The sequence below is a fragment of the Gossypium hirsutum genome, chromosome D01 (genome assembly GCF_007990345.1).
Source record: "Gossypium hirsutum isolate 1008001.06 chromosome D01, Gossypium_hirsutum_v2.1, whole genome shotgun sequence".
Taxonomy (NCBI): domain Eukaryota; kingdom Viridiplantae; phylum Streptophyta; class Magnoliopsida; order Malvales; family Malvaceae; genus Gossypium; species Gossypium hirsutum.
Genome location: NC_053437.1, coordinates 42,606,435 through 42,667,954, shown reverse-complemented (window position 1 = coordinate 42,667,954; position 61,520 = coordinate 42,606,435). Strand labels below are relative to the sequence as shown.

Here is a 61,520-nt window from a genome sequence, read left to right as displayed (position 1 = left end):
AGGGGGCAAAAAAAAAACTATAATGAAACACAAAGTTAAGTCCGAAGAAAGAAATAAAGGAAGGGCTATAATTTTTACAAAACTTTAATGATTTTATTTTTATGTATTTTGTTTGTATATTTATTTTAGGTTTAAATATGTTAAATTTCTATCTATTTTTTTAAAATTTAATTTTTATTTTTTGTATTTTAATTTTGAGATGTTAAGTTTTTGTATTTTTTATTTAAAAATTATAGTCCTTTCATCTAATTTTGTCGTTAGTGGCTATTATAAAAAAGGTAAAGTAAATTTTTTAGCTCTCAACATTTACATTTTTTGTTCATGTGATCCTTACCATTTAAAAATAAGTAAAATTTTTAAAAATTATTTTTTCCACATTTTAAATAAAAACATAAAAAAATATATTTTAAAATTATATAAAATTATGAAAATAAAAATATTTAAAATTTTAAAATAAAAAATAATTCTAAAAATATAAAAAATTTTAAATTCTAATGTTGTCTAAATCGGACTAGATCGGGCAGTTGAACTGGTTGGATCGAGAATTGGCTAGGTATTGGTTTGGTGAGAGGTAAAAAATCGGTTGACCCGCGAATTGGTATGAACTAGTTGATTCGAGCTAAAAAATCGGTTGAACCAATTTTTATATTTATAATTTTTTTATTTTTAATAATTTATTTACTTTGCATTGGCCAGATTGTTTGAACTATGAATTGATTGTTCTGACCAGTTTGAATATTAGTCCGGTTCCAAAAACATTGTCAAATTTTCAAAAAAACTGTTTTTTTAATCAATAAATGGTAATAAGAAGTGTTCACGAGTGCGGTAACCCAATTAGGTTGATCGGCCTACCTCGTTTTGGTATGGACATAGGGTTATATTTTTTTAACCTTCAGCTAGCTCGATTTGGCACGTTTTGATGTTTAAAATAATAAAAAAAATAAAAAAATTATATTAATATTTAATTATTTAATATTATTTTATCATTTTAAACATTAAAACAAGCCAAGTCGAGCCATCACAAGGTTAAAAAAATATAAGCATAAGCCCGTCGGGGTGGTTGTATTACACTCCTCATGAACACATCTTATTATCATTCAAGGAGTAAATAACTCTTTTTTTTTTGAATTTTTGACAATGTTTTTGGAACTAAACCAATGGTCAAACTAATTAGCCAATCGATTCTTAGTCCGAACAATCAGACTAGTTCAAAGTAGAGGTGTTTGGAAACAGGAAAATATACACACTTTTTCATGCTCTTTTTAACTCAAATTCATGCAGTTTCGGTAAAATTCTTGTCGAAAAATATTTAATTATTATAAAATAATTAAATTTTAATTAAATCATTATTAAGTTGAATTTTACTTATTTTTATAATAAATTTTGATTAATTTTGATCATTTTCGACAGATTCGCACAAAGGGCGAAATACGGCTCAACAGACACTGCTAGAAGCACAAAACCGAGAAGCAATTTTGAAGCATCAAGGCAAATTAATTTTTCAGCCTAAGACAATCCAAATTATATGTATTAATTTATAATATAATTAATTTTAATTTTAATCCAATTTAATTTGGGTTAAATAAATTATTATTAATTAATTATGAAAAGTGGCCCAGTTGAGTTAAACCGAGAAAATCAATCAAACTGAGCACTGGGCAGCCAAAAACCGTCCCACATGCTGACCCAATCAGCTTGCTTGGCTGATTATTTAACTTGCAAAATGACCCTTGAAGACTCCTTCAAATTGCATTCAAACCCCTCAACTATTTATGTCTTTCTAGATTTGCCCCTACCTTAAAATAGCAAGTTTAAATTCTTCAAACTTGCCATATGTGTGGCCGGCCATGGGGGGACTCTATGGCTACTGAATTTTGCTAATTTTAGCAGCCATCTCAACCTATAAATACCCCCCTTTGCTGCTCACTTCAAACACATCTCAACCCTTCTCATCTCTTCACTTCTCTCTCATTTTTCTCTCTTTATTCCCTTCCATTGTTATTCATTTTCTTCCCATATTCCCTTGCCAATTTCACCTCTTGAAAAAGAGTCAATCAACCACCATTTGGATCAGCATTCAAGTGTTTGTAGAAGCCTCAGTTCGACAAGAATAAGCAAAGCCGGAGGAGTGGAGCAAACTAGTCAAGCCACAGAGAAACCACCAGATTTGATTCTTGTTCCCTATCCTTTTAATTTTGTTGTTATAATGAACATATCTATGAAAATTTGTGATGTTGATATATTCAATTTAATTAATATGGCTTAAATTTAATTCGTGTTAGATTGATTGCATTTCGTCTACTTAATTTATTAAAATTGTGTTTGTGTTGTTATAGGCCTCAGTAAGATGTTTGATTAAGTAAAACCATGACTAAGTTATTCTTTCATTACAATTGTAAGGTAACTAATGAATTAATTATTTAAACGGATTGAAATTGTAATTAATTGACACGATACTTAATCAGTGCATGTTTGATCATTTAAGGTAGCTGAGGGTTAAAATAGCAACGATATCTAACGATACCTTAGCCTTGCATACCTTGCAAGATTATTGTGATTAAGCTGTTTGAAGGTAGAAATACATTGTTACCTCACGTAATCTTTTATGTGTTTGTGAGATTGAATTAATTGTTTGAATTGGCATAGAGATATGTACAAGAGATTATTTTAATTTCATAAGTATGTATGTGCATTAACACATTTGCTTATTAAAATTTGTTTAATCGGTTGAATTGACGTAGAGATATAGTCAACAAATAAATGAATTTTTGGTAAGTAAGTATGTCCATAAGTTAGTAAATTACCGAGCTACCGTGAATTTATTCGTAACAACATCAACATGCATTTAATAATTCTAAGTTAAGAAATGTAATTAATCTAACACAATTATGTCATCTTGATTAAAATCATCTTTTGAAATCGTGCATTGGAACTTTTATTTTATTTTGTTAAAATCCTAGTTTTTAATCAGTTCTTCAAATTAAAATATTTTTTTACCGAAGTGTTTTTAAATTAATTTCATAAATAATTATTTTCACAATCCCTGTGGGTACGATAACTCTACATTTACTTGTCACTTTATTACTTGTTGCGATTGTGTATACTTGCACATTTCCGTCGTTCCAAGTTTTTGGCGCTGTTGCTAGGAACTATTTTAAAAAGTCATTATTTGTGAATTTGTTAGTTTTACATTTTGGTTTATTTGTCTGTTCAATTTTAACTTAATTAATTTTTCTGTGATTATTTCAGGTGTTTATGAATATTGACCGAATTATCAATTTACTCCCTGTAGACCTTAAAATTGAACGAACTTTTTGACAGCAAAGAAGACAAGCAAGTCAGAGAAGGACCAAAGAGATGAACCTTGAAAATTTGAATCAAGTAAACAGAGCAAACCCTGCTCAAAATCCTATCCTTATTGCTGATGATAGGGATAGAGCTCTAAGACAAGATGCCATGCTAGTGTTTCATGATCTTAATCTAGGTATAAGGAGACCCGAAATCGAGGCAAAATAATTTGAGCTAAAGCTAGTCATGTTCCAGATGCTTCAGACAGTGAGCCAATTCAGTGGAATGCCTACCGAAGATCCTCATCTTCACTTAAGACTGTTTATGGAAGTGAGCGATTCTTTCGAGTTAGCAGGAGGACCCGGAGATGCATTACGATTGAAGTTATTCCCATATTCGCTAAGGGACAGAGCTTGAGCCTGGTCGAACTCATTGCCACCAAATTTAATTTCCACATGGCAAGAGTTAGCAAAAAGATTCCTCATGAAGTATTTCCCGCCTAGCAAGAATGTTAAGTTGAGAACGAGATCACTGCTTTCCAACAAATGGATGATGAGTCCTTGTATGAGGCATGAGAAAGGTACAAAGAATTATTACGGAAGTGCCCTTATCATGGAATCCCACATTGCATCCAACTTGAGACGTTTTATAATGGTCTCAATGCCCACACGAGGATGGTAGTGGACGATTCTGCTAATGGTGCTCTCCTTTTTAAGTCTTATAATGAGGCTTATGAAATTATTGAAAGGATTGCTAGCAACAATTATCAATGGCCAACCAATCGAGCAGCGTCAATAAGATGAGTCGCTTGAATACATGAAGTAGACCCTCTTACTTCACTCACATCTCAAGTATCCACAATATCCTCAATGCTAAAAAAATTTACCACTAATGGGTTTAATAGTTTCGCAGCACAGCCACCGAATCAATTTGAAAATGTAGCCTGTGTCTATTGTTGGGAAGGACATTTGTTTGAAGAATATCCATCGAACCCAGAATCTGTGTATTACATGGGTAACCAGAACCAAAATCGAGGAAGGCAAGGATTGGAATCCAATTTCTATAACACATCGTGGCGAAACCACCTGAATTTTTCTTGGAGTAAGTAAAGAGCTGGAACCAGTAACACTTATGCCCAACCTAGACCGACCCAGCCACCTGGTTTCCCCCAACAAGTTCAGAAATCAACCCAAGATGAACCGTCCAATGGCTTAGAGAAGCTATTAAAGGTATACATGGCAAAAAATGACGCCACTCTAAGGAATTTAGAGAATCAAATGGGCCAGCTTGCAACTGAACTAAAAAACTGAAGATAAGGTGCTTTACCTAGAGATAAGGAGAATCTGAGAAATCCAGGGAAGAAGCATTGTAAAGCGTTGACATTAAGGAGCAGAAAGATATTAGAGCCCAACACCGTCGAAGTTGAAAAGGAGCCAACTGATGCTCAAGGCTCAGAGGAAGTTCAATCGAGTGTTGAAATTCCAGTTTCACTAGAACGTGAATCCAAAATATCTAATAAGGTAACTTCTGAACTAGCTAATCCTGATAAACTAACAACTTCGTTAGATGCAGAATTGCCACAGAAGACGAATCGACCAATTCTAGTAAAAAAGCCTCCACCACCCTACCCCCAAAGACTTCAGAAGCAGAAGCAGGAAATTCAATTCAAGAAGTTCCTAGACGTACTCAAGCAACTTCATATCAACATCCCGTTGGTTGAAGCACTTGAACAAATGCCGAACTACGTCAAATTCATGAAGGATGTCTTGTCTAAACAATGAAAAATTGGAGAATTTGAGATGGTGGCCTTGATAAAGGAATGTAGTGCATATCTTCAACACAAACTACCCCCAAATTTGAAGGATCCTGGATGTTTTACCATACCTTGCAACATTGGAACAACATATTGTGGTAAGGCACTATGTGACTTGGGTGCGAGTATCAACTTGATGCCCATGTCAATATTTAGAAAGTTGGGGATAGGTGAAGTTAGACCTACTATGGTTATACTTCAATTAGAAAATCGATCCTTAACACATCGAGAAGGAAAAATAGAGGACGTATTGGTACGTGTAGACAAATTTATTTTTCCTGTTGACTTTGTGGTTCTAGACTTTGAAGCAGACAAAGAAGTGTCAATCATCCTAGGAAGGCCTTTCCTAGCAACCAGAAGGACTCTTTTGATGTGCAGAAGGGTGAGGTTACTATGCATGTTCTGGACGAATAGGTAACATTTAATGTTTTTAAGTCTATACGATTTCCTGACACAATTGATGATTGTTCTGTAGTTTTCGATTTAGAGGAATTAATCATAAAAAAGGAAATCAACTATGTTGAGGACCCATTGGAACAAATTTTGACATCAGACCCTCCAAATGATGAAGAGGAGGTTGAATACTTAGCTTTACTAGAACCTAATCAAAGGGGATTTAATCTTCAATCCTGCTTTGAATCTTTGGAGTTAGAGAATAGGGATTATGCCTAACCAAAAGCGTCAATTGAGGAGCCACCTTTAGAACTCAAGGTACTTCATTCACATTTAAAATATGTTTATTTAGGTAATGTTTCTACTTTGTCTGTGATTTTTTCAGCGGAATTAACCATTGAGCAAGAAGAGAAACTTATCCTAGTATTGAAACAATTCAAGAAGGCTATCGGATGGACCATAGCTGATATTCATGGTATTAGTCTGTCTGTATGCATGCACAAGATCATCTTGGAAGATGGAAAAAAATGGACTATTGATGGACAACGAAGACTTAACCCCATCATGAAGGACGTGGTAAAAAAAGAAATCATCAAGTGGTTAGATGCGAGTATAATTTACCCCATCTCAGACATTTCATGGGTAAGTCTGATCCAGTGCGTACTAAAGAAAGGAGGTATTACGGTCATTGAGAACAAGAATAACGAGTTGATACCAACTAGAACGGTTACGGGATGGAGAATTTGCACCGATTACTGGAAGCTGAACAAAGCGACTAAGAAAAATCACTTTCCTTTGTCGTTTTTGGACCAGATACTGGATAGACTTGTGGGGCGAGACTATTATTGTTTTCTCAATGGATACTTAGGGTATAATCAGATTACAGTAGCACCGAAAGATCAACGCAAGACAACATTCACCTGCTCGTACGGTACATTTGCGTTTAGACGCATGCCATTTGGTTTATGTAATGCACCTGCTACATTTCAAATATGTATGATGTCTATTTTTACTGATATGGTTGAGAAATACTTAGAAGTCTTTATGGATGATTTGTCAGTATTCGGAGATACATATGATGATTTTCTAGCCAATCTAGCCAAGTTACTAAGGTGATGCAAAGAAACAAACCTCATACTCAACTGGGAAAAGTGTCATTTCATGATACGAGAAGGTATTGTTCTCGGGCATCGGATAACGAGACATGGAATCAAGGTAGATAAAATAAAGGTAGATGTTATTGAGAAATTCTCATTTCCAAATCTGTAAAGGGTTTTAGGAGCTTTTTGGGCCACGCCGGTTTCTATCGAAGATTTATCAAGGACTTCTCCAAAATTGCTAAACCTTTTTGCAAATTATTGGAGAAGGACATGGCATTCAAATTTGATGAGGAGTGCTTAAGAGCTTTCAAATATTTGAAGATTCAGTTAGTTTTGGCACCCATAATCGTCACACCAGACCGGGGTTTGCCATTTTAATTGATGTGTGACGCAAGTGACTTCGCGATAGGAGCTGTCATTGGCCAGCGAAGGAACAAAGTTTTTCATCCCATCTACTACGCAAGTTGAACTCTGACAAAAGCTAAACTGAATTATATGGTAACAGAGAAAGTGTTACTTGCTATTATGTTTTCTTTTGACAAGTTTTGATCTTATCTTGTAAGTACCAAGGTGATTGTTTATACTAACCACTCGACAATTAAGTACTTACTTGCCAAGAAAGATGCTAAGTCGAGATTGATATGATGGGTACTTCTACTTCAAGAGTTTGATCTAGAAATCCAAGATCAAAAGGGAGTAGAAAACCAAGTAGCAGACCATTTGTCCATATTAGAGTCGCAAGAAGGGAATTCTCCACTTATACCCATCCAGGAGACATTTCCAGATGAACATATACTGAAGGTAAATCATGTCCATAATACCCATTGGTTTGTTGATATTGCTAACTATTTAGCTTGTGGTTTGATGCCGATTGATAAGACATATCATCAAAAGAAAAAGTTGTTTCACGATGTGAAGTACTATTTTTGAGAAGAGCCATACTTGTTTAAGAAGTGTGCAGATCAAATGATCAGGAGATGCGTGGCAGAATATGAAGTACATAAGATTTTATATCATTGCCACTCAACTCCAAGTGGGGGACACTTCGAAGGCAGACATAATGCGGCCAAAGTATTGCAAGCTGGATTCTTTTGACCAACACTATTTAAAGGTGCGTTTGCTTACGTAAGGAGTTGTGATCGATGCCAAAAGGCTGGAAACGTCACCAACAGAAATGAGATGGCTCAAACAAACATCATTAAGGTAGAATTATTCAATGTTTGGGGAATTAACTTTCTCGATCCTTTCCCTCCGTCTTTTGGTCACAAGTACATATTGGTAGCAGTAGACTACGTGTCTAAATGGGTTGAGACTGAGGCATATCCGACGAACGATGCTAAGGTTGTGATGAAGTTTTGTAGAAGCATGTGTTCACAAGGTTTGGAACCCCAAGAGCCATCATCATGATGAAGGGTCCCATTTTATGAACAAGTGGTTGGAATGGTTACTTGACAAACATGGAGTGAAGCACAAGGTTGCCACAGCTTACCACCCGTAGACAAATGGGCAAACTGAACTGGCAAAAAAAGAGATCAAAGGCATACTCGAGAAGGTAGTTTCCCGAACTGACGAGATTGGTCCAAAAGACTTGATAATGCTTGATAGGCCTACAGGACAGCATACTAGACACCTTTAGGGATGTCACCCTATAGGTTGGTTTTTGGGAAAGCTTGTCATCTGCCCTTGGAGTTAGGGCACAAAGCTTACTGGGCTCTTCAACAACTCAACTTGGATCTTAATCTAGCTAAAGAGAAACGGATGCTCCAACTCAACGAGTTAAAAGAATTCCGAATGTTCTCATACGAAAATGCTAAATTACTCAATGAAAGACTTAAGAAATGGCATGACAAGCAAATTCGAGTTTGAGAATTTGAAGCAGATTAGCAAGTCTTGTTATTCAATTCCAAATTAAGGTTCTTTCTAGGTAAGTTAAAATCACGTTGGTCCGGCCCATTTACGATTCACCGAGTTTATCCATACGGAGTTGTCGAACTTCAACGTAAGGGAGGTAATTTTCGAGTTAATGCTCAGCGTTTAAAACATTACTGGGGAGATAAAATTGAATGGGATCAAATCTCGTTCATTTTATTAGATGATTAATTTTTCTTGTTTTCCTTTTTAAATAAATGATTTAGGGTATATTTTCGGGATTAGTATGTTTAAAAAATTTTGGGTAGGAAATTGGAACTTAAGCGGGACCGCTTGTGATCCCTCCAATCTTTCCTGGGAATTGATTTTAACATAATTTTCCGAGAAATTATTCCCTAAATAGAAAATTAAATCTTTAGTTTTTCAAATAAAAGGGTCAATTTTGATCCAAGTTTTAAAATTTCAACTCAATTTCAAATTTTTTTTAAGTATAGGTACTTAATTGAATTATTTTCTAAATTTGGTTGCTCTTTTTGTAAACATTAAAAATTAGATGTCTCTTTTTTTTAAATATTTTCAAAAGGCATTTAGGATAAATGTTTTTAATTTAATAAATAAAATGATAATCATTAATATATAATTATATCCATTATAATATATATTAATTATTATCAACTTTGCATAGAATTAGGATTAGTTTAAATTTGATCATATTTTATTTAATAAGTATTTTTCTTTAATAAATTAACAGCAAATAATAATTTAATATGCATTATATTAATTATTAATTGTTGTTAACTCTATGTAGAATTAGAACTTAGAATATTTTAAGTATTAAATTTTTCTAAGAATTCTAATTAAACTCCTACTCCTCTCACTATAAATTTCACCCACATTTTCTATTTTTTTTCACTCATCCCTCAATCAAACCTAGCATCCAAAACCCACCAAATCACCTAGTGCCGCAGCTCCCAACTCCCTAGCCACAACACCGCCCAGCAGCCCCATTTGGCCAGCAGCTCACGCTGCTACTCCCACTTGCGGCAGACTAACTCTCACGCACCTGCTCGCACGCGCCAACGCACCAACTCTATTGTTTGCCCGATTGTGCCACCTGCTGCCCGCTTGCTGCCCATCCGCGCGGCACATGCATATCCTGCTACTCCCTAGCGTGCTGCTACCGCCTTGCTACTCGCACCACACCATCAAGACACCCTACAAATATCCCTAAATTGACCTCTTTTGCTTTAGATTTATTTTCTTTGAGTTCTTAACTTTTATAAAAAGGTGGTAAGACAAATTTCTCTCCAAAATTTTAATTTTATTTAATTAATTAAATTTTCAATTTATTAAATTATTAATATTTTATGTTGATTAAATTTTTGAGAAAATATTTATTTTCATCTTATATTCAGGTTAATCATGCCTCACAAGAGAACTCATGCTTCTGCTCAAATTAACGAATCACAAAATAAATTCCACTATGAGGAAGCCAAAGCGAGATACAAAAGTATTTTCAAGAATCAACAGATACATCTAAAGAAGGGCTTTACACTAAAAGAAAACAACTATGTTGATTTCATGGCACGCATTCGACAAGTTGCTAAAGCTTTCAATTGGGAGTTGTTTTGTGAGAAAAGACCTAGTATAGATGAAGAGTTAGTTCATGAATTTTATGCAAATTTGATCTCAAGCGAATTGATGGAATTTTCTGTTCACAGAATCAAGGTACCAATAACCTCAAACACTATTAATGAATTCTTTGAATTACTTGATTTCAAAAACGACGAATATTCTTCCTTGATGAGTAATATTGAGTCTGAAAATCTACAAGAAATTCTCGAGGAACTTACAATTCTAGGTTCTAAGTGGGCTGTGTCAAAACAAGGAATTCACACTTGTCACAGAGAATATTTGACACCACTAGCGAATTTATGGTTCTATTTCATTCGATTTAGCCTTATGCTTATTTCACATAGGACTAAAATTTCATTAAAGCGAATGGTCTTATTATACTCGATTTTAACTGGGAAGACCATTGATGTAGGAAAAATCATCTTGAGAGAAATGCAGAATTGTGCCGCTAGAAGTTCTGGCCCAGCTTACTTCCCCTTTACAATAACCATTTTATGCTTGAAAACTAAAATTCCTGCAAACGTAAAGAAGACAAGGTATAGCCAGGGTACAATCACAGATTGGGACCTTTACCGGATAGCCAGAGAGTTTGTTCTACAGCAACGAGTTGAAGAAAGCGAGGATCCAGAAGAAGAAGAAAAAGATCCCACAGGGATCAAACCGATACAATCAACTGAAATTCCTGATAAGGCAGAACTAATGGAACCAGTAACTGAACCTAACATTGCAACTTCAATGTTTAAGACTCAATCGCCTCGCCCAGATCTTCGAGATGAGCTGTCAAAGTTGATGGACATAATGCAACATATGCAGTGGCAGCAACAAGCTTACTAGAGATATTCAAAAATATGGAATGACTTAATGAGAAGTGCTCTTATGAAAATATACAATGACCCATTTATTTTTGTGTTCGAGTTTCCAGATTTCATATTTGAACCATGGAGTCAACAATAGAAGAGGAAGCGAAGTGATTCATGCAAAAAAAAAGACAATGGAGAAAGGATGAGTCAAATTCGAAGGGATCTACAAATAAATAAAAAGGCGGGATTTTGACTTTATTTTATTTCTGTTCTTAGGTTATCTAATATTTTAGGATTAGGTTTTACTATGAATTTTTATTTTCGCATAATAAAACAAGAGGTGGAATTAATAAATAAAAAATGAACAAGTCACGAAGTGCAAAGTGTGGCAATAGATATATATATACATGTCTAGGATTGGATCTAGAGAGAGCTTGGTACTTAAGCAGTCAAATTGACTCACGTCCTCTTTTCTAGAATCCTACCTGGTGTATAGTATTTATTCACTTTTAAACAATGAGGACATTGTTCATCTTAAGTAGGGGGACCGAAAAATTGAAATGATTTCCACTTAGAATAAATTTTTCTTTCAGTTATGGTTAGGTTATATTTTTTTCAAAAATTTGAAATTTTGTTGAGTATGCTAACCTTCAGTATGAATAAAGTTTGATTATTTCAATAATTTTTATGTTAACTAAAATATGACATAAATGTATTTTTAATAAGGCATGCAAATCGTACCATAAAGTTAGGCATGCATAAAAGTTTAAGTCTCTAGAATTGACTTAGTTTTTTTTAGGCGAAATCCTAGGAAGCATAGGAAGTTGAAAATGATTTAAACAACTTTTTTTTGGACTGTTTGAGCCTTTCAAGCCAGTCATGATGAATTTTTATCCCTTGAAACCCAACTTTAAGACTATATGGGCTAATTTTATTTGAACCCTTACAATATTTAGCCATCACTTTTCCCGTAATTATCTTTAAATTGTCTCAAACACTAGACTCAGTACTATTCAGAATGTTCCTTGAAAATAAGTTTGGGGGAGTTGAAAAGAAGATCAAATGCTCAAAAAATTGTAGTATATACAATAAAATGCATATGTTAAAGAAAAACATATGTATTTGAAAGAAAATAGATGTACAAAAGAGCATGTGAAAGCAAAGTAAGTTGGTGTATTGAAGATAATTATTTCTAAGGTCTGATTGAAGCTGAGTCTAGGGTTTTTAGCCTAAATTTACTTATCTTTTACCCACCCCTAGCCTAGCCACGTTACAACCTTTTTAAAGACCTATTGATTCAAGTTTCTATGCTACCTACATTAGTGGAGAGAAATTGCTATGTTCAACATATGAAGTCATAAGTTAAACTTAATGATTGCAACTTTCTTGAATAAGGGAATAAAATCAAATTGGTAAGAATTTAACATGTCTTTATTGAGAAAACACTTAGTCTATTTTTTCTATCATAATAATAATTGAGATTAATTTGAATGATATGTATACATAAGTAGCATAAGTACCAAATTTCTTGTTTTTGAGCATAAGTATACTTAAATAATGATTTTTGGGAAGAATGTTGTTCTGAAGAAAGTTTTCAAAGGTGTTTTTGAGAAAGTCTTTCCAAATTTGTGCATTAATCAGGATGAGTAATGAATTAAGTTTGGGGGTGTGGAAACACGAAAATATACACACTTTTTCATGCCCTTTTTACCTCAAATTCATTCAGTTTCGGTAAAATTCTTGTCGAAAAATATTTAATTATTATAAAACAATTAAATTGTACTTAAATTATTAACATGTTGAATTTTACTTAATTTTATAATAAATTTTGATTAATTTTGATCATTTTCGTCAGATTTGCACAAATGGCCAAAAACGGCTCGACAGACACTACTAGAAGCACAAAATCGAGAAGTAATTTTGAAGCATTAAGGCGAATTAATTTTTCAGCTTAAGACATTCCCAATTATATGTATTACTTCATGATATAATTAGTTTTAATTTTAATCAAATTTAATTTGGGTTCAATAAATTAATATTAATTAATTATGAAAAGTAGCCCAGTTGAGCTGAACAGAGAAAATTGATCCAACCGAGCACGGGTAGCCCAAAACCGTCCCACATGCTGACCCAATCAGCTTACTTGGCTGATTATTTAACTTGTAAAATGGCCCTTGAAAACTCCTTCAAATTGTATTCAAACCCTTCCACTATTTGTACCTTTTTAGATTTGCCCCTACCTTAAAATAGCAAGTTTGATTTTAGCAGCCATGTGTGGCTGGCCATGGGGGGACTCTATGGCTGCTGATTTTTGCTAATTTTAGCAGCCATCTTAACCTATAAATACCCCTCTTTACTGCTCACTTCAAACACATCTCAACCCTTCTCATCTCTTCATTTCTCTCTCATTTTTTCTCTTCATTCCCTTCCATTGTTCTTCATTTTCCTCCTCTATTCCCTTACCAATTTCACCTCTTGAAAAAGAGTCAATCAACCACAATTTGGAGCAGCATTCAAGTGTTCGTAGAAGCCTTAGTTCGACAAGAACAAGCGGAGAAGGTGGAGTGGAGCAAACTAGTCAAGCCATGGAGAAAACACCGGATTTGATTCATGTTCCCTATCCTTTTAATTTTGTTGTTGTTATAGTGAACAAGTCTATGAATATTTGTGATGTTGATATGTTCAATTTAATTAATATGGCTTAAATTTAATTCGTGTTAGGTTGATTGCATTTCGTCTACTTAATTTATTAAAATTGTGCTTGTGTTGTTATAGGCCTCGGTAAGATGTTTGATTAAGTAAAACCATAACTAAGTTATTCTTGCATTACAATTGTAAGGTAACTAATGAATTAATTATTTAAACGGATTGAAATCGTAATTAATTGACACGATACTTAATCAGTGCATGTTTGATCATCTAAGGTAGCTGAGGGTTAAAATAGTAATGGTATCTAACGATACATTAGCCTTGCATAACATGCAAGATTATTGTGATTAAATAGTTTCAAGGTAGAAATACATTGTTACCTCACGTAATCTTCTATGTGCTTATGAGATTGAATTAATTTTTTTGAATTGGCATAGAGATATGTAAAAGAAATTATTTTAATTTCATAAGTATGTATGTGCATTAACACATTTGCTTATTAAAATTTGTTTAATCGGTTGAATTGACATAGAGGTATAGTCAACAGATAAATGAATTTTTGGTAAGTATGTTCATAAGTTAGCAAATTACCGAGTTGTCGTGAATTTATTCGTAACAACATCAACATGAGTCTAATAATTCTAAGTTAAGAAATGTAATTAATCTAAAACAATTATGTCATCTTGATTAAAATCATCTTTTGAAATCGTGCATTGAAACTTTTATTTTATTTTGTTAAAATCCTAGTTTTTAATCACTTCTTCAAATAAAAATATTTTTTTTGCCAAAGTGTTTTTAAATTAATTTCATAAATAATTTTTTTCACAGTCCCTGTGGGTACGATAACTCGACATTTACTTGTCACTTTATTACTTGTTTGCAGTTGTGTACACTTGCACATTTTCGTCGTTCCAGTGCTCATCAGCTGTGCTGGGACAAACCAAAAACTTAGGCTCGTCTGCTAGTCCCAAACCCAGATCGGCCCAAAAATGGGCCTAAAATTTTGCCCAATCGTGGTTTAGATAAAAATACTAAAACCTGGGCCTGACACAGCTCGCCTATATTAATTTTTTATATTATTTTTTATATAATTTTTAATGTATATAATGCATCAAAAATACTAAAAATATTAAAATAAATATTTCGCAACAAATTGAAATTAAATTTAAAAATAAACTTAACAAACAAATGCATCTACAATAATAACAAAATTAATAATAAAACAAGTGTTATACAATATTTAAACAATAACAACAAAATAGTAGTAATATAATAGTGAAATGGTAACAAAATAGGGAGAAAATAACAAAAAATAGCATTAAAAAACAAAAAAAAAACAGATTTTTTTGTCCTTTTGTGAATTGGGCTAGACTGGGCCCAGTTAAAAATACCTTACCCGTTCCCCAGCTCATTTTTTAAACAGACCTTTTTTTTGCCCAAGCCCATTTTACTGGCTATATTTTTGCCCAAACCCTTTCACTTTTCGGACTGGCCTTTGGGCCGCGTGGCTCATCCCCTTAGTAGGTCTAGTTCAAAGCAAATAAATTATTAAAAAAATTATAAAAATTGGTTCAACTACTTATTTAATCTTTTTTAGCTTGAATCAACTAGTCAGCACCGATTGAATTTTTACCTCTCATTGGACCAATCTTAATAGATTCTCAGTCCAATCAGTCTGATTCAGTTTAGAAAACATCGAATTTTGAAATTTTTATATATTAAATTTTTTTTCTTCTGATTATTGATTTTTAAGGAGTTTTATTGTTTTTTGGTAATTTTAGATTTTTCTAAAAATATATTTTCTTAATTTTATGTTTTATTCAAAATATCAAAAATTTTACTTTTTACTTTTTTATTTACTTTCCAAAGATAGTGACTGATAAAAAACAGATATTGAAAGCTAAAATAATTATTTTATTTATAAAAACTATTAAGGACAAAATTACTTGAAGGGACAAAGAATATTAAATAAAAAAATAAAAAGATTCAGTGTTTGAAAAAATATAAGGACTAAATAAAAAAAGTATAAATGCATTTAGCGCATTTAAGGGTGAAGGTATATTTGGTTAAAATACCAAAAAATGCCATTTTTCAAACAATAATAGCGGAAATGGGTCAATTTTGTAAAAATTGACGGAAATAGGCCAATTTTACAAAAACGCGCTTAGTTGGTGCCATTGTCAAGTCAATTCTCTCGTTGGTCATTCGAAATAGGGACACACGGCCGTGTCCCAGCCCGTGTCTATACCCGTGTAACTCTTTGACTTGGGTCACACAGCCAAGCCCCACGCCCGTGTGCCAAACTGTGTGCCCCTTTGAAATAGCCTCCCACACACGTATGTTAGCCGTGTGTCTCACACGACCAAGTCACACGCCCGTGTGTCTGGTTGTGTGGACTCAAAATGTACCTTAAACAACCAGTTTACCAATCCCTACAAGCTTGGACATTAAGCAACTCAAAAATCATTCATTTAATTATTTCAAATCACAATTAAACACATTCAAAATATGTCAAAACAATCATCCTAGGTGCCCAACCAATGTACCCTCATTGGTACCACAATTATATCATCAAAACAAACCATCAAAGCATCAATTTAATCCAAATTATAAACATATTAATTTCAATCCATTTTCGCCTAAATCATGAACACTTAAACATCAATTTAACATACCATAATAAGGCTTCAAACACAAACACATACTTATAGATATATGCCAACCAATATTAAACTTATAATCTCATTTATAATCAATCCACAAAATAATTATTATTTAGACACCCTAGGTACATGCCGACACATTTCAAAAGGATAAACATCACCACGTTTGAGTTCGGGATCGTTGTTGGATGCTGAATCAGCGATCAAAATTAAGTACCTAACCCGCGCAAGGAAAATAAAACCGTACGCTGAGTAAAACTAAGTGGTATTTCTATAATCCGAATATTTAAAGATAAGAAATTACAAATATACAATTGAAATATAAACACATATTAATATTTAAATATTACAATAACCATATCATATTTCATTTGTTTCACAAATATCTCAATTCTCATACTTGCTATATAAATAGCTTTTCACAATTTATTTCACATTTCATTATACAATTGCATTATTCATTCCATATTTATTTCAAGAGTATATAACTCATATATTCCATATATTTGCAACATATTTCACATTCTATTTTCAATTCACCATTTCACTTGCACTTCTCATACCATGTCATTTCAATATCAATTATAAAACTTTATTATTCATTTACCTCCATTAACACGACTCAGACTCGGACGAATACATGGATCTAACCAAAACACACCAGTTTGGCACCCAGTGCCTCATCGGATAATTCGAAGTAATAATTTGATACCTAGTGTCTCATCGGCTATACCGAAGTAAATTGGCACCCAGTGTCTCATTGAATAAATCCAAAGTAATAAATTGACACCCAGTGTCTCATCAACTCAAAGATGAAGAAATCTCTGAACTCTTCCAATCCTATGGCATGCCATCTATATCCGACTCAGCCTGATACAGTTAATAGGGTTCCAATTCACTTTTCAAATACAACCAATATTCATTTCAATTCAAATAATCAATATATTCAATATATATATACCAATTCAATACATTCAACCAACTTAAATTCAATTCAATGACAAAGTGTCAAATACTCACCTCAACACTTACCATATGCATTAAATAAAAAATACAACAATTAATAACTAAGCTAGGATTATAGAAATACAAACCAGAAATTTCGAGCTATTCCTCGTCGACTTTATCTTTTCCCTTTTTAGTCGAAGATTCTGGTACGACTTTAGCTACGAAATTAAAACAATTAAAATTCATCAATACAACACAATTAAATTTTATATTGAATATTTCAATTTTTACTCAATGTTTACCTAAATTCCAATTAGTCCCTAAACCAAAAGTAACTTTTATTCTTCACATCTAATTATTTATTTTCATGCAAATTCCACTGTAGACTAAATTTAACTCCCTATTTTCACTTAAATCCCTAAATTTCAAATTTTCATAATCTAGTCCCTATTACTCAAAATTTACAATTTATTTTACAATTTAATCATTTTTTATTTATAACTTAAAAATATATCAATTTAATCCCTAATTCTAAAATTAATCAACATAGACAACACTTAGAAACTCAATAATTTCTAAAATTTCGACATGGGTCGGGTAGTAATTAACAACGGGATTCCAAAAACATAAAAATTATAAGAAAAAGGGACTAAATTGACTAACCAATTGAACTTGGAAACTTTGAAACCCCTAGCCTTGTCTTTCTCCTTTCTTTCTTTCCCTTTTATTTTTCTTTCTTTCTTCTTTCTGTTTCATTTCTATCTTTCTTTCTTTCTTCTTTCTGTTTCATTTCTATCTTTCTTTCTTTCTTTTTATTACTTATTTTATTATAAAATAATATATATACTTAATACTTAATAATGAATATTATAATATTATAATATATATTTTAACTTTAAATTTTTATAATAATATATATCTTATGCCGTCTCATTTTAAGACAATGGTATAATTGCTTCTTTAGTCCCTTTAATTTTTCTTTAATCTATAACTCAACTTTCACACTTTATGCAATTTAGTCTTTTTACCTAATTACTCTTAATTCATGCAAATTCACTTAACCAAAACCTAATTAACTACACAACCAACTTTGTAAATATTTCTAATAAATATTTACGAGTCTGATTTACGAAAAGAGAGTATCAGAATTGCACTTTTCGACACCCGTAACTATCGGGTCGTTACAATTCTCCCCCTAAAAAAATTTCGTCCCCCGAATATACCTGAAAAGAGAGTCTGATTTACGAAAAGAGAATCTTAGATCTCATTGTCTCTTCCGGTTCCCAAGTCGCTTCCTCAACACTATGACTATGCCACAACACTTTCACTAACAGAACTCGCTTATTCGCAATTCTTTCACTTCTCATGCCAAAATTTTAATTGGTTATTTTTCGTACGACAAATCAGGTTGAATTTCAATATCCTCTATCGAAATAACATGAGATGGGTCCAATCGATATCTTCTAAGCTTTAAAACGTGAAAAACATCATGTATTTTCTGTAATTCCGCAGGCAAAGCTAAACGATATACAACTGGTCCCATTCTTTCCGTGATCTCATACAATCCAATAAATCGAGGACTCAGTTTTCTATTTCGACCAAATCTCAAAATTTTCTTCTAAGGAGAAACTTTAAGAAATACTTTATCGCCAACAGAATATTCAATGTTTCGACATTTCAAATCTGCATATGATTTCTGTATGTTAAAAGCTACCTTCAATCTATCTCGAATTTTCTTAACAATGTATTCTGTTTCTTGAATTAATTCCGACCCGATTATTCTTCTTTCATTCAGTTCCATCCAACAAACATGTGATCAACACTTTCGATCTTATAAGGCTTCATATGGAGCCATTTGATACTTGATTGGAAACTATTGTTGTATACAAATTCGGCCAAAGGTAAGTAATGCTCCCAACCTGATTCAAAATCAATAACACAAGTACGAAGCATGTCTTCCCAAATTTGAATAGCACGCTTAGATTGTCCATCAGTTTGTTGGTGAAAAGTTGTGCTAAAATTAAGGTAACCCCGTTACAAAATCCATCGTAATACAATCCCATTTCCATTCAGGAATAAAAATAGGCTGAAGTAATCCAGTGGGAACCTGATGTTCTGCCTTAACTCATTGACAAGTTAAACATTTAGCCACATACTCGACCACATCTCTTTTCATTCCTAGCCACCAATAAGATTCTCGCAGATCACGATACATTTTCGTTCTTCCAGGATGTAAAGCAAAAGGACAACCATGAGATTGATGAAGTATCAACTCTTTTAATTTAGAAACATCTGGAACACAAATTCAGTTATGAAATCTCAAGCAATTATATTCATCAATGTTAAAATTTTCTAATATACCATTCTGAACCATTTCTCTTTTCTTCGCCAACTTGTCATCTTCTAACTGCGTTGACTTGATCCGTTCAAACATCACCGGTTTGATTTTTAATTCAGCCAATAAGCTTCCATCGTTATTAATACTAAGCTGAGCAAACATTACCCATAATTCAATCGTTGCTTTTCTACTCAGCACATCAGCTACAACATTAGCCTTACCAGGGTGATAATCAATAACACAATCAAAATCTTTCAGAAGCTCCACCCGACGACGCTGTCTCAAATTTAACTCCTTTTAAGATAGAAGATATTTGAGACTCTTATGATCGGTATAGATATAACAGTTTTTACCGTACAGATAGTGTCTCTATATCTTTCGAGCAAAAACCACAGCAACTAACTCTAAATCGTGTGTTGGATAATTACATTCATGCGCTTTCAACTGACGAGACGCATAAGTAATCACTTTTCCGTCTTGCATCAAAACACAACCAAGATTGCTCGAAAAAGCATCACTATAAATGACAAATCTTTTCCCAATTCTGGTAAAGTCAAAATCGGTGCTTCAATCAATATTCGCTTCAATTTTTTAAAACTTTCTTGACACTGATCGTCCCAAACGAACTGAACATTCTTATGTAGCAACTTTGTCATCGGCAAGGCTATCTTCAAAAATCCATTTACAAATATTTGGTAATAACCAGCTAATCCAAGAAAACTATGAACCTCTAACACATTCCTTGGTGCTTTCCACTAAACAATTGCCTCGATCTTTTACAGATCAACTCTAATTTGATCTGCTGAGATAACATGACCCAAAATACAACCTCTGATAACCAAAATTCACACTTACTAAGTTTCTCATATAACTGTTTCTCTCGTAACATTTGCAAAACAATTATAAGGTGTTGTTTATGCTCGGATTTAGATTTCGAGTAGACCAAAAATATCATCAATAAAAACTACCACAAATTGGTCGAAATACGGTTGGAAAATACGATTCATGAGATCAATAAATGCTGCCGGTAGCATTCGTCAATCCAAAAGGCATCACTAAGAATTCATAATGACCATATCGTGTACGAAATGCCATCTTCGGTACATCACTTTCTTTCATTTTCAACTAATAGTAACCCGATCTCAAATCAATATTTGAAAAGACAAAAGCTCATTTTAGTTGATCAAATAAGTCATCAATACGAGGTAGAGGGTATTAATTCTTAATCGTCAACTTATTCAATTACCAATAATCAATATAAAGCCACATCAAACTATCTTTCTTTTTGACAAAAAGGACTGGAGCTCCCCAAGGCGATACACTAGGGCGTATAAAACCACGATCCAATAAGTCTTGCAATTGTACTTTTAATTTTTCCAATTTCGTAGGTAACATATGATAGGAGGGATTGACACCAAAGTTGTACCATGAAACACTTCAATAGCAAACTCAACCTCCCGATCCAATAGTAATCCCGTTAATTCCTTGGGAAACACATCAAGGAATTCACAAACAGTTTAAATTTTACTACACTGACTATCAACAAAATTCGAATTGGTAACATAGGCTAGAAAAACTTCACAACCTTAATGAAGAAATTTATTAGCTCGAATTGCTGAAATGATACGAGTTGAAACACTTGTTCGAATACCATTCACCTCAATCTTATCATTGCTTTCACTCTGAACAACAAACTACTTTTTACAGCAATCCAGAATCACCCCGTGCTCCGTAAGCCAATCCATTCCCAAAATCACACCAAAATCACCAAACGGTATTATCAACAAATCAACAGGGAAGGTTATATTCCGTTTCATTAACGGACATATCCTACACACCTAATCCACTAACACAGATTGTCCCAATGGACTAGACACCACTATCTATACTCTAGACGTCTCAAATTTTAAACTTTCCGACTCAACCAATTTAGTATTAACATATGAATGCGAAGATCCCGGATCTATCAAAGCATAAATAGGTTCTGAATGTAATAAAAATATACTTGTCACAACATCATTAACATCACCATCCTCACGAGTCCGCACAACATACGCTCGAGCTGGTTTTTTGGCCTCCAACTGTTGAGTAACAGTATCATTCACCTTTCTAGCACCATCTCTCGAAAATGAACCACTTCGAATTGATCTGCGACCTCTAGAAGCATGCATAGATCTCTGAGAAGTAACGGGTGTAACATTCTTATTCTTCAGACAATCTCTAACAAAATGTTCTGTAGATCTATAGTGAAAACAACCTCGATTTAACTTTCAGCACTCACCATGGTGCTTTTTCCCACAATGCTCACAATTCAAAATATCAGTATCCCTAAATGGACCTCGCGCACTACCCGTAGACACAGTCGGTTGTCTATCACGGTTTCTATCAGTTCTATCAGATTTAAAATTTGATCTTCAGCTACCACAAAATTCTTTTGATCTCTTCGGTAGTGGATTTGAACTCACAGCTCCAGGACGCTTTCCAACAATACGAGTATTCTCAGTTTTTTTATCAAAACCTAGAACTTGTTCTACCATTCTTGTTCGTTCAACTAAATCTGCAAACTCAGTGATTCTACGTAATACCAACTGTACTCGCAACTCATCGCGTAAGCCACGCAGATATTACTTGTAACTGTCAATTTCAGTCGGCACAAACTCAATAGAATAACTACTAAGTAGCGAAACTATCATTCATAATCAACCAAAGACATTTCACCTTGTTTCAGCATAAATAACTCTCATTTTCTATCTTCAATATACAATTTACCCACATATTTCTTTTGAAATTCCTTTTAGAAGAATTCCCAATTTACCTGATCTGGGGGTACATGACGTGCCACTGACTGCCACCAGGTATACGCTTCTCCTTACAGTAGAGAAACAACACATATTAAACTTTCACGTTGGTTGCATTCAAGTTGTTGCAAGATTCTCGTAGTAGATTCAATCCAAATTTCAGCTGCGGAAGGATCAACTTCTTTAAATCCCAAGAATTCAATTGCATCATATTTACTTAATTCTTTAATCGGAGCTCGACGAGTAGTAGGTGCAGATGTCGTAGTGGATATGGTTCCCGTCACTCACTAAAGAGCATCAGCAATAGCTTTGAGTAACTGTGAATCATCCCTTTCCCCAATATTACCTCGTTCAACATTAGGTTGTTGAGTACTAACTAGATTAACACTTGGTGTTGCTGATTAGGTTTCACCTAACTCATTAGAGACATCATCTCCGGTATACATCTCTTGATCAACATCATCATTATAATCAACCGACATTTTCAACTATGAAACAAAAACAAATATATATCAACATCCAAATCCCGACTCAATTCGACTCAACTATAGCATGTACCTCTAGACTCAATTCCAAACTTGATTTAGTCTGAGAATCGGCTAAACCTATAAAGTTCTGATACCACTAACTGTAACACCCCTAACCTATATTTGTCACCAAAATAGGGTTTCAAAGCATTACCGATGTTTACCGATCAAATAGACATAAATTTTAAACATTTCCTATCATATAATATTCAGATCTGAAACCAATTAAGTTCATACACACTGTCCCTTATTTCAGCCCTTGAGGCCCAAAATATGTTTTAGAAACAAATCGAGACTAATTCGGAAAATCAATTTTTTTTCGAAAAATATTAAAAATTTTCAAAGCTCCAGGGTTCACACGGTCGTGTGGTCAGGCTGTGTCACACCCGTGTCTTAGACCGTGTGGGCATTCGAAATAGGGACACACAACCGTGTCCCAGCCCATGTCTATACCCGTGTAACTCTCTGACTTGGGTCACACAGCCAAGCAACACGCCCGTATGCCAGACTGTGTGCCCTTTCGAAATAGCCTCCCACGCCCGTGTGTTAGCCGTGTGTCTCACACGGCCCAGTCACACGCCCGTTTGTCTGGTCGTGTGGACTTAAAATGTACCTTAAAAAACAAGTTTACGAATCCCTACAAGCTTGGACATTAATCAACTCAAAAATCATTTGTTTAACTATTTCAAATCACAATTAAACACATTCAAAACATGTCAAAACAATCATCCTAGGTGCCCAACCAATGTACCCTCATTGGTACCACAATTATATCATCAAAACAAATCATCAAAGCATCAATTTAATCCAAATTATAAACATACCAATTTCAATCCATTTTTTCCTTAATCATGAACACTTAAACATCAATTTACCATACCATAATAAGGCTTCAAACACAAACACATACTTATAGATAGATGCCAACCAATATTAAACTTATAATCTCATTTACAATCAATCTACAAAATAATTATTATTTAGACACCCTAGGTACATGTCGACACATTTCAAAAGGATAAACATCACCGCGTTTGAGTTCGGGATCATTGTTGGATGCTGAATCAGCGATCAAAATTAAGTACCTAACTCGCGCAAGGAAAATAAAACCGTACGCTGAGTAAAAATAAATGGTATTTCTATAATCTGAATATTTAAAGATAAGAAATTACAAATATACAATTGAAATATAAACACATATTAATAATTAAATATTACAACAACCATATCATATTTCATTTGTTTCACAAATATCTCAATTCTCATACTTGCTATATAAATAGATTTTCACAATTTATTTCACATTTCATTATACAATTACATTATCCATTCCATATTCATTTCATGAGTATATAATTCATATATTCCATATATTTGCAACATATTTCACATTCTATTTTCAATTCACTATTTCACTTTCATTTCTCATACCATGCCATTTCAATATCAATTATAAAACTTTATTATTCATTTACCCCTATTAACACAACTCGAACTTGGACGAATACACGGATCCAACCAAAACACACCAGTTTGGCACCCAATGCCTCATCAGATAATTTGAAGTAATAATTTGACACCCAGTGTCTCATCGGCTATACCGAAGTAAATTCGCACCCAGTGCCTCATCGAATAAATCCGAAGTAATAAATTGACACCCAGTGTCTCATCGACTCAAAGTCGAAAAAATCCCTGAACTCTTCCAATCTTATGGCATGCCATCTATATCTGATTCAGCCCGATACAGTTAATAGGGTTCCAATTCACTTTTCAAATACAACCAATATTCATTTCAATTCAAATAATCAATATATTTAATTTATATATACCAATTCAATCCATTGAATCAACTTAAATTCAATTCAATGACAAAGTGTCAAATAATCACCTCAACACTTACCATATGCATTAAATAAAAAATACAACAATTAATAACTAAGTTCGGATTATAGAAATACAAACCGAAAATTTCGAGCTATTCCTCGTTGACTTTATCTTTTCCCTTTTTAGTCTAGGATTCTAGTAGGACTTTAGCTCCAGAATTAAAACAATTAAAATTCATCAATACAACACAATTAAATTTTATATTGAATATTTCAATTTTTACTCAATGTTTGCCTAAATTCCAATTAGTCCCTAAACCGAGGCTAACTTTTATTCTTCACATTTAATTATTTATTTTCATGCAAATTCCACTTTAGACTAAATGTAACTCCCTATTTGTACTTAAATCCATAAATTTAAAATTTTCACAATTTAGTTTCTATTTCTCAAAATTCTCAATTTATTCTACAATTTAATCATTTGTCATTTCTAGCTTAAAAACCTATCAATTTAACCCCTAATTCTAAAATTAATCAACATAGACAACACTTAGAAACTCAATAATTTCTAAAATTTCGACATTGGTCGGGTAGTATTTAACACCGGGATTCCAAAAACATTAAAATTACAAGAAAAAGGGACTAAATTAACTAACCAATTGAACTTGAAAACTTTGAAACCCCTAGCCTTCTCCTTCTCATTTCTTTCTTTCTTCTTTCTGTTTCATTTCTATCTTTCTTTCTTTTTATTACTTATTTTATTATAAAATAATATATATACTTAATATTTAAGATTTAATATTATAATATTATAATATATATTTTAACTTTAAAATTTTATAATAATATATACATTATGCTGCCTCATTTTAAGACAATGACATAATTGTTTCTTTAGCCCCTTTAATTTTTCTTTAATCTATAATTCAACTTTCACACTTTATGCAATTTAGTCCTTTTACCTAATTACTCTTAATTCATGCAAATTCACTTAACCAAAACCTAATTAACAACACAACTAACTTCGTAAATATTTCTAATAAATATTTACGAGTCTGGTTTACAAAAATAGAGTCCTGAAAATGTACTTTCTAACACCCGTAACTATTGGGTCGTTACAATTGGTGACGCAAACACCTTGGGGACCTTTGTTCTTTCAAGGTGGGTCATCTTCCCAACATCCTATTAATAGACTGGAGGAGGCACAATGGCAACCAAGAATGTAAGGATCACACCTGACACCACTGCCATACCTCATTGTATGATGCGTCCTATCCAATGTGCATCTTCCCCAAGGCCTTCTATTTTTTTTATCCACGCCTTACGATACGAAGGTGTGTAGTTGAATTGGCTATGAATATTTGCAATTAAAACCGACATAGTAATCCTCGGATCTGCTTTCTCTATTGGTAGTATTATGCATGCGATCATATTTGAATCCAACTTCAGATGATCTTGTAAAACACTTGCAACCACACGAGTATGTAAAACCCTAATTAATAAAACTCTAAAAACCCCGTGATACTTTACCAGATGCAACACATGTATGCAAACCGGTGAACTTTTTTATCATCCATAATCTCGTCCTCTTCTTAACAGAAGTCATGATTTTCCATGTGTATCTACCGTCTCATATTGCACACTTAGCCTCGAACCTTTCAGATTTGGATTTAACCATGTGGAAGTTAACCTCGTTCTTGATGTTGTATCACTTCAATGTAGCGAGAAAATCATCTTTATTGGAAAATTCCCTACCAACTTCCAAATCACCCAAATCCAACAAAAGATTTGCATAGCCAGGCCTCATGTGTGGTAGTTCTGCAAACTTTAAGTCATCATTTGTCGATAGATCGATATTATGCATGTGAGCTAGAGGCGAGTATATTGTGAATCGTGGATCTTCATCTTCATCTTCACCCCTTTCACCGTCTTCCGGTTCAGTTGGAACAAGTTCTGGTTTAGAAAATAATACAACTTCTGAACCGTCGACACTGGGCTCACGAGGTGGATCCATATCAGATTCATTACCATATTCATTCTCGGACTCACCAACATTTGTCATGTTGGAGGTCCTCTCGCTGGTGGATGTCATAGGGAGTACATAATCCCTTTTCATGTATATGTCAGAATGTCCAAAATCACATGTCGATTGTCAACCACTGAAAGTTGTTGCCATTCCCTAGTAAGTATTCCCTACGTTCAACATCGACCCACTATGGTTCATGTCCCATCCACTAACTGAGTGTCGTGCAGGGGTCGTATATTCCGTTCTACCACCAAAACCTGATACTTCGGTGTTCTACTTCCTACGATTAAAATCTAAGGTTGAGACAGATGAATGTCTTCCCATCGATGATTCCGGGATATCATAATGGAAACTTTCTAACAAAGTAGTTGGACTATCGACATTTTTAACTGTTCTTGCCTCTCGAACAGTAAGAGATGTTGAAGTTTCAAGTCCTTCATTTGGCATTGAAAATTCCACATATAACTCAAGAAACGATGATCCACTATCGCTGTGCGTTTGCACCATCGCCTCCAAGCCTTGAGCACCTTTGATATCGAACGCGTCATATTTCACGGGATTGATCGAAGCACAAAATCGATACTTAATAGACAATACTCTCATTGCCGTAGATCCAATGATTTTTCACCTAATTCTTTTTTGAAGTTCTAGCAACTCTATGTTTGGGTTAAAATCCAGTCCACTCATTTTTGACCAAATTTTTTTGTCGAGAGAAGTTCGAAACAAAAACATTATGCAAAAAATATAATGCTTCAAATAAATATTAACACGAAAAATTAATGCTTATGCTTACTTTTTTTTACAAATAGTATTGTTGCTCCAACTTATACCTTCCCTACGAACTTCTAATCTTCTGAACTTCTTCAAATTTTATTGCTCCGACTTATGCCATCAGAGGCTGAAATATGGGTCATTTATAGCCCAAGGAATAACATCCCACTCGTTTTTGTAAAAATGCCCTAGATAGTGAGGGTTGAAATTTGTAGAGAAAAAAAATGCTCCAAGTAGGATGCACTATCAGCAACTGTATTGAAAAGGGCATCCAGTTGGAAGCACTTTCAATGCTTTTGCTGACAGTGCATTCTGATTGGAGAGTTTTTCAGAAATGTTTCAGATATCCTAGAATTCTCGAGATATTTTTTTAGAACTCATCTCGTCAAAATTATTTTTTCGAAACCCATCTTGTCAAAATTATTTTTTCAGAACCCTTGAACACTAAAAACCCTAACAATAAAACCCAAAACCCTAATAATAAAATCATTTTTCTTAAAACCTTAATTAATAAACACTAAACCCTAATTGAAACCATAAACACTAATTTATTAAATCCTAAACCCTAATTAAAACACTAAACCTTAATTTAATAAACTATAAATCCTAATTAAACAATTAAAACCCTAAAAAAGGGAAAAACGCGCTGACCTGGATGCGTTTTTTCCTAGTGCGCTGACTTGGACGCATTTTACTGGTCAAAGGAAAAGGTGCTGAGTTAGACGCACTTTATTGGTCAGAGGGAAAAAAGCGCTGAGCTGGACGCACTTTACTAATTTCCCCTTAAAAACGACACCAGTTGGGCGCGTTTTTGTAAAATTGACCCATTTCCGTAAATTTCAACAAAATTGGCCCATTTCTATTATTATTTTATAAAACTAGACTTTAAACCTGATATATTTATATTTATCTATATAGTTTTTGAGAATTTTTTAAATAATATAAAATTTTAAAACTTAATTTGTTTTAATGTTAATATTAAATTAATTAGAAAAAATATTTTATATAATTATAAATATTAAAATTTATAATAAATTATGTAAAAACAAAAATCACAACATTGGCAATCCCTATAGACGCAACAACTTATGGACAATGTTACCGCCACGCAACTAACCCGTATGAACAAGAAATGTACCGGAGGTAACTCCACGAACCCTGAACACGACATTCGTATACCCGTCCATATACACCTCACCAGCCAATGAGCCCTGGCCGTGGCCCTGTATCTTCTAAATATTGACTGTACTTACAGTTTCTGGTCTTAATACAACAAAAGCGCCAAAACAGGTTGTACATCGGTATGGATTTACAGTCGGGGGCGGCTGTCGCTCTACCCGAGCTTCTCATTGATTCTGCTTCTGGCACTAGTCATCACTTGGACTCTCTTCACTTCCCTCTCCACAATACCACCGATTCGGTAATGCTTCAATCCTCCGACAACAAGGTAGTTTTTCTTACCACTGCACATGTCTGTTACACGTTTATGCTATGTTCTTTCATGAGGGATTTCACTTGTTTCCAACTTTTGAGATTCTGGGTTTATACTTATGCTTTCATTTCACTTTGTTCTATCTTTCTCTATCGGTTTTGCTTTTTGTAGACTGTATATTGTTTTGCTTCCTTTTGTTTTAGATGTTTCAACCTGATTTCTTGTGAGTGTCTTTCATTTACAAATTCAGACAGTTCTATTTTGAATTCTTTTGTAATATAGTTTTGATCTTTGGGTTTTGAAATCTAGTCGATTTGGAACCGGATTTATATATATTGACTTAATTCTTTTGAAATCCGGAGACTGGTAGATGGAGCAATCTGTTACTTGCATATAAGACTCTAGGAGTTGTATTTGGAGGGCTTGTGACATCCCCATTATATGTATATCCATCAATGCATTTAAATTCTCCAACGGAAGAGGACTACTTGGGAATCTATAGCATCATGTTTTGGACTCTTACTCTCATTGGGGTTGTCAAGTATGCCTGTATAGCTCTTAAGGCTGATGATCAGGGTGAAGGTATGTAACACTGTTGTGTAGTTAACTTTTAGAATCTCTGTGATAGTGCGTATGCTTATTGAATCATAATTTTCGTAAGCTATTACTCAATTTGCATTGATGGAAGCTGGACATGAATATTTTTCACTTAGCCAAAAATCTGATTGGATGCAGGTGGAACATTTGCCTTGTATTCCTTACTCTGTAGAAATATGAATATTGGAATCCTTTCTTCAAAAAGTTCAGATGTAAACTCCAGTCAAGCACGTTGTGTACTTAATGAGGACAACAAACAGAAAAGCAGACTTGGCAAAGTTTTTGAAACAAGTATGGTTGCCAGAAGGGCGTTGCTTTTCATTGCTATGTTAGGTACATGTATGCTAATCGGTGATGGTATTCTTACTCCTTCAATCTCAGGTTTGTTTCCGGAATTATTTCTTTATTCCTGTTTTCTTCATCAGTATTTGAGTCTGTCATACATGACATGCAAATATTTTGACAGTGTTGTCTGCAATGGATGGACTAAGAGCACCGTTCCCTTCTATCTCCAAATGTAAGTATATGAAGCTTTCAAACTCTGGAGTGTTAATGTCTTCTGTTCTCAAATAAATTCTTCCTGTACTAGTGCGTTTACTCATGAGTAGATAGTTTTATGATTTTCTTATTAATTTATATGTGAGCAATCATCCTCTAGTTTTATGATTTTCTTATTAATTTATATGTGAGCAATCATCCTCCTTTAGCTTTGCAAGTTGCTGATCTGTGAATTGCAGCTTTAGTAGAAGCTCTTTCTGCAGTGGTTCTTTTTATTCTGTTCCTGCTGCAGAAATTTGGAACTTCTCGAGTGAGTTTTTTGTTTTCCCCTATCATGGGTGCATGGACCTTGAGCACTCCACTTGTTGGAATTTATAGCATTATACATCACTACCCCAACATATTCAAGGCTTTATCACCATACTACATTTTCCATTTCTTTTGGAGAAATGGAAAAGAAGGCTGGTTGATGCTTGGCAGTACCATCCTCTGTATCACAGGTAATTTTTTTTATACTTAAGTTATATATCATCATTGGTAAATAAGTTACAGGATTGTTTCTACCGCATATGTTAACTTGAACAAGATTTACCAATATTCGAGCATCGCAAACACAAACCGCTATCTGCACATTGGTATATTACGTTTATAAACCTTTAATATATATTTTCAAGAAAATTCAAAAAGACAATAAGGAGAAAATATAGCTAGGGAGACAGCAACTAGATGTCAATGCTGATTTGATGTGCTGGGCTTTCTTGTAATAACATGTAAAGGCTTTCGGTTGTCCAGAAGGTGTCCCAGGGATGCTTAGGATAATAGGTGTATACACGAGTAGAAACTAAAGTTTGATGGTAGGAAATGCATTGCGTTAGTTACATAGATTAGTTCTTCAGTTGCAATAGCAACGGCTTTAATCTTCGACTGAAAGTTTGTTGGATCCTGAAGTGCGTACATTTTTTTGCATCATTTAAGATAATTTTCTTTGTACAGCTTAAAACTGATCTCAGTACCCTTATCTGTTTTAAAATATCATATAGGTTCTGAAGCATTGTTTGCTGACCTGGGTCATTTTAACAGAAGTTCCATTCAGGTAAATTACGTGTATAACTTGTATCACCTCTTAGGCTTCCTTTTCTGCGTCTGAAATGGCTTTCTCACTCCTTCCCCACAGATAGCTTTCTTATTTACAATCTACCCGTCATTAATTTTAACGTATGCGGGACAAACAGCGTATTTGATCAAGAATCCAAATGATCATATGGATGGATTTTACAAGTTCATACCAAAAACAATTTACTGGCCAATCTTTATCATAGCCACGTCGGCTGCAGTTGTGGCAAGCCAATCACTTATATCAGCTACCTTCTCTGTCATCAAGCAGTCTGTTGTACTGGATTACTTTCCTCGGGTCAAAGTGGTGCACACGTCTTCCAACAAAGAGGGAGAAGTCTACTCCCCAGAAGTCAATTACATCCTTATGGTTTTCTGTATTGCAGTTATACTTATATTCGGAGATGGACAAGATATCGGCAATGCTTTTGGTATGGTAAAATTCAGCATTTTGCACTCAGCGTCTATTATTATTGCTTAATATTTTAACAAATCTCATGATGTTTGCTGGTACCTTATAGCATCTCATCTCAGCAGTACCATATAATGTTGAAAATTAGAGGGTAATGACTAATTAAATGGAAGCATTGTTGTTATTTTCACCAGAAATGGTGTTTCTAACATCATCTTGATATTATTAGCTTTTAACCTAAGAAGCATCAAAACCACATTAAAACTGAAAAATGGAAGAAAACCGGTCTCGCTTATTCCTGTTCTATTATGAATGCATCTTTTCATTTTAATTTTTTCTGGTTAAGCAAACTATTAAATGTTTTCTTACAGTCCTGCTAATTTATAAAATCTTGCTTTCAGGTGTTGTTGTTAGTCTCGTCATGCTCATAACAACTATATTGTTGACACTGGTCATGATCATTATATGGAGAACACCGTCATTGTTAGTTGGATTGTACTTCATCATCTTTTTTATGATGGAGGGTGTATACGTTAGTGCAGTTCTGACCAAAATTCCTGAAGGTGGATGGATTCCATTTGCCATATCTTTTATACTTTCCTTCATTATGTTTGGTTGGTACTACGGGAGACAGAGGAAGATACAGTATGAACTAACTCACAAGATTGACTTGGGAAGACTTGGAATGCTGTTATCTGACCCGAGTGTGCAAAGGGTTCCCGGATTGTGCTTCTTTTACACTAAAATACAAAACGGATTGACTCCCATCCTAGGACATTATACGAAAAACATGAGATCGCTTCACAAGGTCACTATTTTTACAACACTTAGATATTTACTGGTTCCTAAAGTTTCTCCACATGAGAGGATTGTGGTGAAAAAGTTAGGCCTTAGAGGAGTTTATGCATGTGTGATTCAATATGGTTATGCTGATTCCCTAAACCTTGAAGGAGGCAACTTTGTTAGTCAAGTTTTGGATAGCTTGCAAGAGCATATAGAAAACTGCTCCAGTTTACCATCCGATCATATGCCAGTTCAAGAGGAGATTTCAGAGCTGAGCGAGGCAAAAACGGCAGGCGTAATTCATGTTCGAGGAAAAGCAAGGTTTCACATAGGCAAGAGCACCAGCTTCTTTGACAGATTCATGCTTGCCTTCTACGAAGTGTTGCACAAAAACTGTAGGCCTGCACTGCCTGCTCTTGGGGTGCCGCTGCCGCAGTGTCTGGAGGTTGGGATGTTTTACGAAGCTTGAATAGATGATTGTATCAGGCACATCAAGTACCAAGTTCACTTCCACGGAAAAAGAAGAAAAAAATTAAAGTATATGTTGAAGCTTTACAACCAAGCCATGTCAGATTGTGAGTTGATTCATCCCATTTTTCACGACTTGTTCCATGGTTAAATAGTGTTATTAGTCCTTGGACTATGCATAAATGTTGATTTAGTCATTGTGCTTTAATTTAGTTAATTTTAGTTCCTATTTCAAATTTTGAAAATTTAGCTTAGACTAAACAGTAACTGTTAAATTCAATAGCAGCCTCCATATGAAGTACTCCTTGTTTGTGACGACCTCCATGGTGTTAGTATGCTAAGAATGGTTATTGTATAACTGTTTGTAGTCTCGTCTTTTCTTGTAAAAAAATCATTACATAACGATACTGTTTCTCCAAACCCAAAGAGGCAGAACTACCTTAGGTGATGGGCTTTACACGGATTTTAATAGGTTAAATTATGTTGTTAGTTTTTGTATTCTGACAAATTTTGAAATTTGATTACTATACTTTAAAAGTTACAAATTAAGTCCCACTTTTTAAATTAAAATTATAAGTATTTTCGGTTAAAAAGTTGTCACTAAGTTTCCCTAATGTAATGTGACATATAATTGATGGAAAATATACATGTTATATTGGCAAATTTTAACTGAAATTACTAATGAAGATAATGACTAAACTAGAATTCATAAATTGAAAAAGTAAAAGGATTGAATTTTTAACTTTTTAAGTACAAGGACTAAATCTCAAAATTAGTCAAAGTATAGAGACTAACATTACACTTTAACCATTCTAATATCATCTAATTTTTTCTATTGTAAATATTATCTAATTTTGCTTATCTAGATAAAAATAATCTAATATTATTTACAAAGAAAAAGAGGAAATGCTATATATCTCCGTATATGATATGTGATGTGATATACCCACTTCTTGTTTCTCTCTCTCTCTCTTTCTCATCGTATATATATTGCATTGCAGAATTTCACTAATCCTTTCACACGTCTTCCTTTTTCTCTCATTATTATCCGACCTAAAATGAGAAACTTTGGCAACTCTCCGGCGTTTGTAATCCTCGGAGTTTTTATCCTCTCTTGTGTTTCCCATGTTAGATCCGACGCCTCCGACCACCGTTACAAAGAAGGTGACCCTGTCCCTCTCTACGCCAACAAGGTCGGCCCTTTCCACAACCCCAGGTGGTAACCCTTTTATTTCCTTCCTTCATTACTAGATCTGATTGTTACTCGTCTTTACAATTCAATGCCTTCATTCCATACCCACCTTTGGAACATTCAAGATCCAATCTCATTATATTTATAACTTTTTATTTTTTTGGATGGGGGGTTTATTCTTAAAATTTTTGTTTGTTTGTTTGTTTCCAGTGAAACCTATCGCTACTTTGATCTGCCCTTCTGTTCTCCAGGTTCTTTCTTTTTCTGTTGTTTTTATTTTTAAATTAGATCTTAAGCAATTCAATTTAGATTTAACAAATGGTGTTGGTTTTTGGAATGGAATTTAGATCATGTAAAGGAGAAGAAAGAAGCATTAGGTGAGGTATTGAATGGAGATCGACTCGTGAGTGCTCCTTATAAACTGAATTTTAGAGAGGAAAAAGATTCTTCCGTTGTTTGTAAGAAGAAACTTTCTAAGGATGAGGTTGTCTTTTTCCGAAAGGCGGTTGAAAAAGATTATTATTTCCAAATGTACTATGATGATTTGCCTATCTGGGGTTTTATTGGTAAAGTTGATAAGGAAGGAAAAGCTGATCCCAGTGAGTACAAGTATTACCTTTACAAGCATATCCAGTTTGATGTACTCTATAACAAGGACCGTGTTATTGAGATCAGCGCAAGGATGGATCCACATTTGCTCGTGGACTTGACTGAGGATAAGGAAGTTGATGCTGAGTTTATGTACACTGTGAAATGGAAGGAAACCGGTACTCCTTTCGAGAAGAGGATGGAGAGATATTCCATGTCTTCTTCTTTGCCGCATCATTTAGAGATTCATTGGTTTTCAATTATCAACTCTTGTGTGACAGTTCTCCTTTTGACTGGTTTCCTTGCAACAATTCTCATGCGGGTCTTGAAGAATGATTTCATTAAGTGAGATCTGTTATATCTTTCCTTATTTGGATATAATTCTCTTACTTTTATTTCTTTCATTTGGTTGCTATAAATATTTGATTTGTTATAACAGGTACGGTCAAGATGAAGAAGCAGCTGATGATCAAGAAGAGACTGGATGGAAGTATATTCATGGAGACGTATTCCGTTTCCCAAAGTACAAATCTCTCTTTGCTGCTGCTCTCGGATCTGGAACACAGCTGTTCACTTTGTAAGGATTCCACGTGTTTTGTATTTTTGTTTCTTTCAGATTTGTGAAGTGACATTTAATGCATTCCTAAATCTATGTCAATAGTTGATGTCCCTCTCTTATTTCTTTGAAACTTTGTATGCCTATCAGAACGGTCTTCATTTTTATGCTTGCACTGGTTGGTGTCTTTTATCCATACAACCGAGGAGCTCTATTTACTGCCCTGGTGGTAATATACGCCCTCACGTCAGGGATTGCAGGCTACGTAGCAACTTCTTTCTACTGTCAGCTTGAAGGGACAAACTGGGTATGTCTAGATGGTTTTTTAGCATGAAATGTTAATGTGGTGTTTCTAAAATTTATGGTTCTAAGTGGTCTAATTTATTTACATGATTTCTCTGATAAACAGGTTAGGAATCTGTTATTGACTGGCTGCCTTTTCTGTGGGCCCTTGTTTCTTACGTTCTGCTTCCTTAACACGGTTGCCATTGCATACAGTGCAACTGCAGCACTGCCTTTTGGAACTATTGTAGTAATAGTCCTCATATGGACACTCGTGACATCTCCATTGCTTGTTCTGGGTGGTATTGCTGGCAAAAATAGCAGGGCCGAGTTCCAAGCTCCTTGCCGCACCACGAAGTATCCTCGAGAAATTCCACCATTGCCTTGGTACAGGAGTGCCATTCCTCAGATGGCAATGGCTGGATTTCTTCCATTTAGTGCTATTTACATTGAACTTTACTACATATTCGCCAGTGTTTGGGGCCACAGGATCTATACTATATACAGCATCTTGTTTATTGTATTCATAATCCTTCTGATTGTCACAGCTTTTATAACTGTGGCTTTGACATATTTCCAACTTGCTGCTGAAGATCATGAATGGTGGTGGAGGTACATAAACTCTATTTTGTATTCATCTCTCCGATGCTTTTTGCTTTGCTATTTTGAAATATTATAAAAAGTGCAATTTCATATTATATCTAATCTCTCTTCTACTGCTCTCCCTGTTTGTGGTTCATGACAAGTAATTTGCACGCCAATTAGCATTTTCCTGAGACTTTCTCAGCTTCTGTTCATTTAGCACGGATAAAAAGTCGAAGAGAAGCAAAGCACCAAGTCCCTTTATGCTTTGTTATGGAAAATTTGTTAACCAAATGGTTAAGTTCATAATTACTTTCCTACTTTGTAGCTCAACCTTTAGATTAATGAATCTTCCATCCTCACTTGTGTCCTTAATACCTAGCAGAGCCTTAATTCTGTTATAGTTTTTTATGGCACTGGTTTATCTGCAGGCAGATAGTATGTATTTCTGGTAGATTTAAAGAGTATTTTACCTTGTTTTCCAATTATCAGTAACTAAAGTTAGCATGAATTGTTCATCAGCCTAGTTGTATCATGGTTTTGGTTGATCGGTTCTTTTCGTTTGTTTGACCTGTTGGATTACAAAGTTTAATGTTTTAGTTGAAAATTTAGTGGAAGCTGTCGGTTTTCAATCTGCTTTATTTAATGATACCCTGCTCTTAATTTGTAACAGGTCTTTCCTCTGTGGTGGATCAACTGGTCTCTTTATCTATGCCTACTGCTTGTATTATTACTATGCACGATCAGATATGTCTGGTTTTATGCAAACCTCGTTCTTCTTTGGTTACATGGCATGCATCTGCTACGGATTCTTCCTCTTGCTGGGGACAGTGGGTTTCCGTGCCTCGCTATTCTTTGTGCGTCACATATACAGGTCTATCAAGTGTGAGTAGGGGTTTTAGTTGTCCCTTGCCCTTTCCCAGCAATTCTGTTAGAGAAAAAAATCTATGGTTTTTGTTAGAAAATTAACTGGAAGATTGAATGTCAAGTAACAAATGAGGCATGCTTTGACTATGCTTAATGGATATCTACGAAATCATTGTGTTTATTAATATTTGGACTGTACGTAAAGATGTTGACAGATTTGTGTAGGTTGCTGTTACTTTAATACCTCTTTGGCTCTTTTCAACCAACCAAAGATCTTTCCTGTCCCTTTACGTGATGCAGAAATCCAGTTTTCTTTAACCAACTAGTTTATTATTATTATTATTATTATTATTATTATTATTATTATTTATTATTATTATTATTTTTTGGGCTCAATAAATAGGTTAATTATTCTGTTCACTTTCAATGGACTAAAAAAAGCTCTATAAGCAGATTTAAGATGATGTTAAATGTCTTTTTTAATTATTATTTTATTATACTTTAAAAATAAATGGCATCAATTTATTCTCGCTGGTAAAGGTTGTGAAAATAGTGATTTCTTAAATTTAATAAAGTGTAGTTAAAATGTTCCGTTTATACATGTTAGAATTAAAAAATAATAATTTAAATGATATTTAAATAAATACATAAAATATAAGTTTTAATTAGTTTTAGAAATTGTTTGTGAAATCTAAGTTAAATATTTAAAAGCATATAAAATATTCAAATTATAAACAAATATAATTTTTTTAGTTTTAAATATATAATATTATATTAAAAATTTTATCACACTTGTAGAAACCACATATTTAGAGGATAGAAATGTATTTAAAAATAATATATAATTGATAGAAGTAATAAAGTGTGTATAATAAAATAAAAATGTATAAAAATATCGAAATAAATTTTTAGCTAAGTGGTAAATTAAAAGTTTTACTAATATAATTTGTTTAGGTTTAAATTTTACCATATTTTTATTGGATTTTTTAAAATAAAATATTAAAGTACACTATAATATAACTTATTTTAATTACGGAATGCTATTTTCGTAATTTTCCTAAATGAGTTGGTGACTCGGTTGAGAGTGACACCAACTCAGTTAGGAACTTAAATAACAATATCAATTTGTAAATTCAAATATATAATATTATATAATATTAGATATATAAAATAATTTCGTATTTATTTAATTATAAATTTCATCTCTTTATCTATAATTTAAAATATATATAAAAGCACAAGTTTAAAAAAAAAATTTTGAATTGACAAAGATACCTTTTATTGTTAACTATATATAACATTAAAAAAATTTATTGATATTATTATGTGATAATAGTAAAAGTAATACTTATTAATGTGAAATTAATTAATTTGGTCATACCTTTTACTTCACATAAAAAATAACATAATATATTATTAATCAATAAAATTATAAATCTATAAAATCGTTGAATACAATTAGATAAATTAAATATAATAAAAACACAAATATTAATTGAATAAATATGCTTTTTGTATGTAAATATGATTTTTTTTAAAAATGATAATAATTACTCAGGTTAGAATAAATTCTTTTTATAAATAATAAAAATTAAATCTATAAATATGATTTTATTTTGAATATGATAATATTTATTTTATTAATAATGTTTCAATTAAATCTTGAATATAACACTAATAGATAAGTTGTTTGTTTATAACAAATTATTAATAATTACAAATATTTTATTAATGTTACAAAATAAAGAGAGATGGAGATAATAAAGAACAAATAAAATATGAAAATAATAGAGAATGTACTTTATTGATCAAAAGGAATGATTACAATGCTTCATCAGAGTCTCTATTTATAGGCATAAAAAGTATAAAAGAACTAGAGATCTAATTCTAATAACTATTATAATTTAAAGTACATTGAAACTTTATCTTGATCATGATGGACATCCATTTAATAAGATATTCATAACACTCCCCATTGGATGTCCATTGGTAGATAATGTGCCTCATTAAAACCTTATTAGGAAAAACCATATGGAATAAAAACCTAATGAAGGAAAAAGAGTACACAATCTATAATACGCATAATATGTTGCCTCATTAAAAACCTTACCAAGAAAATCCAATGAGACAAAACCTCGGTTAAGGGAAAAAGAGTGCAACGCGTATTTACTCTCCCTCATGAAAACATCACATATTTTCTCATATTCTACGTATTCAATCTTGAATACTAGTTTTTCAAATGACTATTTGAATGTAATTGCTAAGTATTTTCTTTTAAAAGTCATGAGTGAGGGAAATTTGGGGAAATATATTTTGATCTCTTTAGGAGATTCAACAATAATCATAACAAACTTTAATCACGATTCTTTTATAAAAACACAAATAGGTATTTTAGATCATTTTATGATCTTCCTTCAACTACTATTCACTAAGTCAAATTTACCACATATGTTTAAATTATTTCAATTCATATAAATGAACAATTTCTCGAGAATTTTAATATGCTTCTAGCACCCTAAATCCTTCAAGGATTTTAATATAAACATTACTATATAGTGATTCATAAAAGGTTGTAACAATAACCATTAGATGCAAGTTAAATCTTTTATGAATTGCCAATTTAATAATATATCTAAAGGTTATTGCATCCACCGCAAAAGAATATTATATCTTTTCATAATCAATGCCAGGACTTAGCCAAAAACTTCATATTTTTATTCCGCTTTTGCAAAACTATTTCAATTGCATATTCATTGGTTTTATACCTTTATATATTTGGACTACTGGTCCAAAAACTTCAGTAATTTAATTGTACTTGAGTTGTGTCTTTCTATTTTGATCAATTTATTCTATATCTATATTTCTCAATAGGTTAATTTAAGATCTTCCTTTTATTTCATTATTTCAATAATAATATTGCATGCAAAATCATTGTCGACCACTTTTATTATTTGGTTCCACATTTTCTAGAATTGACATAACTTATCGAGATATCTTATTTTCATTATTTTAAAATTCAGTTTTAGGTACCTGAATCTCTTCTGAAGTTTTACTTATTAGTTATGTCTTGGTTCTCTTCTGGAGCACCCGCCTCCACAATATGACCATCTCGAAGAATTTTCATCTTTGGAACCAATTAATCTATTATTTATTCTAACTAATTGTCCTACTGGGACTTTGATTCAAATTAAAATATTAGATGTTATATAACACTTGTTTATCCTCATTAAGTTTGTAAATACATTTAGTAGTTAACTTGTAATGAGTTATCCTTATTGAACTTCTGGTTCAAATTACTCTCCCCCTAACTCATTACAAGTTATCATTTATCTCCCCCTTATGTTGGGAAAACTATCGAATCCAAATTGTAATCACAAATCATGTCATAATTGAATCTCTAATGCATTCAAAACATCTAATAATACAAAGAAACTTGTAATTAATATATATTTTCAACTTTCTTTGAGGATTCACTCATCGTTGTGCGTTGTGGTGGAGCAATTGGAACATATACGCACATACAAAATTAAAAGATGAGAAATATTTAGCTCTTTATTAAAAACCAATTGTAATGGGGAATATTTATAACTTATTGACTTGATGCGTACAACACGTAAATCAACATAATCTCGTGTTGAAATAGGAAGTTTAGTTCTCATAAGTAATGGTTTAGACATTAATCAGAGGTGTTCAATCAATAATTTCTCTAAACCATTATGCACAAACTTTTACAAAAGTTTGTCAAACTCAATCAATAAAAGGTTTAGATATAAACTCATCAGTATTAGCAAGATAAATTGCCTTAATTGCATGATCTGAAATTAATTATTTAAACAAGTAATCTTGCAAACGACAGGTTGCAAATTGATAACACATATGTGATTATTTTGTAGATGTATCTACCAAAAACATATAATATTAAAATCGTCCACATGGTTGATGAATGGGCCCCTATTCATTTTAGAAATGCAAGACATTAAATCTCAAATTTAGCTAGTGAGTTTCGAAGAATCAATTTTCATTGAGAACAAACAACAATGAGAATTTTTTTTTTAAATTAAAGAATCTTCTGGTTTTTTAATGAATGTCCATATAAATTCTTAATTAATTTTCGCATCATATATGATCTAGGATGGTCTAACTGGTCACATCAAATGGTAAATGTATTTGTATTAGTAAACTTCTGGTTTACTTTAACATGTATTTCAATTGTACTAAATTGTAACAAATTAGTAATTTTACTATCATTCCTTTTACTTTATACCCACATATAAGTGCTATTGTGACATTTACTACTGGAAATGTCTAAATCAATGTGAAGGTTATAATGTCACTAAGTCGACAAAATAAATATAATTTTCAAACAATTATATGCAATATTTGCCTTAGGGAATATGCCAAAATCTTCAAATATCTAATTTTTTTTGTAATTTTAGGTGCATCCGACCATAACGAGTTTTAGATAGAATTATCAAATTTTATTGTTCATAAGTAGATCTTTCACAGTCAAATATTTTGCTTCCAACCCCTTAATGGGGATGATGACAAAAGAAGATCACAAAGATTATAAAATAAATATAAATTAATAACCCAATCCTCTCTTTTTCATTATTTCAAAATAGATATTTATAGCAATAGTGATTCATATGAAATATAATATTTTCCTCATTCACAATCTCAATATAATATCCATTATAATTATCTTTAAAAACCAATGGATTAACCATTACAAGATATTAATATATTAGCTCTTCTAGAGCTTTTGACTAATTTTGTACTATCAAATATTGAAATAATATTTGTTTGTTTTAGTACCAAATAAGATAAATATTTTCTATCTATAATGATAGAATTTATTACTACATTCTCATATCCTTCCTCAAAGAATATTAACAGAAACAAAATATTTGGGTATAAGCCACATGCGACCAATAATATTTCATATTACATTGATAACATAAGTTATCTTTACCTTTTGAAGAGTTATCTTTAGAACTCTCATTGTTCTCTTATTTATTACTATATTCCCACTTTTAGTGATCCATGATTATATCTTTTATTTTCTTTATGTTTGCATTCACTTCAAGGAATGTAACAAATCTTGTAGGGCAGACTTCTAAATTCCTCTATTGATTTTTTATTTCATAATCACTATCGTAAACATACGTGGATTTTAAATCAAAATCTATCCATTTAGGTTGTCATGATTATTCTCCAATTATAATAAATATGATATAATAAATAAAACATAGTAAATTATACCTAAAGATCTTTAACATCATCGCCATCACCTTGACTATTATCACGAGCACAAGTCTATTCTTTACCAATGCTTGTACAATTATAAATCAAAGATCGGGAATAAAAACCATAATCCATTCTGAAATTGAATCTTTCAACATCCTAAAAATGAAGTTGTAAGGGTGAAAGTTTACGGTGAAAAAGAATTTGATTCGTGGGACAACTTTGAAAGATTTTGGAAAAATAGAGAATCATCGTGCTGATAACGTGTTATAAAATAAAGAGAGATGGAGAGAATAAAGAACAAAGAAAATATGAAAGCAATAGAGAATGTACTTTATTGATAAAAAAATATGATTATAATGCTTCATCAGAGTCTCTATTTATAGGCATAAGAAGTATAAAAGAATTAGAGATCTAATTCTAATAACTATTATAATTTAAAGTACATTGAAACTTTATCTTGATCATGATGGACATCCATATAATAAGATATTCATAACAATTAATAGTATTTTTATTACATTAATAGTTATTATCACTTAATTATATTTTAAATCCATATTAAATTAAATTTACTATTTAAAATTCATTTAATTAATGTTACAATTATATACTAATTAAAACTAATATCTATTACTATAAATATAAATATATGCATTAACATTTACTAATTATTAGAAAACTCAAATTCTCAATTTCACATTTTGGTTAATGGGTTGCTAACTTCGACCAATTTTAGTGGTAGTGATTTGGTTGGTCCTAAAATTATGAAATATTTGCATTGGGTTAATTTAGAAAAAGTAGAAGTTGGTTTTGTTCCAGCTAGAAAATCTAAATTTACTTTCGTTAATGTTAATCGAAGTGATATCTACACCTAAAGATTTGATACTGGAAACTGCTCAGTATGTTAATGGTGATAAAATTAAGAAAAATTCAGAGTTTAAATAAACAAGCATTTGAAGTTATGTATAGGGTAACTGTAGGAGGTCCCAAACTTACTCTTTTCAATGATTCATTGTATAGGACTTGGATGCTTGATGACAAGCATTTGAAATTGAGTGAGGGATCGACTAAGGTGTACTTTGGTGGTCGGGTTAAGAACTAAGAGCGTGGGGCGAGTTGTGAAGTTGATCTCGTGATTTCTATGATTTGACTCGGTTTATTTGATGTAAGAATGCTTTGGTTTCTAATGAGAACCTCACTTGGAAGATTCCAATGATAGATGATTATAAATAGGACAAAGAAATATGATTTACTTAATGACATAGGGGAATGATTTGATAAACTCAACTCAGTAAGCGTATCGCTTATTCAACTTACCTAATCCCTTTAACCATTTTAGTGACTCATGATTCATATGAATTACAAACTCTTTAGGCAACAAGTAGTGTTGCTAAGCCTCAATAGCTCGAACTAATGCTAACAACTCTTAATCATAAGTGGTGTAGTTGAGTTGGACACCATTGGGATTTTCCATAAAATAGAGAATTGACTTCTTATCTTGCGATAACACCGCTCTTATGCCAATACCAAAAGCATCATATTCCAATTAGAATATTAGTAAAATTAGACAATTTCAAAATAGGACCTGAACAAAAATTATCTTTTAAAAATTGAAAAGCCTTATCTTGGGTGACACCCTACTTAAATCCAATGGAATTTTTAATAACCTTAGTCAAAGGTGTTGCCAATGTAGAGAAATCTTTCACAAACTTTAAATGAAAATTAGCTGAACTATGAAAGATCTCACATTAGTAACTGATTTAGGTGTGATCCATTCTCGAATGGCTTGAACCTTCTCTTCATCTGTATGAATACCTTGCGCAGTAATAATGAAACTTAAAAAGATTAATTTATCATTGCAAAAAGGTACACTTATCAAGGTTAGCATATAACTGTTCATTGCTTAAAACATCCAAAACAAATTTTACATGCTCATCCCAAGAAACAAAATATATCAGGATTTCATTGAAAAAAAAACAACCACAAACTTACCCAAATAAGATCTTAGGACATGGCTAATCATTCTCATAAATGTACTAGGCGCATTCCTTAACCCAAAAAGCATAACCAACTATTCATACAATCCAAATTTGGTTTTAAATGTCGTTCTTCATTCGTCCCCTTCTTTCATGTGTATTTGATGGTACCTACTTGTTGATACACAATATCAATGGAAGTAGAGAAGGAGAGGGAGTTGTTAAGGTTGGTGCACCCATTCTAGGGTCGAGAGTTGGATATATAGAGAGACTTAGGATGAATGCTTAATATATTAGGGTTTTGAAAGTGAAGAGGAGTCCCCTTAATAATTGGTATCTTGGGGTATTTATAGGAGACGTGATGATCCAATAGAATGTTGGAAAAAATCTGATTCGAAAAAAATCTGATTCGAAAACGGTTTTCTTATACAACAGAAAATAAACCCTAGATCAAATTCGCACCTGTGTTTTCAGATAGACGTATCCTTTTTGTTTCTGACTTTCAATCGAATGGTCTTCTACACTATTCTCGTACCACGAACTACTTCTAGTGTAAGCTTGAACGAATCGGATCAAACACAGAACTAGAAATAGTTTTCTTTTATTTAGTATCAAAATGAAAATTCTCTTAAATAGAAACCAATAGAATCGTTATTCTGGAAAATATATTTAATTCTTAGAGAATAAAAGTCTCTTTATTTTCTGGCAGAATAAAGATATCTGAAAGTTTTGTAAATATCCCTGTTGATTTGTAGAAGTTTATTTCAACTACAAAAACGAACTTGTAGTCTAACTAGAAGTATAAGTGGCGACAACCCTAGTTAATATTACTAGGGTTTGTCATCGACCCCTTTAACATAAGGGGCTTTTAGGCCTCTCCCATATCGGGTCTAATTACAAGTACTTCCTGGTCTTTTAACCTAATACTTTATAATTTGATCCAACCCAATATTTTTTTTTCTACTTCCCAAAATAAACTTTTCAATATATTTTCAATTAAATAATCTTCTCAGCCCAATTCTAATTCTGTTAAAATCATGACGACTTTACCGTAAAAGAATCTATGAGAAAATATATTTAACTTCTCTGTATTCAACGGTTCACTATGACCAAATGATTTATTTCCATTTTTCGAACTTCATTTAATTCAAAAAGTATAAATTCATTTTTCTGGTAATTTTCATTATTCATTTTCATTTTGGAGAAAACCACATTCATTTCCAAATGATTCCATTTCTCCATTTTCATTTTCATTTTGGAGAAAACCATAATCATTTCCAAATGTTTGTTACATATCAAATTTGTATAAGACTATCTCACATGCAACCTATGAATGAAATTTAGCTAACTTGGATATTCTTAAAGCAAACAAACTCAATCGATAGGTTAAAAGACTAACAAACCTAGAAGCAATTCAACGAATATATGTACAATTGCGTTATCCATCAAATGGACTATATAGATACATTATAGATACAAAAAGTGAATCGAAAGTGTTTATTAGAGTATACATAAACAAGTCAAAAGAATTGTGCACGTGAAATGTTCGAGTCGCTTAGGTCTTCTAGGCATGTAACATTTCAAGGTTTAGGACGGTTCGAATTTCAAATGAAAGGTAGCTCAAAATGGTTTCAAGCACTAGAAACAGTGAAGCACATGACATTGTTCCCTACTCACCCCCAATTTCATTGTGAAGCACACCTCATTATTTCTCCTTCTCTCGCATTTCTTGTCTTTCCAAAAATTTAAAAGATAGTGTTTGATATTAGTACGTATAGTAAGCTAGCAAGTATTGATACATTATGAATTGAAATATTTCTATTGAGACTCTCAACTAAATTTTCATTGAGTCATTTTTCTAATTTTTGCACTCTTTCACTCACAGTGCTTTTAACGCTAATTGTACTTTTGTTTCATTCTGCTTTTAACCCTCACTTTGCTTTTATTCACACAATTTTCTTTTTTTGATATAATTTACTTAGCAAGGGTCTATACGTACCATATCATACACTCTTCTTTTTCTCTCAACCACACAAAAAAGCCATCATAATGTCTCTACATAGTCCTCAATGTCCCTGGCTTGAGGTCCATTTCATAGTGCATTTACAAACTGGGACAAAGAATGTTTGAGTTTTTACTCATTTTAGGCTCAAGGTTTCCACAATAAGGCTCATCAAGAAAGAATTGTCCGAAGCTCAAATTATGGGAACTAAGGGAATATAACATAAAGGTAAGTCTTTTTGGCTCTAGGCTAAACAAAAAAAGCCTTAGGTCTTTCTAGAATTATTTCACATTATATTTATTCGAATGAACAACCATCAATTCAAGCCTTATTTACTTACAAGCATCTACACAATTCATCTATCGTATGATACAATTTATACATTTTTCATTAAAATCGATTGTCTCTAGTCTATTAAGCAAATTAACTTATTGACCTAATTAGTCTACTTTTAAAAATACCAAATGATCTAATATCAATCAAAATTGATATGCTTAGCAGTCTAAAATACTTATTCAATATCTACAACCACTGGCCTACTGCCCAATTACAATCCAAACACCATGCAAAAAGAAGAAAATCAAATTAACAAAAGAAAAATATTTTTGGAATTTTTTTGGAATTTTTTTTGAAAAACACTGTAAAAAACAAAAAATGCAATTAAACACATGACAAAAAGAAAAAAAAGCAAACTAAAACGATGTGCATCCCCCTTACACTTAAATTACACATTGTTCCCAATGTGTGGCCAAAACAAATGATAAAAAGGTTACCAGTCTTCCCTAATAGAGTGATTGCCCATAATGGTATTGACGTCTTGTTCATCTTCACTTTAAGGCTCGAAATTATCGTGTAGTCGCCGAAGGGGTCACTGCACAGAAAAAGAAAAAGCACACAAACACAGGAAAATAAAATATATGCAACTAATAAAAAAAAAGTCCAAATTCGTCCAAAAGTAATTAGTAGTTTAATAGTTACATGCCACATAAAATAGTACTGATGCTAAGACATGTACTAAGAATCCGAATCGGAGTCTAGCTCATCAATCTTCTTTCCCTTGCGCTTGCCAACAAACCTCTTATAGTGCTGATGACTAGGTCGCTCTCTTGGTCATCGAGAGACTACCATCTTAGTGGCGGGGCACTTGGAGGCGAACATCTTCTTAAAATCGTCTCAATAGGGCACATGGTCATCATCTTCTATCTCCTCCTCATCTATCTTTTCCAGTTCTTCTTATTCCTCTCCTCTAGCAGATGCAGTTCCCAACCTTTCGGGCCAATGTAGGCTGTCTAGCCCAATCTTCGTTGCGCAGTCGTCAATGTATGACTTTATCATTTTGAGCAGTCGAGTGTTATAACGCACCTCATCAAGTAACTCAAGTTGCCATTGTGTGCCTCTGACGACCTTTTTTAGAGCGGACTTCTTCTTGAGGGCTGAGGGCATTTCCATTTTGTGCTTGTGGCGCTGATTCCACTCCTGGATCTATTTTCACTACAGCTCACGGAATTGAAGGATCTTGGCATCTCAAATAACGCTCCACATGGGACGATGGAACTACTCATTCGGATCCATCTTCACTCCCTTCTTACGGCACAGATCCGTTATTAGGTGAGGGAAGTAGATGTTGACCTTTGTTCCAACCACACACTTTTTGATTTCTCGGTTAATCCATGTCCTGAGACAGACTCACTTGCATTGCAAAATTGAAAACAATAATACAACTCGAAAAACGTGAATCGTGTTAGTGTTAAACATGAGACTAACACGGGTATATATAAATTGCATCCACATTTTGGCTAGTGGGAAACATTATATCTTTATTAAAAGATAGAGGAAAATTTTTATATTATTCTCGTTTCCATTCCCCTCTACCTTTTGTTAGGTATGCGAGAATGTCGCCCATATCGACATTTTTATAAAATTATAAATCCATTAATTTAATGTTTTCTTCATGATAAAATGGGACGCCATAATGCTCGCTAATAGTTTGAGGGGATATGTCAATCTCTTGTCCTCTAACTGTCATCCGATTACCGGTGGTAAACTTTAAATCCACATAAAATTCTAAAATTATTAGGATAACTGTGATGGATTTAAGGACAAGGCAAAAATATTGCCACCTATGATAATGGACAAAGTCCCAAATTTCTTCATAAAGAGAAGAGGATGGGTCGAAACTACGTTCAAAAATGAACGTTTGCCCTTGAAACGGTTGGGATTTAGTTCATTTCGAAGTTCTCGATGGCATTGAAACTGGAAGATTTCTCTATTTTAATCAATTCTTTAGAAAAATCAATCACTAACAAACTAGCCTCAACGATCAACAATTTCCCAAAAACAATTAAAAGCAACTAAGTTCCAAAAAACTCACATATAATGATGAGGCATGCAAATTACAATAAAATAAAATGAAAATAAAATAACTTGAAGAAAATAGTGAGTTGGAACTTTTAACCTTTCAGGATTGTTGAAGTGGAGAACCGATTGGATCGTTCCTTTCCAAAACAAGTGAGGAAACTTCAAAAAGAACTAAGAGAACACTCAAAAATACCAAGTAATCGCTAAAAAAAAGGTTTTTGGGTTGATGAATTTGAGAGCATTGGGGGTTATAGGGGAGTTTTAAAGGAAAACAAGTAGGTCACGATACCCAAACTCAAGTCAAACCTAATAGGGGTATCGTGACATGCCTACAAAATTTTATCCCCTAAATTTGAAGCTGTCTCGAGTATTGCGATACTGAGGGTTGGTATCACGATACCGTTGGGTATTTTTCCAAAATTCAAAATTTTGAAACTACCCAAGATATCGTGATATCGAGGGCCGATATCATGATACCCATAAAATTTTTGTCCTCCCTTTGAAATTGATCAGTGTATCACGATATCTAAGGGTGGATATTGCGATACTACTGTATTGTGTCCCAAAAATCTTCGAAAAATTTAATCTTAGCTCCACTACAAGAAATTAGACCCCTAAAAATGAAAAATTCAACATGCAATAAATTTAAATCCTAAGCTAAACAAGAACATCAAATGGATTCCATGCTCAAATAGTAATTACTTACAAATTCAGTTTCAAATTGCCCAAGGGTGGATTACAAAGGAACCTCGGGGTGATCGGTTATGCCCCCGAAGTAGTACTTGCAAGGTGTCCTCAACACACAAATATGTCATTTTTTTCTCAATGACTGAAGTGTTCTAAGGGATGCCATTAAATGGTCACCCTTTTTTGAACCTTGATGCCTCTCGACACCGGATGTGATCTTGCAAATTTCAACTTGTCAAAGCAATATAAAACATTAGTAACAGGATAAGACAACGAATCAATCAACCAATAATCATAAACTGAGGAAGGTGGCGGTTCCCTAGAACAAGGAAAAGCATCGGCGCACTTGAACACCTTTACCTTCTCGTTGATTTCCATAGTTAATTCCCCTTTTCCCACATCTATAGTGGCCCTAAAGGTTGCTAAAAATAGTTTCCCTAATAAAATAGGGATCTCTACATCCTCTTCAAAGTCCAATACTATGAAATTAATTAGTAATATGAATTGTCGAAATCTCACAAGAAAATATTCTAGAACACCTTTGGGGGTGCACTAAAGACCTATCAGTAAGTTGCAAGGTGACAACGGTTTCCCGGAGGTCTTCTAAGCCTAACCTACAATAGATAGACCAGGGCATTAAATTTATACCCACTCTTAGCTCACACAAGGCCTTGCCAAAATTTACCCCTTCTATTTCTATAGGAATAGTAAAGCTACTGGGATCTTTGAGCTTTGGGGGAACCTTCCTAGTTATCACCATACTACACTCGAGATTTAGATGCTCTCCTTTCCTTATACGTTTATGCCTAGATGTAACTTCCCTAAGGAACTTGGCGTACTTTGGCATTTTCTCCAAAAGCTCAAGTAAGGGTAGACGGATACTCAGATTTTTAAACATATTGAAGAAGTTCAATAACTCCTAGTTGTCCTTCCTTTTCCTCTCCTTTAATCGGGTTGGGAAAGGAACGAGTATTTGACTAGGTTGGGTAGTTGGCCTTTCTGTAGGCTTAACCGACTATGGCTCTTTTCCCTTTTCGACTCTCTTCTCTACCCCAGCTCCAACACTAGGAGTGCTGATACTAAGGTACTTCTCTTTCACCTCCTCTCCATTAGGGGGTCTAACCAGTTCCTTAATGACCGTTTCAGATCCAAATGTAACACCCCTTACCTGTATTTGACACTAGAACAGGGTACGAGGCATTACCAGAACACATACACTTGGAAATGTATTGAACCGAGTTATAAAATCTCATCTAAATTAAAAATTTCAAATTATTAACATACTTTTATAGTTCTTCACTATATATCCTCAAAATATTATATTCATAATAAATAGGGCCTACTAGACCCGATACCTACTCATGCAATTCAATGCTTCATTTCCTTTTCATTCATTTCACAATTTCTCATGCTTACAATTCAAATCATATCACTAGCAATTTCCTTTTAATTCACTTACAGTTCAATATCATTAAGATCAATACTAATACGTATTTACCATTTAACTCAATGTTTATCGATTATACCATTCATTACACATCTATGAAATTCTCAATTTTGCAATGAAAATATCACTTTAGCTTAAATAATAACATCAATTCAACTCATTATCACTTTTTTCGTCATTTTACACTTCAAGTATGAACTTACTATTTCATTACCTTTCTATACTCGTTTCCTATGCATATCACACAAGACATAAACATATCATTCAACCATAGTCGCAAGCTAGTGCATTTAAACATAATTCTTTTTGGAACTAACCACATGATAAATCATTTCACTAAAGATTACATAATTTAAATCTTATCACCCCTTTCTTGATCACACGTATATTTCCATTTAGACACTTACCATTTCAATGCATAACTTATAAGTTTAACATGATATAATCCAGCCACAACTTGGCCAAAGCCTAAGCATATACACCAAATATGTTAGCCAAATAAACATATAGCATAAGCATTATAAGCATGGATGAGCACAACATTTGTTCATGTATCAAACTTACCAACATGAGTTAATTCATAAACCATTCATGACATTACTTCATGCCAAATCATATACCCAATATACCATACACACACACTATGAAACTTTATTTTCCCACATGAGCTTAAACCATGACCAATAATGCACAAATATAAGCGTCATTTCTATTTCATCGTTTATCAATTATACTCGAACATATGACTAATTATACACAAATAATTCATATATTTTCCAATTTTCCTCCTCCTCCTCTCCATTCCACATTCTTAATGTGTATAACACACTTAAACAACATTATTCATACTTTCACTATTTTCATGTATGTAAATTCAAGCTGCCTGTCTGAGTCAGAGTCACTAATTTATTTATATCTTGAGCTACAGAGATCCAAATTAGGATCCGTTAAATTTCCCCAAAACTAGACTCATATATATTTTTTCCATAAAATTTACAGAATTTTTGGCTTAGCCAATAAGTACAGTTTATTCTTTAAAATTTTCCCTGTTTCACTGCTTGACAGTTCCGACCCCTCTTCACTATAGATTAATTATCTCATTGTACAGAATTTGAATAATAATCTTGTTTGTTTCTTTTGAAAATAGACTCATTCAAGATTCTAAACATATAAATTTTAACCCATAATTATTGTTTTACAATTTTTAATGATTTTCAAGATCATTCTAGTCCTGTCTCACTAAAATTCAAATATCTCATAATATAAAACTCTTTTGCTTGCTCTGTCTCTTTTACGTGAAAATAGACTCATCCATATTTAATTTCATATATTAGTCATCCTCTAATTCAATTTCCACTAGTTTTGGTGATTTTTCAAAATCACACAACTGTTGTTGTTTTCTAAATTTACTCTTTAATAGTTTCATTTCTTCATATCATCTTACTCAAGGATCGATTAAATATCGAACCCAATGTCCATCACGTAATCTTATTCATTTCACATGTACTTTCACTTGTCGAATTTCCCCAATGACCACTTCGAAATATTAACCATTACTCGGTGAAATCAACACTTAGCAACCACCTTATATTCTGTGATACGGGGAATCAACACATAGCAACCCCTTTCAAAATTAAGGATACGGTGGAATCAACACTTAGCAACCACCTTTAGAATCAATAATTCAGGGAATCAGCACTGAACAACCCTTTTGTGATCAGTGATTCGGGGAATCTGCACTTAGCAACCCCTTTTCGATCAATGATTCGGGGAATCTGCACTTAGCAACCCCTTTTTGATCAGTGATTCAGGGAATCTACACTTAGAAACCCCTTACATTCAATGAATCTCGGTCTAATCTGAGTGTTCAATTGAGAACCTTATTTTACAACATTTTACCAACTTTTTCAAATTTAACCACATTTTTGTAATCTACATCAAATATTTATTCTATATTCAATCATATCTCAACAATATATTAAATAAAATTAAAAAAAATCCATTATTCACATACAAACTTACTTAACACTCACATTATTCAATTTAGACCAAAAATCATACTTTGGAAAAATTACATTTTTTCCCCTAAAATTTCACAAAATTATGATTTTGACCCTAGGCTCGTAAAATAATTTTTATTCAATTTCCCTGCACTTTAGGCCTAGTCGAACCATTTTCATAACTATAGCAGTCCACAATTTTCACTTATTCACACAGTTACGCACATTTTACAATCTTTTTACAAACTAGTCCTTTTATGCATTTTCATCGAAAATCACTTAGTAAAAGTTGATTCTATAACCATAAACATGCATAATCTACCATTAACCATCAAAATACATAAATTTATGGCATGGGTCAAAACCTAGACCTTCATCATATCTCAAATAAATGGTAGAAATAAATAAATCATGTTACAAGAATTTTAAAAATGTGAAAATCATTAAAAACGGGGCTAGAACGAACTTACAATCGAGCTTGGAAGCTTGAAAAACCCTAGCCATGGTTTCTCCATGCAAATTTCGGCCACTAGCTTGAAGATGGACAAAAATTGGCTTATAATTTTGTTTTTAATTCATTTTAGTTATTAAATGATTAAAATGCCATTAATGAAAAACTTTGGAAACATGCCTAATGTAACACCCCGAACCCGAGACCGTCACCGGAGTCGAACACGAGGTGTTAACAGACTTTAAACCACTTATAAAAAAAATTTCCCAGACACTGCCAATCTGCGTACTAGTCGTTTTAAAAATCATATCTTGAGTTCAGAAACTCGGAATCCAGTTCCGTAAATTTTACCTGAAACTAGACTCATATTCCCATCTACATATTTTTTTCTAGAATTTTTGGTTGGGTCAATTAGTACATTTTATTAGTCAAAGTCTCCCATGTTACAGGGATCGACTACACTGACCTTTGTGCATTACGACTTGGATATCTCCCTGTACAGGGCTTCAATACTGATGTCGTTTGTTTCTATAGAAACTAGACTCAAAGAGGAATCTATACATATATGGTATGACTCCTAATTATCTCTGGTTAATTTATAATGAATTTACAAAGTCGAAACAGGGAATCCAGAAACCGTTCTGGCCCTGTCTTACGAGAACCTGAATATCTCTTAACATACTGTCCATATGATCGTTTTGTTACTTTCCTATGAAAATAGATTCATCAAGGTTCATTTACATAATTTATTCACTATTTAATTCCATTCCTACTATTTTTAGTGATTTTCCAAATCTACATCACTGCTGCTGTCAGCATCTGCCTTTAAGGTAGACTTTACCTATTTCATAGTTTCCATGATTCAAGTAGCCCTTTTAGCAAAAATAGCACAATTTATGATAGTGATTAACCATTCCCATGGCCAATCCTTGTTAAGCATATCTATACCAAATGATTATAACATTATACTCAAACATATATAAGCCATTTTCGCATGGCTATCCAAAATTATACAAGTCCAAAGGGTCCATGACCCACAACAAAAGGGTAGTCCTATACATGCCATTTCGAAGTTCAACCAAAATTGTACCAAAAAGAGGGGGGGCTTTGATAGTGTGGGCGACTTCGACTTCAAAATCCCGAGTCCGATAGCTGGAGAAGCAAAATCTATAAAACAGAGAATCAAGGAGACGGAGTAAGCAATTTATGCTTAGTAAGTTTTGAGCAAGGGATTCCAGCACAACAAAAGTATAGCATTCATGTAGCTAAACGGATAATTTCATATGCACAATTTTTCAATATCATACTTACTTCACATTACCAACCCTTTTATTCATACACAAAGATCAACTTAGCCAAAGGCCGGTAGCTCATTTATCAACTGAGCGAATACTTATTTGTAAGGGCTCAACTAATTCAAAGCACATACGAAACATACCTCAATGTTGGGATGTTTCAAGCGTATAAACTGAAATTTTTACAGCAAGATCATTTATTCCCAAATCACGTACCTTCGGAATTTAACCGGATATAGCTACTCGTTCAAATGCCTTCGGGACATAGCCCGGTTATAGTAACTCGCACAAATGCTTCGGGACTTAACCCGGATTTAGTAACTCGCACAAATGCCTTTGGGACTTAACCCGGATTTAGTAACTCGCACAAATGCCTTCGGATCTTAGTCCGGATATGGTCACTTAGCACAAAGCCTTCGGGACTTAGCCCGGACATCATTCAAATAACCATGCACATTTAACAATAAATCATGGCACATTCGTATTTCGTTTTCGTTAGCAAAACTCAAACACAAGACACTTATCATTCTTGCAATTTCGGCTCAATAGCCACACACAAAGAGCATGATTTTGATTTGCTTAAAACATGATCTAATCAAATCATAATTTAAGCTCTTTTACTCAAGAACTTACCTCGGATGTTGTCGAACGATTCCGATAGCTATTCGACCACTTTTTCCTTCCCTTTATCGGATTTAGTTCCCCTTTGCTCTTGAGCTTAATTAAACAAATAAATTGATTTAATCATTTGAGCATCGAAAAGAGGAACACAAGGCACTTAGCCCATATTTATACATTAGACATTAAAGTCACATATGTACGGAATCATGAATCAAACTCAACATTTTAGCTAATTTTCCCCCTTGGCCGAATTTTCTAAGCCAAGACAAAAGCATCAATATGCTTGCCTCTAACCGAATACATGCAACACCAATCTCCTTCCTATGGCCGAATATGCATGTCTATGTTGGGGCCGATTGCAACACTTACTACATTCTACAAGTATGGTCACTTGTATTGACTAAACACCATTTTGTTTCAAGTTCAAAACTTGGCTAATACACACATATATACACTAGTAAAGCATCCTCTCCCTTTCCCTCAATTTAACACATGCATTACTCATTAATATACAAAAATTATATTCGGCCTTAGCACACAACTTGCTAGCCGATTCTTCTCCATCTAGCAACTAATGCACATATGTGCTCACTCAAAAATGCTAAAAAGAAGATTCAAGAATCATCAATCCACCATCACATGCATCATTAACAAGCTTCATATTTAGCATGCAATGGCATTAACACAAAATCCACCTAGGCCGAATATCATCCCCATGACATAGCAAAGATTTGAACCATGGGCTAATTAGAACTCAAGCTAGCAACTAAAAACATGCATGAATCTCATGGCACAACCTCAAACATACCTTGATCTAGATACAAGTATGGCCAAACCTCCTCCTAATCCTCTTCCAAACCAAACATGAAGCAAGAACTCCTTCCTCCTTCCTTAGAATTTTCGGCCAAAAGAAGATGAAAAAGGATGAACAAAATTTTTCTTTTCTTTTCTTTAACTCACGGCAATGGGGGGGGCATGTATGAGACCATTCTTTTTTTTTTCATCACTCCTCCCTTTCATTATTTAATTACCATGCTCATTATTTTATTGTTTCCACCCATGATGCACCAACACAACATGTCTATGACATGTCTTGCCCATCACACTTGGTCTACCATACTTGTCATGGCCGGCCACTACTAATAGAGGGGGGGAAATTGACATGCAAGTCCCCCCTTTTTCAACATGCACTAATAGGTCCTTATGCTTTGACCTATCACATTTCAAAATTTTCTCACATAAGTCCTATTTACTAAAACTCACATGCAATCGACTAAATCGAAGCTTGAAATTTTCACACATTCATAATTACATATTCTAGACAATAAATATCACATTCGAACATTTCAGTGACTCGGTTTAGCGGCCCCGAAACCACTTCCTGACTAGGGTCAATTTTGGGCTGTCACAACTCTCCTCCACTTAAGGAATTTTCGTCCCCGAAAATCTTACCGGTAAAGAGGTTTGGGTATCGTTCTTTCATCGAGCTCTCAGTTTCCCAAGTAGCTTCCTCGATCCCGTGTTTGAGCCATAACACCTTAACTAACGGAACCCTTTTTTTTCGCAACTCTTTCACTTCACGAGCTAGGATACGAATCGGTTCTTCTTCATAACTCAAGTCAGATTGAATTTCAACTTCTGAGGGATTAATCACATGTGACGGATCGGATCTATAACGTCGAAGCATCGAAACATGAAAGACATCGTGAATCTTTTCAAGTTCAGGGGGCAAAATCAATCTATACGCAACCGGACCAACTCGTTCGGAGATTTCGTACGGCCCAATGAATCTCGGGCTCAACTTGCCCTTACGGCCAAATCTAAGTACCCTTTTCCAAGGCGAAACTTTAAGAAACACTTTATCTCCCACCTGATATTCAATGTCTTTTCGTTTCAAATCCGCATACGATTTTTGACGATCTGTGGCTGCCTTCAGACTTTCACGGATTACCTTTACTTTCTGTTCGGCATCTTTAATCAAATCAACTCCGAAAATTTTACTTTCACCGAGCTCGGTCCAAAACAATGGTGTACGGCATTTACGACCGTACAAAGCCTCGTAAGGTGCCATCTTAATACTTGATTGAAAACTATTGTTGTAAGCGAATTCAATCAAAGGTAAATACCGTTCCCATGAACTACTGAACTCGAGGATGCAACATCTCAACATATCCTCAAGTATCTGAATTATCCGCTCAGATTGACCATCGGTTTGGGGGTGAAAAGCAGTGCTAAAATGCAGCTTGGTACCCAAAGCTTCTTGCAATTTCCTCCAAAATCGTGAGGTGAATCTCGGATCTCTATCCGACACGATAGAAATAGGTACCCCGTGTAATCTCACAATCTGAGAAACGTACAATTCAGCTAGTTTATCCAATGAAAAATCCGTACGCACGGGGATAAAGTGAGCCGACTTAGTCAGTCTATCGACAACAACCCAAATCGCATCTTTCTTACTTGCTGACAATGGCAGTCCGGACACAAAGTCCATTGTGACTCGATCCCATTTCCACTCAGGTATCATGATCGGCTGAAGTAATCCTGAAGGCACTTGATGTTCCGCTTTCACTTGTTGACATATTAAACATCTCGAAACAAAGTCGGAGATGTCTCGTTTCATACCATGCCACCAAAACCAACGTTTCAAATCGTTGTACATTTTCGTACTCCCCGGGTGAATTGACATTCGGCTACAATAGGCTTCGTTCAGAATCATCGAAATGAGTTCTGAATTTCTTGGAACACACAACCGACTTCTGAACCTCAAACAATCGTCATCACCAATTTGAAATTCGGATTCCATATTCGGAACACATTCAGCCCGTTTTGCAACCAATTCATCGTCGACTTTCTGAGCTTCACGAATTTGACGAATCAATAATGGTTTGGCCTTTAATTCAGCTACTAACACATTGTCGGGTAGATCAGACAAGTGCACATTCATCGCTCGTAAAGCAAACAGTGATTTCCGGGTTAAGGCGTCCGCAACCACATTAGCCTTTCCCGGGTGGTAATCAATGACAAGCTCGTAATCTTTCAACAACTCAAGCCAACGTCTTTGTCGCAGATTTAAGTCTCTTTGAGTCATCAAATATTTGAGACTTTTGTGATCCGAAAATACATGGCACTTTTCACCAAATAAGTAATGTCGCCATATTTTTAAAGCAAATACGATGGCAGCTAGTTCAAGATCATGGGTCGGATAATTTTTCTCATGTGGCTTTAATTGTCTCGACGCATAGGCCACCACTCGACCTTCTTGCATCAATATGCAACCCAACCCAAGTAGGATGCGTCACTATAAATGACAAACTCTTTGCCTGATTCGGGTTGCAATAAAATTGGAGCTTCAGTCAAATAAGTTTTCAGTTGATCGAAACTTTTCTGACATTTCTCCGTCCATTCGAACTTAACATCCTTTTGAAGTAGCTTCATCATTGGTGTGGCTATCGTCTAGAAACCTTTGATAAATCGTCGGTAATAACCGGCGAGTCCCAAAAAGCTCCGAACCTCAGTAATATTTCTCGGAGGTTTCCAGTTAAGTATGACTGAAATTTTGTTCGGGTCAACTCGAATACCCGATGCGGATACCACATGACCCAAGAAGCTAACCTCTCTTAACCAGAACTTACACTTACTGAACTTAGCATATAACTGCTTATCCCGCAAAATTTGCAACACTAGTCTCAGGTGCTCAGCATGTTCGGTCTCATCTCTTGAATAGACCAAGATGTCATCAATGAACACAACTACGAACCGATCCAAATATGGTCTGAAGATCCGATTCATCAAATCCATAAATACCGCAGGGGCATTAGTGAGCCCAAACGGCATCACTAAGAATTAGTAGTGACCATATCTCGTTCTGAAGGCAGTTTTGGGTATGTCCGAATCTCGAATTCGCAACTGATAATAGCCCGATCTCAAATCTATTTTTGAGAACACTGAGGCTCCTTTTAGTTAATCAAACAAATCATCAATACGCGGTAATGGATATTTATTCTTTATCGTCACTTTATTCAGTTGATGATAGTCAATGCACAACCTCATGGTTCCGTCCTTCTTTTTCACGAACAATACTGGTGCACCCCAAGGTGAGAAACTTGGTCGAGCAAAACCTCTATCCGTCAATTCTTGCAACTGAGCTTTCAACTCTTTTAACTCGGTTGGTGCCATACGATACGAAGCTATCGAAATCGGCATAGTCCCAGGTACAAGTTCAATACCAAACTCTATCTCCTGAACAGGTGGTAAACCCGGTAATTCTTCAGGAAAAACATCCGGGTATTCACAAACCACCGGCACAGATTCGGGTTTCTTTTCTAATTCTTTGTCATCAAGTACATACGCAAGGTATGCTTCGCACCCTTTTCTTACATATTTCTGGGCCAACATTGAGGATATTACAGTTGGCAACCCCTTTAAGTCCGTAGACTCAATCGGATTATCTCGTTATTTGTGCACCTCAAATCAATAGTCTTGCTTTTGCAATTCACAACCGCATCATGCGCGGTCAACCAATCCAAACCAAGAATAACATCAAATTCATCAAACGGCAAAAGCATCAAGTCCGTCGGAAAACAGGAACCTCGAATTACTAGGGGACATTTCTTACACACTTTGTCGACAAGCACGTAGCGACCCAAGGGATTTGACACCCGAATTACGAACTCAGTAGACTCAATAGGTAATGTCTTACTGGATGCTAAGGTTTCACATATGTAAGAATGAGTAGAACAGGGGTCAATCAAAGCAATTACATTAGTATCAAAGAGAGTAAAAGTACCGGTAATAACATCAGGTGAAGAAGCATCCTCGCGGGCACGTATAGCATAAGCTCTAGCAGGCGCACGAGCCTCGGATCTGGTCGTAGCATCTCTAAATCCTCTCTGACCACCGCTAGCATTGCCCGTATTTCTAGATGGTCTACCTCGAGCAGTGGTAGCACCCGGTTTCCCACTCTGATTTACATTCTGTTCAGACAACCTCGGGCAATCTTTAATGAAGTGGTCAACTGATCCACACTTGTAACAGGAGCGGTCAGGGAATCTACAACTCCCCGAATGCCATTTACCGCAATATCGACATTTCGTTCTATCTCGACGTTCATTCCCAACACTGGCGACCGAAGTGCCTCGTGTACCCACAGGGGGTCGATCACGATCTCGTCTAAAAAGGCCCGAAGTGCCTCTAGACCGGCCCACATCATCTCGAAATTTCTTCGATGCCTGTTGAAGAGACTTTCCCGAGGATCTTTTACGAAACTCTCCAGTTCCCACATCAACTTTTTGTTTTTCTTTTCTAAGCTCTTCGGCTTTACAAGCTCGCTCGACAAGTACTACGAGCTCTCGTATTTCAAGAATGCCAACGAACATTTTTATATCTTCATTCAGCCCATCCTCGAAGCGTTTACACATGATAGCCTCGGACGAAACACATTCCCGAGCGTATCTACTAAGTCTAACAAATTTTTGCTCGTAATCAGTAACTGACATAGAACCTTGCTTAAGCTCAAGAAATTCCTTCCGTTTTTGATCAACAAATCTCTGACTGATATACTTTTTTTTCCGAAACTCAGTTTGGAAAAACTCCCAAGTTACTTGCTCTCGGGGCACAACAGAAGCCAGAGTACTCCACCAATAGTAGGCAGAATCGCGTAGCAAGGAGATAGTACACTTTAGGCATTCATCGGGTGTACAAGATAGCTCATCGAGTACCCGGATAGTGTTGTCCAACCAAAATTTAGCTTGCTCGGCATCATCGCTATCCGTAGCTTTAAATTCAGAGCCCCATGTTTTCGGATTCTGTCAACTGGGGGCTTATTTGACCTTATTTGGTCAGTTCCGGAGGTATTGTTGGTGCGGGGGTGGTATTAGTCGGGAATGGAGGTTGTGGAACAGCCGTATTAGTTCGAATGTATTGGTTGAACCAATCATTCATCACGCTATAGAAAGCTTGTCTAGCTTCATCATTCGGGTTACTAGCATTAGGTTGAGAGTCCGCCGGCGTTGTCCCTTGTGCGGGAGCGGGCGCTACACTCTCAAGATCATCAGCTACCGCTCGGTCGGGATCGGGATCCATTACTATAAATAAACACATTTGCAAATGTCAGAAATCACCACACTATCAATTGATCACATAAAATGGCATGTATAGCTAGACCCAACGCATTACGGTAGTCCTAGAATCGACTAAACCGTAGCTCTGATACCAATCAAATGTAACACCCCGAACCCGAGACCGTCACCGGAGTCGAACACGAGGTGTTAACAGACTTTAAACCACTTATAAAAAAAATTTCCCAGACACTGCCAATCTGCATACTAGTCGCTTTAAAAATCATATCTTGAGTTCAGAAACTCGGAATCCAGTTCCGTAAATTTTACCTGAAACTAGACTCATATGCCCATCTACATATTTTTTTCTAGAATTTTTGGTTGGGCCAATTAGTACAGTTTATTAGTCAAAATCTCCCATGTTACAGGGATCGACTACACTGACCTTTGCGCATTACGACTTGGATATCTCCCTGTACAGGGCTTCAATACTGATGTCGTTTGTTTCTATAGAAACTAGGCTCAAAGAGGAATCTATAAATATATGGCATGACTCCTAATTATCTCTT

General features: G+C 34.1%; 2 protein-coding genes and 1 non-coding gene across 3 annotated transcripts; 2 read left to right on the top strand and 1 right to left on the bottom strand.

Moving 5' to 3' along the window:
* Nucleotides 1-3,801: 3,801 nt before the first annotated feature.
* LOC121214211 (small nucleolar RNA R71) lies at nucleotides 3,802-3,907 on the bottom strand. Its single transcript, XR_005909797.1, has one exon. It is a non-coding gene; the product is annotated as a small nucleolar RNA R71 (small nucleolar RNA).
* A 24,639-nt stretch (nucleotides 3,908-28,546) lies between these two features.
* Nucleotides 28,547-33,100, top strand: LOC107906235 (probable potassium transporter 17). Its single transcript, XM_016833216.2, has 8 exons — nucleotides 28,547-28,888; nucleotides 29,236-29,455; nucleotides 29,609-29,851; nucleotides 29,937-29,987; nucleotides 30,208-30,468; nucleotides 31,009-31,061; nucleotides 31,143-31,512; nucleotides 31,895-33,100. Exons 1-8 carry the CDS (start codon nucleotides 28,745-28,747, stop codon nucleotides 32,743-32,745), a joined length of 2,193 nt encoding a protein of 730 aa, XP_016688705.1. The 5' UTR covers nucleotides 28,547-28,744; the 3' UTR covers nucleotides 32,746-33,100.
* Nucleotides 33,101-33,638: 538 nt separating this feature from the next.
* LOC121213679 (transmembrane 9 superfamily member 2) lies at nucleotides 33,639-36,996 on the top strand. Its single transcript, XM_041086567.1, has 7 exons — nucleotides 33,639-33,960; nucleotides 34,147-34,187; nucleotides 34,284-34,869; nucleotides 34,964-35,101; nucleotides 35,231-35,387; nucleotides 35,490-35,974; nucleotides 36,618-36,996. The coding sequence occupies exons 1-7, from the start codon at nucleotides 33,803-33,805 to the stop codon at nucleotides 36,835-36,837; spliced, it is 1,785 nt and encodes a 594-aa protein (XP_040942501.1). The 5' UTR covers nucleotides 33,639-33,802; the 3' UTR covers nucleotides 36,838-36,996.
* Nucleotides 36,997-61,520: the final 24,524 nt, after the last annotated feature.

Coding starts and splice junctions, on each gene's coding strand:
- LOC107906235 (XM_016833216.2), top strand. CDS start 28,745: ATGGATTTACAGTCGGGGGCGGCTGTCGCTCTACCCGAGCTTCTCATT. Junction 28,889..29,235: donor TTCAATCCTCCGACAACAAG/GTAGTTTTTCTT, acceptor TGAAATCCGGAG/ACTGGTAGATGGAGCAATCT. Junction 29,852..29,936: donor TCTTACTCCTTCAATCTCAG/GTTTGTTTCCGG, acceptor ATATTTTGACAG/TGTTGTCTGCAATGGATGGA.
- LOC121213679 (XM_041086567.1), top strand. CDS start 33,803: ATGAGAAACTTTGGCAACTCTCCGGCGTTTGTAATCCTCGGAGTTTTT. Junction 35,102..35,230: donor GGAACACAGCTGTTCACTTT/GTAAGGATTCCA, acceptor TATGCCTATCAG/AACGGTCTTCATTTTTATGC. Junction 35,388..35,489: donor AGCTTGAAGGGACAAACTGG/GTATGTCTAGAT, acceptor TCTGATAAACAG/GTTAGGAATCTGTTATTGAC.